The 64784-nt window shown below is 30.6% G+C and overlaps 8 protein-coding genes and 1 long non-coding RNA gene across 16 annotated transcripts; 4 read left to right on the top strand and 5 right to left on the bottom strand.

Moving 5' to 3' along the window:
* Positions 1-6382: 6382 nt before the first annotated feature.
* LOC108454686 (tubulin alpha chain-like) lies at positions 6383-8266 on the top strand. The gene is made up of 4 exons (XM_017753223.2): positions 6383-6612; positions 6706-6940; positions 7029-7399; positions 7474-8266. Exons 1-4 carry the CDS (start codon positions 6520-6522, stop codon positions 8125-8127), a joined length of 1353 nt encoding a protein of 450 aa, XP_017608712.1. The 5' UTR covers positions 6383-6519; the 3' UTR covers positions 8128-8266.
* A 3063-nt stretch (positions 8267-11329) lies between these two features.
* On the top strand, positions 11330-12466 carry LOC128295219 (transcription factor ILI4-like). Its single transcript, XM_053030492.1, has 2 exons — positions 11330-11461; positions 12220-12466. The coding sequence occupies exons 1-2, from the start codon at positions 11363-11365 to the stop codon at positions 12361-12363; spliced, it is 243 nt and encodes an 80-aa protein (XP_052886452.1). The 5' UTR covers positions 11330-11362; the 3' UTR covers positions 12364-12466.
* Positions 12467-15156: 2690 nt separating this feature from the next.
* On the bottom strand, positions 15157-19318 carry LOC108483829 (protein NPGR2). Its single transcript, XM_017787430.2, is given in 9 exon segments — positions 15157-15630; positions 15763-15916; positions 16363-16829; positions 16868-17100; positions 17102-17612; positions 17894-18019; positions 18022-18115; positions 18958-19122; positions 19124-19318. Coding segments are annotated over 9 exon segments (2130 nt in total). The 5' UTR covers positions 19178-19318; the 3' UTR covers positions 15157-15304.
* Positions 19319-22528: 3210 nt separating this feature from the next.
* LOC108484676 (uncharacterized) lies at positions 22529-23588 on the top strand. Its single transcript, XM_017788557.2, has one exon. The coding sequence runs from the start codon at positions 22860-22862 to the stop codon at positions 23298-23300; it is 441 nt and encodes a 146-aa protein (XP_017644046.1). The 5' UTR covers positions 22529-22859; the 3' UTR covers positions 23301-23588.
* Positions 23589-31737: 8149 nt separating this feature from the next.
* Positions 31738-34777, top strand: LOC108472410 (thioredoxin-like fold domain-containing protein MRL7, chloroplastic). Of its 4 annotated transcripts, none has more exons than XM_053031212.1 (6): positions 31738-31886; positions 32195-33195; positions 33559-33643; positions 33886-33997; positions 34104-34211; positions 34300-34777. In XM_053031212.1, the coding sequence occupies exons 2-5, from the start codon at positions 32381-32383 to the stop codon at positions 34205-34207; spliced, it is 1116 nt and encodes a 371-aa protein (XP_052887172.1). In that variant the 5' UTR covers positions 31738-31886; positions 32195-32380; the 3' UTR covers positions 34208-34211; positions 34300-34777. The 4 variants fall into 4 exon arrangements, with proteins under 4 accessions (XP_052887172.1, XP_017629451.1, XP_017629593.1 ...); XM_017773962.2 differs by having other exon boundaries at positions 34104-34207; XM_017774104.2 differs by having other exon boundaries at positions 34104-34207; positions 34331-34777.
* A 238-nt stretch (positions 34778-35015) lies between these two features.
* LOC108476723 (CRIB domain-containing protein RIC7) lies at positions 35016-36503 on the bottom strand. The gene is made up of 5 exons (XM_053031213.1): positions 36372-36503; positions 36018-36130; positions 35767-35873; positions 35569-35632; positions 35016-35481 (listed from the first exon to the last, which is right to left on the bottom strand). The coding sequence occupies exons 2-5, from the start codon at positions 36061-36063 to the stop codon at positions 35141-35143; spliced, it is 558 nt and encodes a 185-aa protein (XP_052887173.1). The 5' UTR covers positions 36064-36130; positions 36372-36503; the 3' UTR covers positions 35016-35140.
* Positions 36504-38337: 1834 nt separating this feature from the next.
* Positions 38338-42725, bottom strand: LOC108468596 (uncharacterized). Of its 3 annotated transcripts, none has more exons than XM_017769479.2 (12): positions 42301-42725; positions 41796-41946; positions 41611-41706; positions 40753-40856; positions 40317-40501; positions 39817-39939; positions 39639-39727; positions 39325-39430; positions 39132-39229; positions 38767-39021; positions 38595-38678; positions 38338-38508 (listed from the first exon to the last, which is right to left on the bottom strand). In XM_017769479.2, the coding sequence occupies exons 2-12, from the start codon at positions 41919-41921 to the stop codon at positions 38494-38496; spliced, it is 1281 nt and encodes a 426-aa protein (XP_017624968.1). In that variant the 5' UTR covers positions 41922-41946; positions 42301-42725; the 3' UTR covers positions 38338-38493. The 3 variants fall into 3 exon arrangements, with proteins under 3 accessions (XP_017624968.1, XP_017624978.1, XP_017624985.1); XM_017769489.2 differs by having other exon boundaries at positions 42093-42718; XM_017769496.2 differs by having other exon boundaries at positions 42271-42717.
* Positions 42726-43454: 729 nt separating this feature from the next.
* LOC108457330 (serine/threonine protein phosphatase 2A regulatory subunit B''alpha-like) lies at positions 43455-50316 on the bottom strand. Of its 3 annotated transcripts, none has more exons than XM_053030848.1 (12): positions 49430-50316; positions 48251-48383; positions 48013-48118; positions 47771-47870; positions 47499-47604; positions 47255-47345; positions 45934-46075; positions 45523-45670; positions 45290-45399; positions 44595-44751; positions 44389-44514; positions 43455-44296 (listed from the first exon to the last, which is right to left on the bottom strand). In XM_053030848.1, the coding sequence occupies exons 1-12, from the start codon at positions 49474-49476 to the stop codon at positions 44156-44158; spliced, it is 1407 nt and encodes a 468-aa protein (XP_052886808.1). In that variant the 5' UTR covers positions 49477-50316; the 3' UTR covers positions 43455-44155. The 3 variants fall into 3 exon arrangements, with proteins under 3 accessions (XP_052886808.1, XP_017611827.1, XP_017611838.1); XM_017756338.2 differs by having other exon boundaries at positions 48251-48493; XM_017756349.2 differs by lacking the exons at positions 48013-48118; positions 49430-50316 and having other exon boundaries at positions 48251-48378.
* Positions 50317-58375: 8059 nt separating this feature from the next.
* Positions 58376-59363, bottom strand: LOC128295282 (uncharacterized). Its single transcript, XR_008285634.1, has 2 exons — positions 59206-59363; positions 58376-58584 (listed from the first exon to the last, which is right to left on the bottom strand). It is a non-coding gene; the product is annotated as an uncharacterized LOC128295282 (long non-coding RNA).
* Positions 59364-64784: the final 5421 nt, after the last annotated feature.

The raw sequence follows: 64784 nt of genomic DNA on the forward strand, positions 1-64784 counted from the left end.
ATTTTTCCTTATAATTTTTAACTTTTTTGTCCTAAAAAAAATTCAAATCCAATTAAAAATGTTAAAAATCAGGAAGAAAATTTTGATTTATCATCCTCGTATTGGAAAAAGATAGGGATGACGTAGAATCACGCTTTCATACAATTGCTTCCCTCTCAAAATAATCAACATATATAATTATGATAGCTAATGTTTTACGTATTTTTAGATTATTAGCCCTTTTTTTCTAATTTGTAACAACTTTATTTGTATTATCTATTTTTTAAAATTATTAACAATCTTTAATTTTTCAAATTTATTTGGTATATATTGTTGGATTATTAACTATTTTTAAATAGTATTAAAAATAACAATCTTATCTTTATCCATACATTAAGGTACTAAAATCTATTTTAATTTTTTTTTTGTTAATTTTATACTTTTATCAAATTCTTTTGAGATTGTTAACTCTCTGCTTACCCAAAATAAATTATTTCTAATTCTTTGTATAGTTTACTCGTATAAGAAATATTAAATTTACTTTTATTTCTTTCATCAATTTTGACTTACCAAACAAAATGTAAATATATCCCTTCTTTTGTTTAACCTTCCATTCTATTGTTTTTTTTTCCTTTTCCTTTCTTTTAATAATTTTAATGCAAATACAGGGTAAGAAAGTAGGTTTCAATATGTACAAGGTTCCTTAGGTTTAAATATGTACAAGGTTTCTATACTCTTTTAAAATTTAAAATGTAGTCTCTATTGATATTTCATAATTTGATACATAAAATTAGGCCCTCCATTACATTTGATGAGCTTATTCTCAAGCAAGTTGAGTTTTTTTTTATGTTTTTATTTAGCATTAGCCTTTTGCTTTAATAAGTGATTTAGTGTGTTTGTCCAACTTAGAATGAGGTATTGCGATCAAAAAAATGATTGCAGGGATAGTCTTTGTCCAATTTCAACACCAAACAAAAATAGACGTTGAGAGGCATTTTAGGCACAAAATTTGGATTGTAATCAGATCAAAAGCCACTTTTTGGCTAAGAAAAACATACCACTTTTCACATTAACATACTACTTTTCACATTTTCTACTTTTATCATCTTTTTAGCTTAGGGTTTAGTTATTTTCTTCTTTTTAGGGTTTAAACTTTTTCTTTTTTTATTTTGTTTAAGTAGTTAGTAAGTATATTGTAGTTTGGCACTAACTGCTTTTTAATACCTTAACTTTTCTTGTATTTGCACTTTAATCCTTCAACTTAATCTCATTCAGCTTTGTTTTATTTTACCCATTAAAAATCTAATCTTTGGTGTTTTTATTTATCTACCAAGATGTCGTTGTTGTATTCTTCAAGCTTTTGCAAGAAATGGTTTTTTTGTTAACTTTTCTTTGAGTTTAAGTTAATCCATTTTCCACTTGAATATGTGATGTTTGTACAGTTAGAAATGATCATGAGTAGCTAAATCTAGAGTGGTTGGTTGATGGAAATGTTGGTTGATTGAATTTTGGGTTCATGGACTAAATCGTAAAATTTGGACTAAATCGAATAGAGTTCAAAACTTAGGATTAACACCCTTAAGGGAAAACCTAGATAAGTGATACTGAGAGGAGATCTTACCAGGAACCAATTCGATCGTCTTGAGTTAGTTTGGTAAGGTTAAGAGATAAACTAGATTAACTTGTTTAATTTGGTAAAATTGAAATCGAGAGGTAAAATTAAGCTAATTAAGGAATATTAGCGATTTAGATCCCTAAAGAAGGTTAATGAACAACATGGAAATCAATCAACCAATGCTTTTTATTAAATTTGTTACATTCATAGTTTTGCATGTTTTACAATTTGGTCTTTTTCAATCTTTAGGTAATTAATTAGCTTAATTCTTTTTTGATAATGACTTGTCGTAATATAATACCTAGTAAGAAGTTAGCTAGTCTCCTCAATTCCATGCTATAGGATAGAAATTACGTCCCGAAACTCTCTTAAGTTTGATCCTTGGAATACTCAAGTGTTCCATTGTAACACTACAAATATTAAAACCAACCTGTCACACTTGAAGTTCACCACACATATTTATTGTTTATTATTAATTCTTAGCCCTGGTGCATGCACGTCGATGGCGGGCGGTCAAGTTATTGACCTATACTTTACTTTTGAGACATTGAACTGTTTTTTTTTTCTTATTTGAAAATCTTAGTCCCTACGTCTAATTTTTAGTTTAAGTTAACAATGTCAAAAGGTAAAATAACTTTTTTAACCCTCTACATTTACATTTTTTCCAATTTGGTCCTTACCATTTAAAATGAAATTACATTTTTATGTACTTTAAAGGGTAAGGACTAAATTGACAAAATACTATAAACATTGAGGGCTAAAAAATTATTTTACTTTGACATTGTTAACTTTAATGGCAAAATTAAATGGAGAGACCAAAATTTTTAAATAAAAAAAGTGCAGGGACTCAATGTGTTAAAATTAAAGTATAAGAGCTAAATTTTAAATTTTAAATAGTACAAAGACTTTTGGCATATTTAAACTTAAGAGAGTAAGAAGAAAATACCAAATTTAAAACTTTTGAGGATTAGAAATATTTTTTCACTATTTTGTGAATAAAAATACTAAAAATTGTAAGTAAAAAATTTGATAGTAATCTGAAAAGAAATAGGCCAAGGTTAAAGGTGAATCCAAAAGATATTTGAGAAGCGAAATTGAATTATAAATTTTGAAAGATCAAAATATAATTTTATCATATATTAATTTATTATATCATCATTTTTAATTGATCAAACAATTTTTTTATTTGGGGTCAAAGTAAAATTTTATCATTTAATAGGGGATTGAATTTAGGAGTGAGCTTTCAATCGTATCGAGTGAAAAAAATTCGAGTTAATCGATTTGATGAGTTTATCATCCTAACTTGATTTGAATTTTTTGAATCGAGTTGAGTGAATGAAATTCAGGATAAGTCGAATTGGATAGAGTAAAATTGTTCAAGTTAAATTACAATTTTAAAAATTAAAATGTCAAATAAAAATATTGTTAGAGTATAACTAATTCCATATTAGAGCACGTAAATTTGAAACCATATATTTAAAAACTTTTTCAAAGCAAAATAAGAAAAAATGATATTTTAGTATGGTAAACTTAAATTATTAATCAACTTATTTAGATCCCAAAATTATTGTTTTAGAAAATTTTAAAATTTTAACTTCCTTTATATAGTCATTGGTTTTTATATTTATTTATAATTTTTTTAATAATATAAATTTTGAAAATTTTAAAAATTATTTTGAATTATTTTGGTATTTTTTGTCGAGAGAGACCAATTTACTCATTTTCAAAATTGACAGGGACCAAAGGGGTATTTACACCAATTTATTATTCAAATTATTTGAGTTATTCGAGTTGTAAAATTCAACTTGACTAGAACTTGAAACTTGAATTATTTATTTGAGTTGACTCGAAAATTTTAAATAACTTAATTCTATTAACTCGATATTCAATTTTTTTAAATTGAATCAAATTTTGCACACCCCTAATTGAATTGGGAGAGGTGGGAAGGCGGGACAAGGCACTTGCCTATCCCCACCCTATAGATTTGTCTCTGGTGGAGGCATCTACTTGCCCTTCTCTTTTTGGTAATAATTTTTTGTCTTCAGGTCAAGAATGAAGCTTTGTAAAGTGAATAGACTTTATGTCGTAGTTGAGTTTTGTGTTTAAGTTTGAGGTTTTATTTAAGTTTTTTTTAAGGTTAAATTACATTATGAGTCACTAAAATATAGGTAAGTTTTTATTTTGGCCACATAACTAGTAAAAATATTGTAATTTGGTCATTGAATTATTTAAAATCGTTCATTTAAGTCATTTGGTTATTAAAAACTTAAAATCAATGCTATATGACTTTTTTTCTAACCCTCTGACACTGACCTCAGATCGTCAAATTGTCGTTTGGAGCTCGTCGATGAAATTTTTTTTTTAAATAACTTAACAATCCAATGAAAACTTTTAAATGATTTAGTGACTAAATTATAAATTTTTTAGTTAAGTGATCAAAATGAAAATTTACCATTAACTTGCTTGTAATTTACCCTTCTTTAAAAAATATAAAAATAAAAAAAATGTATCAAAATAGTACAGCTTCAAAAGATTATTTACCAAAATGCTGCAAATTCTACAATGTTTTTTGGTGTTGCACCTGGCACGAGCAACTTTACCCAAAATGCTAAAAATTATCATGAAAAATAATATAAAGAAAAAGAAAAAAATGGAAGTTGCACAACCACATAGGGTTGAGTAAAAAAATCGATGAAAACCGAAAATCGACTCGAAGCTATTTGGACGGTTTTAGAATGCAAGTTGAAAAAGATAAGTTTCCACAACTAAACTGAATTTTATTTTTATTTAATATATAATTAATTTTAATTTTTATATAAAAATAAATATATTATATTTTAAAATTGTAAAAATAATGTCTAAGTTATTGAGAAATTATTATTTTTAGAAATATTTATGAAAAAACTTTACAATTTTATCAAATAATAGTAAAAGCTACAAACCAAATTCATTTTATCAAAATAAATTTTAAAAATTAAAACAAATTAATATAAAAACTAAGCCAAACTGATATCCCCTACAATCTCGGGTGACTTTCACTTCTAAATTCTATCATTCACGAGGAGAGGGAAGGTCATCGTGATTTGGGATATTTTCCATTTATGTCCCTTAGTTTTAGAATTTGTTTTGGTTCCATCTTTAATTTGTAGTTTAATCTTTTCTTGAATTAGTCCTTGTCTTTAATATTTATTAAATTCGTATATATATTATATGATTTTTAATTATTAATGTCTTTATATGTATATGGTAAAGATTGAATTTTCTGTATTATAATTTTACTTGTGTCTAATTACAAAAATCTTTTAATATAAATTAATTGTAGATTGGGTTAATTTCCAATTCATGAATTTTAATTATATGTAAATGTATGTTACTTTTATTACTTATATCCTCAACGAGCAGAAGTATATCCTTGACTCAATAACAGGGCCATTGAGTATAATCTGAGTTGAGTTCGAGTTGAAACGATGAGTGGAATGAACGTGAGTGAACTGAGTTTTAAGGTTGAAGGAAAGGGTTAAACCTTATTTATAATAAAATATCGAGGATTGAAATAATAAAAACTATGTGAGATCAAAATTTTAAAAATAATTCTGCACCATATTTTTGTTAACAATTTTAAGGAAAAATGATTGAATTATGTAATGTGAGTGCTTAAATTATAAAAAAATTTGAGTGCCTAAAACTAAATTTTTGAAAGTTTGGTGAGCATCAGTATAATTTACCCTTTTAATAAATAATCTTGAACTTATATTTTGGGTATTATTTTTATTTTTCGACCTTTTAATCAAAATAATAAAAATTATAATTATTTATTAAAATAATACACTAATTTTTATTAACCAGAATAATCTTTTTGAATGTGTCAGACACTAAAATCTCCATTTGAAAATGGGGAGTATTAAATTTTATATTCAATTGAATTGCTTTTGAGATGATCAAAGAAACTTTTGGACCCATCACTTTTTTTCGGCATATAATTTCAATGTTTAAAGTTAAATTAGGGTAAATTATCAAAATATTCATTTTTATTTGTTTCAGATTATGTTTTAATCATTTATGTTTGAAATGTTATATTATAGTCATTTATGTTATCGTTTTGTTACGAAGTGGTCACTCTGCCGTTAAGTTCTATTACCTCCCTAATGACAATCCTACGTGGCTGTCCAAATGAGTTTTAAATGCCAACTTGGATGTTCAACTGGGACGAGAATAGATTTTTAATTAAATAAATTTAATTAATTGAAAATTTTAAATTAATTACACTTAAACTGGACAAGAAAAATTGTTCGTCTCCTTTTTCTTTTAGTTTTCTTTTCCTTTTTGACTGAAAAAGCTTTTCATATCCTAGTTAGACATCCAAATTGGTATTTAAAACCCATTTGGATTGCCATGTAGGATTGTCATTAGGGAGGAAACAGAGATTAACGATAGAGTGACCACTTCGTAACAAAACAATAACTTAAGTGACTAAATTATAATTCTGAGACAAACAAAAATAATTATTTTTATAATTTACCCTTTAAATTAGAGATAACATGATTAAATATAAAATAATATTTATATATATTTAAAAACTAATGATGTAATATTATTTTATTAATATAAAAAATATATATATTTTAAAATTTTCCTTATATAAGATATTACCTTTATTCAAAATTTAGTCCACTAGGCCCATCATACCATCCCTACTCAAATTTTCAAATTTTCAATCCCGCCTAACGTTACTCTTATCTCCATCTTATTCAAAATTTATAGCCGTTTTCCGCCCACTTTCCTCGAAAAACTCCCCCTTATTTTTTTGTTCTTTATTTATAGCTGTTTCAAAACCCCCCTTTTATTCTATAATATCCTTTTCAAAAATCTCTCAGTTTCTTCTTTATCCCCTAAAACTCTTCAGCAATTTCCCTTTGTTAACCAAAATGAGAGAGTGCATTTCAGTTCACATTGGTCAAGCTGGTATCCAAGTTGGTAACGCCTGTTGGGAGCTCTACTGTCTTGAGCATGGCATTCAGGTCTTTTTTGTGTTCTTTTTACCATATGAACTCAATATTTTCTTCTTTTTCTTCGCTGGGTATGTAATCTTCTTTCTTGTTTTTTGGGTGTAGCCTGATGGACAAATGCCAGGTGACAAAACAGTCGGAGGTGGGGATGATGCTTTCAACACCTTTTTCAGTGAAACCGGCGCTGGAAAACATGTCCCTCGTGCTGTTTTTTTGGATCTTGAACCGACCGTAATTGATGAAGTTAGAACCGGGGCTTATCGTCAATTATTCCACCCTGAACAGCTTATTAGTGGCAAAGAAGATGCTGCAAATAACTTTGCCAGAGGCCACTACACAAGTAAGCAATAAGTGTTGGAAAAGTTGGGTTTTCTTTCTCCTACTATCAGATCTATAAACTAACCCTGTTTTTTTTGTTGTTGTTGCAGTTGGGAAGGAAATAGTGGATCTTTGCCTTGATAGGATCAGGAAGCTAGCAGATAACTGTACTGGACTTCAGGGGTTTTTGGTGTTTCATGCTGTTGGTGGAGGAACTGGATCTGGTCTTGGATCATTGCTTCTTGAAAGGCTTTCAGTGGATTATGGAAAGAAATCAAAACTGGGTTTCACTGTTTACCCTTCCCCACAGGTTTCCACATCTGTTGTAGAGCCTTACAATAGTGTTTTGTCAACTCATTCTCTGTTAGAGCACACTGATGTCGCAGTTCTCCTCGATAATGAAGCTATCTACGATATTTGCCGAAGATCTCTTGATATTGAGAGGCCTGCTTACACTAATCTCAACAGGCTGGTCTCTCAGGTACAATAAATCATAGCATTAATTTGATTGTTTGCATTGTGTGTGTATACTTACGATGTTTGGATCGTTTACAGGTTATTTCTTCCTTGACTGCATCTTTGAGATTTGATGGTGCTTTGAATGTGGATGTGAATGAGTTTCAGACCAATTTAGTCCCATACCCTAGAATCCATTTCATGTTGTCTTCATATGCACCAGTGATTTCAGCGGAAAAGGCTTACCATGAGCAACTATCAGTGGCAGAAATCACAAGCAGTGCATTTGAACCAGCTTCAATGATGGCCAAATGTGATCCACGCCATGGGAAATACATGGCTTGTTGCTTGATGTACAGAGGAGATGTGGTGCCTAAAGATGTGAATGCTGCAGTGGCAACAATCAAGACCAAAAGGACCATCCAGTTTGTTGATTGGTGTCCCACAGGGTTCAAGTGTGGCATCAACTACCAGCCTCCAACTGTGGTACCTGGTGGGGATTTGGCTAAGGTTCAAAGGGCAGTTTGCATGATTTCAAATTCTACAAGTGTTGCTGAAGTATTCTCAAGGATTGATCATAAGTTTGATCTGATGTATGCAAAGCGTGCATTTGTGCATTGGTATGTTGGTGAGGGTATGGAGGAAGGTGAGTTTTCTGAAGCTAGAGAAGACTTGGCCGCTCTTGAGAAAGATTATGAAGAAGTGGGCCTGGAATCTGGTGAAGGAGATGAAGATGAAGGGGATGAGTACTAGGCTAGAATATAGAGTAAAATCTGCCAATGGACTTATTGGTCAGCTAATAAAAATGGGTTTTTTGTTTGTCTTCTCTATTGTAGTATCAAACTTCAAAACATGTTTTAATGGATCTTTGCTTAATTGTTTTTTTTTTTAATTCATTACTGATTGCTCTAACTTGCAGTAATTTCATCAAAAAGTATGTGTGCTTGAAATTAGGAAAGTATGTGTGGTGGGGTGATTGCTTATAGAAATAAGATTAGAAGTTTGATCTTTACTCGTAGCAATAAGAAAAACTAGACTAATTGAAAGTGTGCTTGAAATTGAAAAAGTTCCCGTGGCTGTAGTTTCTGCATCTGTATCTGTTTCGATGGATACTCATTTTTTTTTTGGATTTTTTTCTCTCTATTTTAGGAGTTTCTTATTGATATTTTTGTCTTGATTTTCCATGGATGCCGAGTTGAAAGAAATTTCCAAGAAACTGTCTTTGACTGAGGAGGAAAATGCTGAGGGAAAATTACTGGTTTGCGGGTTTTACTCATCAAGAAGTCACTGCTACCAGCACAGGGTATTACGGATTATCAGTTTTATTTTATCCAAATCTTTTAGACTTAATTTCTTGCACTGATTGAATGGTAAATATCAATATGCATCAGAGGTTAATCAAAGTTGATGTCTCAGTCTCGCAGTTCAAGCCATTCTCGAATTAATCTTTCCATTCTATTTCATTCAAAAAAATAATTCAGAGTTATTTGAATTATTCAGAGTTTGCTCAAATAATTCGATTCAAATTTTGAGTACGAGTCAAGCTAAAATTTCATAATTCCAATAATAAATTGTTGTAAATATTTTTTAGATTGTGTTAACTTTAAAATAGATAAATTAATTTTTCTATCCACAAAATTACAAAAAAATTCAAAATATTTATAAAAATTTCAAAAATATCTTAAAAACTCTTAAAAATATAAAAAGCTAAAATTTTAAAATATTTTAAAATAATAAATTTAGAACTTAATTAATTCAAATTTATTATATTCAAGGATTTTATTTTTATTATTTTACTTTGATTATTTTAAATATATATAGTTTTAAATTTATGTACTTTTAATATAGAATTAGTTATATTATAATAATATTTTATTTGACATATTTAAATTTTTTAATTTAACTTGAATAATTTCACTCGATTCGGTTCAACTTGACTCAAATTTTATTTCACTCGATTCGATTCGAAAAAAATTTAAATTAAGTTAGATGATAAAATAAGACTTATGAACTCGATTAACTCTAAATTTTTTCACTCAATTCAACTTGATTTTATTGAACGCTCATCCTACTTTCAAATATACAATTTTCTCACTTGAGAAATTTCTTTTTAATTAAGTACATAAAGTATGCAAATTTTATAGGTTTAAAATTTTTTTTTTTGCATCAATCACATGATACCATTTATGTTTCTTTTTATCTGTACTGTGCAACTTCAAAAAATATCGAAAAATGGGAAGAAATTATACGAAAAGATAAGGAATTCAATACTTATTGAAAATGTTTCAGTGGGATTTAATCCTTTTCATCTTTTCTTTAGAAAAATTTCTCATATTCTTTCAATATTATTTAAAATTTAAAATTATCAATAAAATAAATATTAAAATAAAATTATAATTTTAAATAGTTTATTATATCATTAAATATGAATATTTTAATTATTCGTGTTGGTGGGATGAAAAGGGAGAGAGTACCTAAGATTTCAGTCCCTTTTCATCCCTTTTAGATATTTAAGGGATTGAAAATAGCACTAAAATAGATGTAACTTAATAAGCAAATGTTTTTAAAATAGTGACAAAATTAATAATAAAACAAGAGTTATATAATATCTAAACAATAACGAACAAAATAGTAGTAATATAATAATAAAATGACAACAAAATAGTGAGAAAACAGCAAGAAAATAACCGTTTTTTCTTTTTGTAAATTTGGATTAAGTCAGATCAAAAATCTTACCTGAAATTTGACTCATTTTTTAAACGAATCTATATTTTTATCCAAACTCTTTCACGTTTTAAACCAACTTTCAAGTTGAATTAAATATCATCTAATAAAAAGGAAGCATTTTGTTTGAAAATCTGTTCATGTTTAATATTTGTTCCAAAATGGGGCAACATAAAGCATGGGGTTAGGAAGGAGATTTTCTAATCCATTTAAGGGTTGTTTGTTGGTAATATCGAGCATTCTACTGTTTGGCATAAACTTTCAATCAATAAACAAGATAAGACAATGCATTTATGTGCCATAAATAGATACACAAATATCATTAAAATCTAAATATATTATTTCTTAAAAGATATAATATAATCGATTGAATATTACTCGATTGGCATAGATATTATTACCAATATAGAAGGACGTGAGTTCGAGTGTATTAAAATGTACTATTCTCCTATTTATGAGTTAAAGAGCTATAAATAATTATAAGTATTGTGCTTAAATATTATTATTTCATTAAAGATTATATATATATATATATATATATTGCTTAATAATTATGGCATAAACTAATTGAAATAAACACCAAGTTGGATAGTAGTGTATTATTGCTAAATACTTGATCAAGTTTCATAATTTGGTCAATTGCATACGCATGTAATAATGTTCTTGAGTCAAAGACAAACAGCCTCCAAAAAGAGTCTAATAAAATAATGGTGAAAAGATGTCTATTCTCCCTCTTAATTTTGATATTGAATAAATTAATCCTTCTAAAATTTGATATTGAATAAATTGATTCTTCCAAAAAGAGTCTAATAAATTAATCCTTCTGAAGATTTTTTATATATTGTTTGGAAACTTTTAAATTTTCTAAAAAAATACATTTTTAAGACAACTTTTTCAAATCAGGACTAAATTGACAGAATATGTAAATATTGAAATTGACAAAAAACATTAATTGCTATGATTAATCTTCCTTAATCGTTCACTTCCGAAATTGATAGGGATTAAACTGTTTTGATTTTTAAAGAAGGATCAATTTGGTCAATATTGAAATTAAGAGGGATTGGAGAAAATTTTTTACCTAAAATAATTCATGGGAACAAACTGGTCCAGCAAGTTTTGGACAAATGGGGCCCTAATCCATCTCCAAAGATATCTTGGTTGATATGCTTAGCACCAAATAATAGCCCCATATAGCATCTATAAAAACAACACTATTTTTGCCATTTCAGTTGTCATCAACACTTAGTCCCTTCCTCTTACAACAATGTCTAGCAATAGATCAAGTGGTAGAAGCCATGAGAATGAAGATTTTAGCCTTAAACTTCAAGAGCTATTATCAACTAACATGAAGAAGAAGACTAAGGTAAGCTTCAAAACCTCATGCACTTGGTTTAATTCCATACCACTTTTTCAACTAGCCTGAATTTTTTTAGGGGTCAAAATTAAATTATATTTATTTTCTATAGTAAAAATATAATTTTATTATTTTAATAGTTACATTTATGATTTCTAAATAATTAAATCAAAATTTTATCATTTTGAGAGACTAAAATATAATTTTACTATTATTAATTTAAAATTTTATCAATTATAAAGAGCTTAAATTAAAATTTTACCATTTTGGGCCTCCCTAGATTTCCACTAGTCTCCGAGAAAATTTTAAGAAAATTGGAAATTGAATTGAATCAATGTGTTAGTTTATAGAATTAAGTTTTGGTTTTGGTTTAGTTTCAAATGTTCGTACTTCTCACAAATTTAGATTTTAACATTTGTATTTTTATTTTTAGAAATTTAGTCTTTTTACTTTTCAAATTTTAAAATTCAAATCCAATTGTTAACATTGTTAATTTTTTTCTTCTTTTTTTTTCTGTTAAATTTGTTGGTGATTTAAAAATAAACTCACTCGGTAGCCATAGAACTAAAAAATGACGTTATACTGAATCATAATTTAACAATTGAAACTAAATTTTAAAATATGAACAATAAAAGGACTAAATTCCTAATTTACAAAGAGTATAAAGATTTGTGACATATTTTAACTGAAAAGTTTTAAAGTTTAGCACAACACTAATCTTGAATAGCATATATAAAACCTTGTCTCTATGGTTATCCTTGTTGCAGCTTTTGGATGAGATTTGCAGTCATATTCAGAGGCTTAATGGAGAGGTTGATGATTTAAGTATTCGACTATCAGAGTTAATGGCTTCTTTAGACAACAATGGTAGCATCAATGCAGACATCCTCAGACAACTTCTACAACAATAGTTACGTACAAATTTTTGTTCTTTAATTTACTCAACTAATGCTTCAACTCCATGCAATAAGATAAATGAATACAGCTCAGTTTTCTGTCCTTGTTCTTTTACAAGTTATTCTACTTTGGGTTTTCTTTTTAATTATCTCCATTAATTTTTTTTTTTATCTTAAAAGTCAGATTGTATTTTGTTTCTTTACTTAAAAATGGACAAATTCTATAGTTAAAAATTGACGAGTTGATGAAATAACCAAATACCTACAGTACAACATATGGCATGCTAGCCATACCTTATGTTAGAAATTGTAGTATTCAGGCTTAAATTTAGAGCTTTTAGTGTTGATTTTAAAAGATCTAAGTTGACTTTAGGGTTTACAAGTTCAAAAGGAATGTTGTTGTCAAATTTGGGAAGTTTTTAGGCTTACTGACAGCCGTGAACGGTGGTTGCTGCAACGGACGACTGAAGCTACAGTGAAAAAATGACGGTTGACATCTCCATTTCTTCTTCTTCTTCTTCTACTGCCCAATCCAGCTAGGGTTCTTAAATTGGGGTCGTTTACACCGTGAGATGACAAGTCAACTTTTCATTATAGACATAATAAAAAATGGTTATTGGTGACCGGTTTGTTATTTTTCTAAAGTTTAGTGTCTGTTTTATTATTTTAATCAAAGTTGAGTGACTGCCAGTGTATTTTACTCTTAAAAAAATCAAATATCAATTAATTATTAAAATATTCAAAAATATTTTTTAGTAATATATAAAACTATTCGAGTAATATGATAAATATAAAAATATTAGATTAGATTAATTTTCACTTAATTAATATTATAATTATACACCAATTAAAATTAATATTTATCAAGAATGAAAAAAATGGAAATAATTAAGATTAATAAGTTAGGATTGCTTGAAGTCGTCTTATTGAAAATGAAAGTTACTTTTTTTTTAATATGATATCCACAAAACTATATTATTACATCGTCAAACATAAAAGATATCAAGTCGAGAAATCAAGTTGAATTGACAATTCGATTTTGTTCGGTTCCGGTTGGATGATGACGTTCAATCATATTAGTTCGGTTTAATTTCGATTTATTATATTAGACACTAAAAAAAAAAAAAGGTTCAAAATTTTCAAAAACTATAAACCCATTTAACACCCAAAACAAAACTCATTACTTCTAAATTCTAAATTTTAATATAGCTTTTATTATGTTTTTACATATTTTATAATTAAATAAAAAATAAACCCTAAATTTAATTTCAATGTTAGTCTCTCACGAATTTATTGTTTATTTATTATTGTTGTGTTCATCTTTTTTGACTTATTATCATGAGCGTAGCTAGGAGGCTAGTAACCCTTTAAAATTTTATATTAGTAAATATAAAATTACACTTTGCCCCTAAAAATAATAAAATTTTAATTTAATTCTTTAAAAATTATGAAGATATAGGCTATTAAAATAGCGAAATTACATTTTATTATTGTAAAATTATAATTTAATTTCGCCCCTAAAAAAATTTCTGGCTTCGCCATGCTTATTCCGTACTGTGTTCTTTTTTCTACTATTATTATTGTTGTTAAAACTTCTAAATTTTGGTTACCATTATTAACATTTCCAACGTGGGTGCTTTTTTTCTATCATTACACATTAAGAGTTATAAAATACAAGTAATTTAACATTTGACTATATCCGTGAAGGTTGAGAGTGATTAAATCATTGTTTAATTAGATTTTTAATAAACATTTATAATTATATATTTTACAAATTAATTTTAGATAAATATATTAATTGAGATTTTATGTATAATCGAAAAAATTGAATTTGTTAAATAGTGTCTAAGAAACATAAAACAAAAATAATTTTATTTAATTAAAGCTGAAAAGTCCAAGTCTAAAAACAATTTTGTCTAAATAAAGTCCAAAAGCTAAAAGTTCAAAAATAATATGGAAACCTGAAACCCAAACTGATTTAATACGGTTCAATAATAACTAATTTCTTGTGTCCATTGATTTGATTTCGGTTCAGGAAACGAAAAAAATGAATACCTCGATTCGTTTCGAACTCATCTCACCCCTGTTAACAATGATATGTTTTTATAAGTTTTACAATTTTATTTTATGTTATTTTTTAAATTAATATTGTAATTATAATTTTATAAAAAATTGTAATTTATAATGATAATTTCTTGTTATTTATTATGATTTTATAACTGTTCAGGGTTACACACAAAATTAATGGAAAATTATAACCTCCACCACTTGGGGTTCGTTTAGGATTACATACAATATTAATGGAAAATTATAGCTTCCGTTGCTTAAGATTTGTGTAACAAAAGGAAAAAGGTCAAGAGAAATTAATTATCGTAGTGTTCTACTTCATCAAATCCGAAAGATAAGGAAAAAGGTCAAGAGAAATTAATTATCGTAGTGTTCTACTTCATCAAATCTGAAAGATGACTCCAAGTCAATAATAAACAATTCTCTATAGATTTTGATTTGCATAATAAAAAGATCTTAAATTTTAAATTTTATTTAATGAAGTTTCTATATAATTTTAAATATTAATATTTAATTTATAAATTTTAATATATTAAAATCATAATTAATTTTATATATTATTGGTCTACAATTACAAATTAAATTTGTTCTCAATGTTCAAATTATTTTTTATTTTTAAAATATAAATTATATTTATTCAAACTTAAAGCGTTGACGTAGGATGCATTTAATATATTATCATATTAAAATAATAAAATTTAAATTTAAATGAGTTGAAATATAATAAATATTAAATTACACTTTATATTTAATTTCAATTACATTTTCATTGTCTATTGTTTCTTATGATACAAATATATTTACAATATAAATGTTTCAAAAAATTAATATTAAATTTTGTTTAAATTGCCGAAAATTAATTAATTAAAAATATTTAAAATGCCGAAAATTAATCTGAATGGATCAACAGGCGGGTGCCGAGTTCCCCAAGAATGGCAGCAGCCTGAAAACATTCGGCAGCTTCTTCTAGCGACAATGGGGTGCCTTCAGCTTTGAGAAGCAGACCGAGATTATACCATGCTGATGGATTCATTCTATCAACTCGGAGAGTATTCATCAACAAGCTTTTTACAACTGCATCGGGTTGACATTTGAGTTGTCTGAGCACACCAGCTGCTGATATCAAGCTTGGGGAATGATCGAGATCGATATCCAAAGCGCTCTGAAAAGCCATGAGAGCTTCTTTCAGCAGTCCTTTTCTTTCATAAAGTACACCTGCAAAATAAAATCCAGAGTTGTCACTTGTATTTTAGTATATAGAAGTGCGACTCGGCCATAGGCCGAGAAATTTTCTAGTACCATGTAATACAACGATGACAACATAAATCAAGGAACGAAAAACCTTACCGGTGGCATGATTTCTAACAGCAGAGAAAGAACTAATGGCATTCGATTTTGAAAGACAAATCTCAGCATCTTGCCATCTTGACAAGCTTATGTAGAGATAAGCTAGATCATGCCATATTTCCTGTTCAAAACTTCTAGAATAGCATCTGCAATCCTGTTAACAATTTTTCGAAAAGATAAGTTGTTTTTTGACGTTGTTTCCAGGAAAGTATTTTCTCTCAGAAAATGAAAGAAGAAAGAGATTATAAATGATTTCATGTTCTAATGACACAAGAAGCTTTTGTTAAGTTTTAAGTGGTTGTATTGACCGTCAAATCAGGCAACAATGATTTCCCTCTGCCATTACAACCTACCCATTCAGACAATAAAAAAGCCTCAAATTTGTATCACTCGAAGGTATCCGAGTGATGGCAAGTCATACAGGCGAGACAAAGATGATTATTCTAACAATCATTTCTGAAGATTTACCAACCTAATTACAAAAACCGATTCATCTCCTGAATTCAACTTGGTAGAAAAACCGTTTTAAGATTCTTCAAAGAACATAGAAGCCAACAAAAATTATAAGCAATGCATAGGAATGTTAAACAATAAACAGACCTTATGAAGTTTCTTCCTGGAACCAAAGCTTTTATTCTGTACGTGAAGAATGCCAAGAAGTTGAGTATACGTGTCAAAAGCGTTTTTGAGCTGTCCCTGTGCAAGTTGAATCTTAGCTTTGGTGTGCAACAATTCTCTTTGGTCCCATTTTCCGGTTTGATCCAAGGTGGCATTGAGAATGGTTTCACTATCCACAAAACGTTTTTAAGCTGACAATACGCGGGCCAACAACAACCACCCCTTAATGTTAAAACCGCCTTCTAGTTTTAGTAATGACTTTGCATAATAAAGTGCACCTTCCAATTTTCTCTGCTTAACATTTTCCAGGCTCAGATGATAAAGAATATTAGGGTCTTTCATGCTTGTAATATTCCCGGCCTTTTCCACGGTCTGAAGTGCCTTAGACCATCTGGCAACTGTCTCAAAATTGGATACTGCTGACTTTGAATGTGTCGAATGAGCCACACCTAATAAAAGGTTAGCAAATGTGTCAAATGAGCCACACCTAATAAAAGGTTAGCAATACCTTCCAACTCACTGCATTCATTGTCCAGGCTTTCAAGGGATCTATGAGCAAAATTCATTCCTTCTTCCACAAGATTAGGTTGTTCCCCGCAAATTCTTGATGCCATTAACAATGCTGGAACACAGTGTGGATCCTCTATACTATGCAACAATTTTCGCAATAGATTCAAAGCAACCAAATCTTCGCCTGTTCCATAATAACATAAAGCTATGGTATCTTTCTTTGCGACAAATAAACCCTGGAAGTAGTTCTTCTATTTGGTTAGCCAAAGCCCTCAAATCCCCAGACAAGGAGAGAGCAAATGACAGATGATCCAATATTGATGGATCCCATTCAATTCTTTTCGAAGAAACTCTTTTTAATAGTATCATTAACAAAAGTATAGCTTCCTATATGTTATTTCTAGGGATGAAGGAACCGTCCATTTGCGAGCAGGGATTTGGAGGCAGTGCTTCACCTCCATAATACAAAAGAAATAAGGCAAACTGGTTTTGAATCCTTGCAATAGTTTCAGCATCAAGATTCCACTGATGGAGAAGAGCCTGCTGGTAGGACAAGATTGCTTCATGTGGAGAATCACTACATTTCCATAATTCTGGAAGCATCTTGACTGCCTCGTTTAGAGTCTCCTGCACTTTACAGTCAGCAGTAAAGTTTTCAGGCAAGCCTTGTGGTATTGAAAATTCAACTATGTCCAGAATAACTTTGCAGGTTTGAGCAGCTTCTGCAAGAATGATTGGAAATGTACATTAGCTATGCAATGTTGAATGAATTGTGCTCAATGATATAAGTGAAAGAATGAAGGGATCTGATAAAACCATGCTCAATGATGACATACTTGACAAACCACATTCCAAACAACAAAGAAGTTTGTACGGGAAAACAAAAAAAAAAAAAAAGAAGCATAGAAGCTAGATGTTATAACAATGCAGCACTTAATTATAACTCCATCCATACAAATACAAAGTTGATGTGAGATTTATGTACCAATACATAAAAGATCACCTCTAAACCTTTGCAGATGCTGCAATGATTTTGCTTTCAGAAATATTGCTTCTACCAGCAGACTAACAGTATGGATAGACATTTGTGGAGGAGCATCATCATGTGATCGTCTCTTACTCTGTTCTACTCTATTGTTGCGATATCTATTCCACCAAACACATGCAGTGCAGCTTCTATATTTCCTTTCTGATATTCAATTCTTCCCAGCAATGCTATTGCTTCCTGCAAATTGAAGACACCTCAGCTGAAAAGTACACAAATAAAAGCACTTATAAAATCACCTCAACTAATTTCCAACACTAAATTGGCAAAAAAAAAAATGGAATAGGCATAAATGAGGGCACTAATTGGAAATAATAGACAATATGAATAACTGCGAGCTTCAAATGAATATACTATGATCAGTTTCTCAAACACTCTGTGTTAACAAGGGTAAGGATATGTGAATAACCACAGGTGGAATGTACCATGAAAAGTAACAAATGGCCTAAGAATGCTTGAAGCAATATTATGGCATGGAAACCGTAATTTATGAGCTAAAAGAAGCAATTTTAAGTGTTAACCAGTTACTCATTTAAAAGCTTTATAAAAATGGACAACTTCTGGCTTTTGTTAGAACAATGTGACTAGGTAGTAGAATTTGCATAATTTTTTGAGTTTATATTGTAAAAGAGAAAACTATATGGCATTCAAAGTTAAACTAGTAACTTCAAGCCTAAAAATCATATCAAAGAAGACAAGAGGTATAATTGTATTGTCATATCTTTGAGCAAAGCAGAATAAGCAGAAAATATGGCAAAAAACTTACTATTACAGTACAAAAAATCTTAGAAATGAAAGAAAAGACCGGCAAAACTCCTAAACAATGGCTTTAATAGACGTCAAACACACCTAAAACCAGATTTGAGAAGCATCATGAGGTTAATTTTAAAATAAACATACATAAATCAATATGCCAGCACCAATTTTCGCGACAAAGTATAATCCCCTAAGACTTAAAAAGCCGTCAATGGCGAACAAAACTACTCCAGAAACCAACTCGAAATCTCAAAGAAGAAACAAACCTCCTAATTCAGTGAACTGCTTTCAAGCAGAGACAATTCAGCTTCTTCTATATTCCTAATATCTGGCTTTTTCTCACTGTTTTCGGCAACAAGGGATTCTGATATCATTTTGTCTTATTTTCTTAATTGATTTCTGGTGCATAAACACTTGATTATCTGTCCCAAAACCCCTCCTAAATCCACCTCTTCTAGGCTTTTCAATCCTTATTTTATTCTTCATATTGTTTCACTTCTCCAAAACCTACAAGAAAAAATGAACAAGAATGATAACATTATCAGAACATGAACAGTATAGTTCCAAAGGGTAAATAACTAACACAAAGTATACATACAATATGATCATCAATGCAATCATAGTAATCCACATTTCATAAACAGTAAAAGTTCAAGCTTTTGGCACATAAAACAGAATACAAGAATCAAATTTTGATATATTTAAAAATGAACAAGAACCTTTTTTCTTTCCTTTGTACTATAAATTCAGCTTAAAACCCAACACCCAGAATTCAAAATTAAAAGATTATTAATCAACACAAAAAACCCACCAATAAATCATCAATACCAACACCACCCATCAGTTTTATTGAAGATTGCCCCTTCGAACCCAAGCTATTAAAAAAAATAGTCACTTTGAAAACTAAAAATTAATCAATCAAGTAAGCATCCACTGCCAATTCCTTGAACAACCTGTTTTTTTTTTTTTTAATTTCTTTTTCTATTATCAGGAAATTTCCTTTTAACTCTTTTGGCCTACATTTTGTACTAAATGAGGGAGAAGATTTGGATTAAAATTACAAAAAATTTAAAGAGAAAATATCGATTAATCAAAATCAAAATGTATAACGTAGCTTAGCATTGTCGGAAATGGGGATTCTGGCAGTCCACCTTAACGACGTTGGTCTGGCGTAGCCAATTTTACGCCACGTGTGATGTTTTTTCATTATTTTAGTGCTGGATTTTTACAGTTATTGACTACATTGATTCTTGTGTGAGGGAAAAGTTATCATATAAAAGAATTTTTGCTAAAATTATAGGTAAAACTATAAATTAGGGCTCACACGGTCGTGTAGAAGAATTATACGATCGTGTAATCCGCATGATCGTGTAATAGACTATGACTGTGTGACATTTATAAAAGTTAACTCATAAGAAGACTTGATTTTATGGCAAGTCGTGTAGAGCAAAATTAAAAGAAAAATAGAGGGGCTCGATCTTGAATAAATAAGAGAAAGACTAACGCTTAATTATTGAGTTGTTGCTCATTTCTTATTTAATTTCATCGCTTAACCAAACTTATGTTTTGAGGTGTCACAAGAGAGAAAGGCTATTTCTTAACTATTGAGCTATCGCTCATTTCTTCTCTAATTTTTATTCCCAACAATATACATTTAGTGTTTGCTGAAATTACAAAATTAAAAGAGAATAAGGAGGCTCGAACTTAAGTAAGCAATGAGGAAAGACTAAAGCTTAATCATTAAATTGTTACCCATTTCTTACCTAATTTCATCACTAATTTTATAGTGTTACAACCAAAATTAAATAAAAAATTCGAAATTAATTCAATAATTATCTTACAGAGTTATTGCTTAGTAATATTCCACATGAAATCACGCTACCAACGTGTTTTGCAGTTCTTAGCTGAAACACAATATTTAGAATTTTTTTTAATTGTATTTATTATGATAGGGTGTTTGACTTGGATACTTGGATAAGACAATAATAGAAAACAAAGAAACAAAATCATAAAATGAAAAGAGATAATTATGTCTTTTAATATTTTAATTATCATGTTTACTAAAATAAGGGTGTTTTTACGTTAAAAAATACCCTTTTAAAAATAAATAATAATTTAGTTATTTTAATTAAGTTTCTCTTAAAAGCTATCACTAAAAACACATACATATTTTTATATTTAATTTAATTTAGTATACTAGCGGTGAAAATTTTTATTCCTTATAGAATTGTAATTTTGCTACATGTCTTATTTATTCATTAAGGACATGTGACAAAATTTCAACCTCACTTATAGAATAAAAACTTCCCACAAATGTGTCAAGTAATTATCCTTAAAAAAAGAGTACAATGTTATCTCGATTCAATTTTTAAAATATTATTAATGATAATTATATATAATTATCTACTATGTTTTTCTTCACTTTAACTTTTTTATTTTTAATTATTTTTATGCAAAAACTTGTTAACTATTTAAATTTTAATTTAAGGGTAAATTATCAAAATAGTCACTTTGGTTTTTCTCAAGTAACATTTTAGTTACTTAAGTTAACATGTTGTAACATTTTAATTACTGAGCCATTAATTGTTGTTAACGGTATAAATGTAAGTTGACGTGGCACGTTAAATTATCATTTCAAATAAAAATTTTAGGTTAAATTATACAATTGGTCTCCATATATTTTTAGTTTTGAGCAATTTGTTTTTTTTTTCCTTTTATGTTCTTTTAACTTTTCTTTTTTTCTTCTTTATTTTCCATTATCTTTTGCTTCTCCATTTATTTTCCTCCTTTCTTCATCTCTTTTAATTTAAAAGAAGAAAAAATTAAATTGCTCAAAATGAAAAAAATATAGGGATCAATTGTATAATTTAACCTAAAATTTTCATTTGGAATGATGATTTAATGTGTCACGTCAGTTTACCGTTTCATTGTTAACGACAATTAACGCTCATTGACTAAAATATTACAACATGATAATGTAAGTGACTAAAATGTTACGCAAGAGAAACAAAATGGCTATTTAGTTGTTTACCCTTAATTTAATTGTATACATTGATTTTTCCTTTTATCAATTTCAATTCAAGTTTTAATCAATTTATTTTCTATTAGAATATTCTAAATAATGGTAATTGATTTTACATGAAATAATTTAATGAATTAATTATTTTATAATTAAATAAAATCAAAACTCAATCCAATTGAATAATGGTTATAATAAACGTTAATAATGACGGTAGAACAATCGTAAAGCAATAAGAAAAGAAAAATAAGAACACATAGATTTTACGTGAAAACTCTTTCAGAGAAAAACCACAGGTAGAGGAGAAAAAATCCACTAATGTTGAAAAATGAACGATACAAGAGGAGTTTCAACTACATTTATTTAAATGCTGAAAAACTCTGTTCTAATCAAGGTCATATAGTAGAAGTATAGGTCTATATGAACTTAGCTTGTGCGGTATGGTCCATACCGCACCGCAGAGGCAATTATGCTTAATAGAGATCTTATTTTATCTCTGTATTTATTTTCTTAACAAGTAACGGAATTCGGATCACACAAATTCTAACAATAATAATTAAAAAAATTAACAAAAATAAGCATTCTTGAACACTTATTTGTTTTTCTAAGAATTTGACTACTTGGTGAAAGTTAAGGTGTTAAAAAGATTACATGAGTTACCAAAAAAAAAAACAAAAAAAGGAAAAGGATTACATGAGCGTTATTGTTTCGTCATTCAATATCTCCGTGGCAATCTTAGTAATTTCCCTTAATCTCTAAGGCTAATGGTTAATCTCTTTCTCTATAAATACATACAAACCCGCCATCAATACATGCTCCTGACTCCACTTTATTTTCCTCATCTCATTCTCCCTTACTATTCTTTTTTCATTTCGAACTCATAAATTCCAACAATCTTAATTTTACAAACCCAGATTCCGGCCACTGGTCCATCGGAATCTGATCCTTCAATTTTTATTTTTATTTATTGTTTTACCTTTTTACCCTTTACGAATTTTCCCGCTTATTATTTTACCCAAACAAGTATAACCCCGTTTTCTTTAAAAAAAGACTAGTGGAAAATACGGGGCCCCTGTTTTATGTATTTATTTATATATTTGTAGTAGATTATTTGGTGGTGACGTGGCATGCTCCAAATAAGGCGCAACAATGAACACCAAAACGATGCGTCTCCCTCCCCGTCGGGTGCCCGATTCCATGCCCAACAACAAACGAAAAGAGAGAGACGGTTTTGACCTCAAACCCCTAACCTCTCTTCCTCCGTCCTCGAAACCACCCATGCCGGCCGCTCCTCCCCCGCTTCTCTCCAACCACCTCCTAGCTGGATACCTGGCCCACGAGTTCCTCACTAACGGGACGCTCGTCGGCCAGCCCTGGGACCCGACCCGACCTCAACAATCGCCCGCTGAATCCAGGAAGGGAACCAGAGAAAAAGCCGAGCCGAACGACAGATCCGCACCAGGCGACGCCGAGCTGAAGCTGAAGAAGCATCAAATGTACGTAGAAGTGGCAAGTTTGCTGAAGACCGATGGGGCCCACTTGCAAGGCATCGTCAACCCGACCCAGCTCTCTCGTTTCTTAGAGATGTAAGGCTGTGTTTTTTCCCCCTCATACGTGGAGACACCTCATTGGACATGGTTTTCAAAAACGAGATTTAAAATTTTTTTTTTGGAGCAGTTTTATTTTCTTCTCCGTCATTGTTCATACTGGAGAAGTTGTCTGTGGAATACATAGCCATAAGCATAGCTCTATAGTCTTTTTTTTCCATTTGATTTTTTCTGTTGAATGTATGCATGTACATTTGATGTTCCTTTATATTCTGAATCAATAATGCAAATGAAAGAACAGATCAATCTCAGTCCTTGATACTTTGATGAAGGAGAGTGTGAAGGGGTAAGCATTAGGGATCATAGCATTATTATTTTTGAAATATTTGAATCTGAATTATTTATTTATATGGTATATTATTTGTTTATTTCTAATATTAGCTTTTCTATCCAAATTAGTCCAAATTTGAATAATTATTCAAAAACATCCCAAATTGCAAAAATAGAATGTCTTTAAATTTACCGAGGTTTAATTCGATTTTATAAGTAAATTTTAATCAGTTAGTCCTAATTTATTAGTTTTAGGCTTTCAAAAATACTTTTCGACCAAAATATTCTTAAATAAACTTATTTTTAGAGAAAATTTCTCTCAAAAATTAATACCCGAACAAAACAAAAAAAAAAAGAAAGAAAAGGGTTTCAATATATAGTTTCAATATATATAGTGAAGGAAAAAAGTTCACGTATCAATATGAGATAAAAAAAAATCACAAGTATAAATCTGGGAGAAGTGAATATGTTCAAATATTAATTTCATATTTTGGGACAAAAATGTTCCTCTCAAAAATTGACTCAAAAGTATTTTTTTCAACTTCTTTTCATGAAAAGTATTTTTAAACTAAGCTTTAATCGGAATAGTTTTAGCCCTTTATATTACAATAATTTGATTTTATTTTATAATTATTCGAGTAATCTATTTATAATAATAATAATAATTTGAATTTTTATTAAGCTAGATCTGAAAAATTTTAATCACCACTCTATATAAATCGATTAAATATGGGTTTTATAAATTTTTTTATGATTTATTTGTCATTATTAACGTTGTTTTATCCTGACTGAATCTGTGTTCCTTGGGCACATATGGCCTGCATACACCAGCTATGATTTCATGATGAAACCTCTAAAGTTTGAATTTGAATTTAAATGTTTCTTTTCTCCTCTTTATGAATCAATCAACCGGAGAACAATTAAGTAAAAACAGTAGAATCATTATCTACTTTTTCTGTCTCAGTTAATATATTTTTTAAAAATATTTTGATTAATTAATTTTTATAAAAATTATTTTAAAAATTAAATTTTTTATAATATATATCTTTTAAAATTTAAAGTATAAATGTATTTTAAAAATAAATATGAGATTATTGCGGAGGAATTTGTAGAAGATATTTCATTAGTATCAAAGCTTTTAAAATTTTAAAAATTAATTTACTTGTTCGAATAAATATATGAGAAAATTTCAAAATTCATGAGTAATTTATTATTTGATTTAATACAGATGGTCCATAAAAAATTTAAACTTCAAAAATAATTTTATTTAATTCTAATATATATAAATTATAATTTGTTCAAATATAATTATATATATTAAATATTTTATATTATTTTAAAAATTCTTCTTTTTTATAATTATTTTATAATTTTTCAAATACAATAACTTAATTTTTTCGAAATAAATTATTTAACAAAATAAAGCATTTACAAATCTTAACATTTTGAATTGATTGAATTTCAAAATATATTCTATATTTATAATTTAATTTTTATTTTTAAAATACCAATTAAAGATATGTGATGGATTCTAAATAATTATCATTTATTTATGCATAATTATGTATTACATTCGTTTTAACTCTACAAATCGGGTTACGAAAATCGCCATATATGTTTAATTAGTATCTAAAAATTAAAATACTAAATAAATAAAATATATGACAATTTCTTGATCCTGTTTGCGGGTTAAACAATTTCAATACTAATATATCAAATAACAATATTTTTATTTTATTTTTAAATATTAATTAAGGATATATTGAAGTTTTATAACTTAACTTACTATCAATGTATAAGAACTATTGAGAGGGAATTAACTTCTCTGGAAGAAGTTTTGTAAGTGTCGTCTTGTGGACAATCGATTCGGATATCAACAATCGAATGTATTGCCCCTGTGTCAGGGTTTTGTCTCTGACTTTTGCAGAAAACCGTGTATGGTTCACTATTTGAGGGGAGGGGTGCCTCAATTAGTGGAGATAGGTACATGCAAGACTTAAGATAAGTGTTAATATTGAGTACGTGAGTAATAATGAAGGTTATTGGGTGCAGTGTAGCTTGAACCACTATCCTTGATCTTATATGCAACTTCTTTATAAATATGGTACCACTGGAGCTATGGGTCATCTAAGAAAAGTCTCCTCTTCAAAGTTTTGTCGTCTGAGCAATCAACTAGGACCTCAATAAGTAAAAAAATATATAGTGTAAAATTTGTTCGATATATTATTTAAACTTAAATACTAAATATAATTAGATTGTTGATAAATAATAATATAATTTAAAAATATAAAATAAAATAAATGATAATTGAACTTATATTTTCTATTAAGTGATCGATGAATCCTTATCTATTTATCATTATTCATATAATATGGCAAAGCCCGAACAATCAACGTGACTAATACGACTCGATTTAGGTTATACTTAGGACGGTAAACTCTTAACTATCAAGTCATCACATGGAGTTCTATCTAATAGTTTTATTGTGGATTATCAATCATGTTTTAGAAATCAATTACTAAAATATTAAATTTTAATTAAATTATTTTTATTTTAATCAACATTATTAAATCGAATAAAAACTAAAATAAAAAGTGGATGCGATGCAAATAAAAGACTGAATATATATTTTTGCTGAAGTTTCAAGGCAGATGCAGCGGCTTTAGCGAAAAAGGCAAATGGACCGGCTTCCTCGGCTTGGCACTCATATGTCTGTGGGACCCATTCTCTGACCCTAATATGACCTGATACAGTAAAAAGAAGTCATAGCTAAAATTAGATTATTAAAATATGCCACAAGTGTAGAGCTGATCATGGGCTGGGCGGTCCGGCCCGGCCCGAAGGCTCGTCCGAAAAATGAGAGGGTTTGGGTAAAAATATAGGCCCGAAAAATGGGCTTGGGCAAAAAAACGAGTCCCGTTTAGAAAACGGGTCGAGCCTCGGGTAAGAGTTTTTTGGCCCGAGCTGCCCTACCAATTATATATTAATATATATTTTATTTTATTTTTAATTATTTTAAATTTTTAATATAACCATTTTTATTATATTATTAATTTGTGTATTGTTTTAAGAATTGTTTGAGTATTATTTTATTTGTTTTAATATTTGTTTTATGTTTTAAATATATTTGATTTATTATATTTTTAAATTTTTTATTTAATGAAATAAAAAATTTTAATATGGGCCGGACCGGCCGGGCTCGGGCTTAGTAATTTTATTTCGGCTAGGCTTGGGCAAAATTTTAGGCCCATATTTGGGCCGGGCCTAGTAGACGGGCCTAAAATTTGTATGTGCCCGGCCCAAACCCGGCCCGCCCATGATCACCTCTACACAAGTGTCCTGTAATTTTATTTTATGAAATTTAGTCTCTTTATTTTTAAATTTTAAAATTTAGGTTCAATTGTCAATATTGTTAATTTTTTTGTTAAATTTAAGTTAATTTTAAAGTTATTTTTTAATTACATAACTATTAAGTAATTTATTTTTATTTGAAAAATATCATAGTAACGAATTTAACAAAAAAAATATTAACAATATTAACAGTTGGATCTGAATTTTAAAATATAAAAAAGAATGCCTAAACTCCATGAAATGTAAATATAGGGATTAAATCCATAATTTTAAAAAGTACAAAGACTTATAACAGAATTTAACCAATTAGATTATATTGAGTTTATATCTCATTGCATTTATATATAAAAAAATAGATTTTTCATAAAATTATTAAGTGGCAAAGCCTGGAACTTCTTTTGGGGAGAAATTAAATTATGAATTTTTCCATAGTAAAAATATAATTTTATCATTTTAATAATATATATTTTATAATTTTAAAGAATTAAATTAAATTATTATCATTTCGGGCTAAAATATAATTTTATCATTATTAATTTAAAATTTTATAAATTATAAATTATATATTTTTATGAAAATAAAAATACAATTTCATCATTTTAATAACTTATATCTTTATAATTTTTAAAAATTAAATCAAAATTTTATCATTTTAGAGATCAAAATATAATAATATTATTATCAAATTAAAATTTTGTAAATTACAAAAAATTAATTAAAATTTACCATTTTAAGTTACATCTACTGGTAATATTATTTGTTGCATTGTACTATAAACAAGTATTTGATAATATTTCACATCCAATGGATAAATGAAAACAACAATTTAATCAAATTTTAAACATAGAAAGTATTAATTACTCATTAATTAATTTAACTAAAAAGAAAAATCCCTCTTTTCCTTATACGTCTTACCTAACCCTAACCCTAATCCAATAACAATAAAAAAATAAAATAGTCCTTTTCCCTCACTTTCATTCGTAATTTCCTTTTATGCCATTCCCCCTTTCTCTTTCGCTTTCATATCCTTCTCCGGTGGTTTCAACGGTGGCTGTATCATCGTCGACCTGAACAGTTCAACTTTATTGATACAATATAGCTAAGATTCGGTATCAGATCTGAAAAGTTCATTTAGCTTACTGAGATTTGCGTTATTGTAGATGCCAAATAACAGCTGGTCTGCGAAATTCTGAAGGACGTAATAAGGTTATTAATGTTTAACTGATTTTGGTTTTTTTTGTGGGAAAGATATAAGTCGACATTCAAGACAGTATTTATTGTTCACAAGAAATTTAGGCTTCAATGTCACCCTATATTTTAATTTTAAGACAAAGTACTTTCATAAAAATCTTAACTTTTCCCTTAAATTTTGCCTTTAAAATTAACATTTAATCTTCAACATATATATATATATATATTTATCAATTTGATTATTATAAATTTTTAAATTTAAAAAATATAAATAATAAAATGATTTTAAAAACATAAACAAAAATTTTAAAAACTAATGTTATCTAAATCAGACAAGACCCAATAATTTGACCGAAATCAATTGTGGTATTAATCTGATTAGAGATAAAAAAATCGGTTGACAAGTGAACTGGTACAGATTGGTTGAACTGATTTTAAACTTGTCTGACCAGTTGGTTCCCTAAATAACTTGTCTGATCGATTCAAAGCAAAAAAATAAAAATAAAAATAAAAATTTATAATAAAAAAAACTACTGTTAGTTCAACTGATTTTTAGACTAGTTCAACCAGTCCATACCGATTCATGGGTCAATTGGTTTTTAAAATTTTAAAATTTTTAACCCTCGACATTTACATTTTTTGGTCAAATTGGTCCATACTCTTTAAAAGTAAGTAATTTTTAAAAATTAAAAGCTATATTTTTCTTATTAAAAATATAAAATATTAAAATTATATTTAAAAAAACAAAACATATGAAAAAAACTCCTTAAAATAAAAAAATAACAAATAAAAGATTTTTAAAAATTCAATGTTAACTTAACCATACCAAACTGATTAGATCAAGAACCGGTTGGGGTATCGATCTAGTGAGAAGTAAAAAATTAGTTGGCCTGCGAACTGATATGGATTGGTTGAACTGGGTTAAAAAACCAGTTAAACCAATTATTTATTTAAAGTATTTTTATTTTTAATAGTTTATTGGCTTTGAATCAATAAAATTGATTGTTCTAAGAACTAATTGGTCAGACTAGTTCGAAATCAATTTAACTACATGTTAAACTGATTTTTAGCTCAATTTAACTAGTTTGTACCGATTTGCAAGTCAACTGATTTTTCACCTTTCATTGGACTGTTACCTCAATAGGTTCCGTCCAGTTTAGATAACATTGAATTTTGAAATTTTTATTTTAAAATTAATTTTTATTTTTATTCTTTGAATTTTAAAGAGTTTATTTAAAATAATTATAATATTTTTAAATTTTTATGTTTTATTTAACATATGAAAAAATATTTTTAAAAATTAAATCTTTTATGTTCTTTTAAATGATAAGGACCAAATTGTTAAAAAATTTATAAATGTTGAGGTCTAAAATAGTTATTTTACCTTCGTCATCATTAACTTTAACTGACATAATTAAACGGAAGGATCAAAATTTTTAAATAAAAAAAACAAGGACTCAGTGCCTCAAAATTAAAGTATAATGACTAAATTTTAAATTTTAAAAGAATACAGAACCTTTTACGTATTTAAACAAAAATTTAAACGAGAATTTCATTTTTAAAGAAAACGAAATCTATAATACTGTATATAAAAAGAAAGTCCTAAGGCTTTCCTTACGTGAAAGCTGTCTATTGCTTTATTATTTTTTAAATGATAATATAATGGTTAAATTTTAGTTTTAGTCCTTCTACTTCTTTCTTTTTGAGATTATTTAAGAATGATTAAATTTCACTTTTGATCCTATACTTTGCTCAGTTCTGAATTTAATCTTTATATTATAACTTTGACACAATTTAATACTTCAACTTTTATAATGTCACTAGTTAATCTAAATATTTTATTCGGTTAAAATGTTAATGTGAATTTTAAGAATTATTAACACGACTAAAATTCATTGTTAAATTTACGTACATTAAAATGTCATTTTTTGTTACATGTATACCGAGTGAGTATTTTTTCAATTTCAAAACATCACGCTAGAAATTTGAATGGAAGAATTTTAACAATGTAATAATTAGACCTGAATTTTAAATTAAAAATTAAAAGGATTAAATCCACGAAAATAAAAAGCAGAGATACTAAATTCCAAATCTATGTAAAGTACAAGTATCTAAAGTATATTATAATCTTTAAATTTTTACTCTATAATTCCAAATATATGTAATAACTCTTTAGATCAAAGGTAGTCAATATTATTTCGTAAATTTATCGTTTTTTTATTACTATTGGTATTAGTACAATCGATATTGACCAAAATTTTAAACAATTCTTTATAGATCTTTAAATTTTTTTAAAAAAAAGTTAGTTCTCTAAAAAATTAAATTTCTCGTTAAACCTTTTAAAATTTTTAGAAATTTTAATTAGACTTACCAAACTTTTTAAACATTCTCATTAGATCCTCCAATTTTTTTAAAAAATTTTTAGGCTCCACCAAATCTTTAAATTTTGACATTGGAGAGTTCTTTGTTTAGTTTAACTATACCATTGAAAATAGTGTGTTCATATTATTTCACCTATTGCATTTTACAAATAGTGTGAGAAATAATAAATTTGCAGGGACTAGCCACACAATTTGACTTAAAAAATTCACATGGAATGATGATATTAACATGCCACTGCCACATTAGTTTGTTGTCACACCGGAAACGATACTTAGGATCAATTTAGCATTGTTTCTCAGAAACACTTTTAAGTAAAAGTTAAAATTTTTTATTTTTACTTTTGGCAAAAAAAAAAGTGCTTTTGCAGAGATTTTTTTATCTCAAAAACACTTTTGAAAAGTTCAAAGTTTAACAATGCTTTTATCTCAAAAGTACTTTTGAGAAGTAATGCTAAACTGACCCTTAATGACTTAGTAACTATAACATAACAAGACAATAAAGATAATGACCATATAGTAATTTTTAAAACTTTGATGACCTAAATAGAATTTTAAGCAAACATAAGTTATTAAACTTGCAAATAATCCAATAATAGAAAAATAAAATAAAGGTCTATTTATGAATTTCATCCCTCGAACTTAGTCCCTTTATTCTTACTTTATAAAAATTGAGAAGTTGGTAAAATAGAAAAAATCATTAGCTCAACAATTTATGCGGAACAAATTAGCAAAAACCAACTGTAGAAGTTGGTTTATTTTACCATTAACTAAACTATTTTCTCAATTTTTATAAAATTTGATGATCAAATTTTAACTAGTCAAAGTAGATGGACTAACTTCTTAATTTTCGTAAAATATAGGGATGAAATTTAGGATTAAAACTTAAATAAATCATAGAAAGAGTTAATTAAATCAGATGCCTCAATGTATGGTCTAGATTCTAAATTAGCCCTATTTTTTAAAAAATTTCCAATTAAGTTTTTAAAAATCATGAATCCTCTTAAATTGTTATTAATGTCTTTATTTTTAACATATTTTAAAATATGATTAATCTTTTTTTAATATACTACATTTAATGTGGAAGCTGATGATAGGTTGAAGCTTAGGACCAATTTAGAACCTAGATCATTATTTAAGGACTTTAGATAAAATTAACCCTAATATAAAAGCAGTCGCGTCCAACAGCAAAGTAAAACGGCACCGTTGAACGTGGATAAGAAAAGGGCCGCGAGGTTTTGGGTTTTGCACTTAGCTAACTGGTGAGGTCTGCTTTGCTCATCCTTTCTTCTCCATTTTTCAGTTTGAAGAATTGTGGAGCGTTTCAAATTCTTCAAATCCATCAAAATCCCAGCACAAATCCTCTCCAGAAAATCTGGGTAAGTCTTAATTTTTGCATGCCAAAAATTTCTGAACTTTCGAAGTAGAAAACAGAGAAAAGAAAAACTATATATTACTACTAACTCTTTCAAGTTTCACACTTTTATTTTTGGTACGTTGGAAAGTTGAATTTTGCTTTAGACGTTCATTAAAAAAAGAAAAAGAAAGAGAATTACTGTATCTGGAAATGGGAAAGCAAATGATTTTCTTATAAGCATGCTGGATGATTTCTGTGGTTAATAAAGTTAAGCAATTAATTTACATGATGAACTTCCCACTGCTGATTACTTATTTCGTTTACTTATAGTTACAGGCTTCTATTCAAAAGAGAATAGTACCTCAGCTGGATTTTTGGGTATTTTGGAATTCCATGATTGATTATGATTATTAGAAAAGAGTCAACAGAATCATGAAATAGAAGCAATTTTTGGGAAACTGGTCCTTTGCTAAATGAGCTGTCCTATCTGCTAGGGAATTTGTACTTGTTGAGAAAATGTTATCCTTTCAGATCGGTATCTTTCCCAAATCCTTTTCGCCTCTTTGTGTAGTGAAAAACAATCATAATTCCTGCAACATGCTGCCTGTTTCTGATGTTACTCGTAGTACTCTAAGTCAATTGTGCAACGTCTGGCCCTCCTTCGTACACCATAGCCGTTTTTTAAAAACTTCCCCTTGCTTTGCTACTTCAAGAAAATCTGATTCCAACCCTAATCCTGATCCGGACTCGAACCCTAAATCTAAAGCTGAAACAGGAAACCGGGACCAAAAGTCTGTAGTTTCCCATAACAAAGATGAAAATCCAGATAAAAGCTTCCCAACAACCATTCCTAAGAAGCCAAGACGGGGTCGTAGAAGTGAAGCTGTAGCTGTTGAAGATTTTATACGCGACTCACTTGAACGAACTTTTGAATCAATCCGGCAGCAGAATCCAGAAGTTCTTGAAAATAAGGAAAGTGTGATGAAGGATAGACTTGAAAATCAGTTTGATTGTGACAGTAGCAGTGGTGAAGATGAGGATGAGGACAAGGACGAGAAGGATAATGAAGCCGGTAAAAGAGGAAAGAAGATGGTGGTGGAAGAGGATGATCCAGATTGGCCATTGGACGCAGATATTGGGTGGGGAATTAGGGCATCGGAGTACTTTGAGCAGCATGCTATTAAGAATGTGGTGGGTGAAGATGGTTTTGAGATTGACTGGGAAGGAGAGACTGATGATAGCTGGGTAAAGGAGATTAACTGTCTGGAGTGGGAGAGCTTTGCTTTCCATCCCAGTCCGCTAATTGTTCTTGTATTTGAGAGATACAAAAGGTAACTCTTTTCCTCTCAACTGTATTGCGTTACCATGTTTCTCTTTCAAATGATTCCTGCTCCAATTTTTGGAAATTTTGTGGCAGATGACACAGCATATCAAAGATTTAATTACTGTTAATATATGCATTTTTTGCCTGTGGTCAACAAGCATGTGCAGGCGATTAAGTGCTCAAGATGCATTTTTGTACTTCCTTGTGATTCATGATGTTTAATGTTTAATGATTAATAATGTTATGTTTTGGTATGATTGTGCCTATTATAGAGGCGAATGCCTTCCAAGTATCTCTTTCATAGATAATTTTTATTTTTTTATTTCTACCAGTTAATGAGGAAAAAACATCCATTTGATATTGTCTACAGGGCAACTCACAATTGGAAGACTTTGAAAGAGCTAGTGAAGGCGATCCAGGTATATTGGAACTCCAAGGACCGGTTACCTCCTCGGGTAAAAATCTTTGCTTTGTCTTTAATCTGAAAATACTATATCGATAAAATATAAACTAGTCTACACAAACTTAATTAACTCTGCATTTGGTTGCACATAAGGTTCAGTTCATGTACTCCATTAGGCCACTTGAGAAAGCATATTTCATTTCTACTTTGTTAGAGAAAGATCAAAATATTTGTTTAGCTGTTTTGCATTATTTATCTGCCAATGATGATGCCTTGGAGTATTTCTGGAAACAGGCAGTCAAACTGGATATCAATATCGAGAGAGATCTGGCATATGCTCTTAAAGTCAGGGAATGCCCGCAGCTTTTATTTTTACGCGGAAACAGGATCATGTACAGAGAGAAAGGTTGGTTGTACAGTTTTTCTTTCAAGAGTATTATACAAAATATTTGTCTATCAAATTGCTCTGAACTCCTATATCTGATGCTACAATTTAATGAGGGTCTTGGCAGAGTTTCGCAAGGCTGATGAATTGGTCCAAATGATTGCTTATTTCTATTACAACGCAAAGAAGCCTTCATGGATTGATGAGGCATCCATATGTCGACCTTATTAGGTTTGTATGTGTTAAACGCTCCAAATCTACATTTAAGAACATGTTTATTCCTCAGACTTGTTCTTGATTATTTTGCTTCTGTTTTTCCTTAGGGATAATGATATTTGTAACCCTTCTGATCAGGGATTTTCCCCAATCATTGTCCTTTCTGAACACAATGGGCACCGATGCTAAAATCAGAAGTTGACTTGGGGAAAAATGAACACAATGGGCACCGATGCTAAAATCAGAAGTTCTTGGGGAAAAATGAACAAGTAATATATCATCTATCCTGAGACCAAATATAATTATTTTTGTTTAGCATTTTAGTCCCATCACCTTTTAGATGAGTAAATTTGTAAATAAAGTCCATAGATTATAAATCTTGCTCATTTTTGCTGAATTACAATGGTATCGGTATTTCTGCAACAGGCTTCTTTTGTTTCTTCCTTGATTTCTAAGTTTTTGATCCACTGCCTTGGGAGAGTGAATCTTTTTTCTGAAGGGATGCTTTGGGTTCATTTAAAAATGCATGAAAAAGGCACCCACGAAATACCAATAAATTCTTTGTGATAGTTTATGTTATTTGTATTTGGATTTTGTGTTTCTAGTGTTTGCCCTTTTTTGAGTGGAATCGTTATAGCTTTGATTCCAATTTTAAAGAGACCAGATAAGAAGAGAAAATGGAGAGAAAAAGAAGAATATTTGGTATTTTTTCTTTCATGAGAAGATGAGAATACACTTGGTTCATATATAAACAGTGCATGTTTTAGCTCTTCTCTCAATTATAATAGCTTTTACCTTCAACTGCTTCCTTATACCATCTTGCTTTGTTGTTTCCTTCTTGCCTACTAGTTTCATGACACTCTTCTTGATTTCCACTAAAGCAAAAAGATGGTCTAGCAACCAATATGTTTACATACAGATAAAAAGAAAATCAGGAATTTCTCCATTTCAATTAGCCTCCCCTTCTACAAACTCTGAATCACAACTGATTAGGGACCCTGCCTCGGACAGAGTATCTGACTCCTGGGTGGTTCTGGACCGCCTGGAGCTTCCTTCACCACCCATGTCTTTCACCTTCTTTCGCCTACTTTTCTTTGGGTCTTTTGTGGTTGTCTCGGTTGTTTGGTTTGCATCCTTGGGTTTTCTAGTCGACTTGGAAGGCTTCTTCGATTGCTTTGTTGAAGAAGCATTTTCTTTAGTGGATGAAGTGCGCTTTGATGATTTAGGCAGGTCGGGCATGTCTCTTGTTGAAGAACTTTGAGCCCTCGAACCTTTTCGGCTCAACCTCTCTGGAATATAAAAAATGATTCAATCCTTAGTTTTGCCATAAAAAAAATTACCCTGAGAGAGTCATTTGACAGGATCTTCCACCATACCTTGTCCTGCTTCAGCTAAAGGTGTTGATTGAAGCCCTCCTGCTGGTGTTTTGAACTCATTCATCTGCATATATATATATATATATATATATATATATATAATAAAACAAAACGTTAGATATGTAACCCAATATTAGTCTTGTTTGCATGGTTTAATCATAGTAATAGTATAGTTGGTGGTTAAATTTAGTCATTTACCCAGCTGGGTGTAGAATTTACAGCTGATGGACCATCCCATCCTATATGAGCCACATGCTTTACGTCTGTTGGCATACCAATCTGCATTTCTGGCTCTTTGTCACTTTCTGCAAAATTAAAGTTTACCCCATTTTCCTGCCATTATTAGCCAACATTCTCTAAAACCAAACAAACCCAATGGCTGCTTTTGCATGCATGCATACATGTATGTCTTATAATGTCATAAAAAGGAGAAAGATGGAATTACATACCAAATAATTGAGTAATGTATCTAAAACCTTTTAGCAATCCTTTCATCTTATTGATTTAATGACATCTAAACTAAATCAGCATATGGAGTTGAAGTCAAGCTTCAAATCTGAATCTGAAAACTCAGACAAAAAAAAAAAAAAAACCTTTTTTAGCATCAAAGATATAATAATATATGCCATCGAGAACTCTTTCATCTTTTTTTTTTTTTAAATAATCGGATCCGTCATATGTTTGGATATTAACATCGATATGATCCTTCAAATATACAAGAAAGAAATGAGTATAATCGTATATGATATAGAATATAAATTTTCTCTTAGTATTGAAACATTTCTTGTGCTAAAACATCTCACCTTGATAGAAAGAACAAAACTTTGTGTGATGTATACAAGCATGCATGCATGAGTTTGAAGCATGCAAAAGCATATGAAAAATGTTTCTTAAGAAACAACAAAGAAATTTAAAACCAAAAGGAAAAAAAAAAAACAGTAATTTTGTTTCTCGAACCTTAAATAGAGGGAAATCAATACTACTACTAAAAATATTGCATAAAAAAGTTGGACTGTTTTCTGATAATTGTGTTTTATTAGGAAGGAAAAGTTTTGTTTTAAGCAAAACTTGCGTTTGTTCAATGGAAGTGAAATCTAAAATAACCAAAACTTGTTTTAAATTTTGGGGTTGAGAATGAGAAAGAGAGATATTTAGGAGGGTTTTTAACAAATTGTCTTATTTAGTAACATGTTGATTTTGGGGTTTTTTTTTTCTTTCCATTTTTTTATTTATATAAAAAAAAAGTTTGCATGCATTTCTATATATAAAAGTAAGTAATGGATGAAAATCTTGCTGAAAAAAAATTTTAATTCTAACTTTTTTTTTTGTTAAATGATTAAATTTGGAGTTGAGTCGGATTGGACTCTTAAATGTCGCTGTTAGTTTTTTTAGTGTTAGTTTATGTATAAATCAAATGGACTCTGGTTTAAATCATAAAATCGAAGCTATCGGAATTTGGTGTTAGAAAAATAAATAAAAAAATTAAAAAAAGAAAGGTAAAAATAATGTTAATACAATATAATAAATTTGAGATGTGTTAAAAACTTTAAAGCTTTAATGTGTACAAGATAATAAAAGAACTCTTGACAAATCACTGAGAATAGTCAAACAATTAACACGAAGTCCTTTATATACATGTATATATACATATTATATGAATGTATAATTTCATGAGATACATTTTATTGGGATTTATCTTTTAACGTGACATCTTTTCAAAAGATTGTGTTGCTTTACACTAGAATTTTATGTAAAGTTATGTTTTTACATACAACTTTAAGTACAAAAATTACGTTCTTACAACACAACCATTCATCAATAATTATAATTTGCTAGACTTTTTAAGATAATAAAATATTGCAACTTATAAATATTATAAAGTAGGTTTTAAGAGTTTAAGAAGCTCCTAAAATTTTATCAAAAATCAATTAAGCCCCGTCACGAAATTTGCATTCAATTAGAAGTGGAAATATATCACACATAATACTCATTTATATTTTTGTCCAAGTTGGTTCACTTTTAGCACTATTATGACTATGTACTTATTTTGTTCATAACAAACATTTATAAGAGAAACCTTAACTCTTCTTGTTGAAGCAACATCACTTCTTATATTTATATAGGTAGAGTTCATTTAATGTCTCCGGTACTTTAGTATACAATGAACTATATTAAGAGTATTCAATCTTATCATCTATATGCAATGGACCGTAGGGTGAAGCCAAAAAATTGCTTTAAGGGGCCAAAGATGAATCATTCATTTTTGGAGAGCTAAAGTTTTAAAATTTTGAAAAGATTACAGGATAATTTTACATTTCTCCCCTATCTACGCCGCTGCACTAGTCTCTATCAAACTTGTTTTAACATTAATTTTACTAATGCATCGCAAACACATAACGGTAGAATATTTATTACTTAATATATTGAAAATTTTCTTTTTCAAATTTTAATAAGCAGTTAATATATGTAAGTTTAAATTTCACCATTCGTTGATTTATGTTGGGTTTATAAATTTTATATAAAAAAGATAAATACGCTCGTAATAATATTTATTATTTTTAAATAAATTTTTTAGTTAATTTTCAATTGAATTAATATTCAATTGATTCATGATACCTACTTAATGGGAAACTTAAATATAGTACCTATACTGTAAATGAAAATTTATAAAATGTATTAAAAATATGCAAAATTTGTTAGTGAATACACAAGCACAACAGGGCAAGATGTAAAACACTAAATCAATTGATTAATACAAAGAACTCTAAATTAAGCATTACAAGAAAAAATATTCCATTTATTTTTAAATTATATATATACATACATACATATATATATGAAAGGTAAAAGTTCAAAAATATTGGAAGAAAAAAATGGACACAAAAATGTTTGAAGTACAAAAATTGATGTTTGATGACATTCCACCTATGATTTCTTAGCCTACACGCAAAAACAAAAAAACGAAAATATAAATATTCAGTGTATCCATCAAACTAACTGTTCTTTTGATAGAAATAAAGCCTCACCTTTTTCAGGTACTTGTCCTGAATCTTCAGTGCGTTTTGACATGCTTTCTTAGCATCCAAATTTCCAGTAATCTCACCCAATATCTACCAAAAACAAGACTTTTTATAGTCAGAAAAATTATGCAAACTCCCCGAGATTTACGTGCATAGGTACGATGGGAAGAGAGTGTACCGTCACAACATCATCGAGACCCTTAGCGTCCTTTAGAATCTGCCTATTCTTGGTCTCGAGGACGCTTGCAACAAGGAAAACCGAGAGCGCACAGTTTTTATCCGTGTGTCCATTCTGCAGATTTTTTCTTTGAAATTTACCGTACCGTTTTAGCTCCTTTGCATGTAATGTTTGTGTACTGTTGCTATCTAGAGCTGCATCGGGTTGCTCGTACAACGAGAAGATATTAGGGTTGTATTCCATTGCCCACATAACCTGGAACCGGTCTTTGTCTTAGTATATAACAACAACTTTTCTTTTCTAGATGTTAAAATAAACCACATTTCGACTATAAACTAGAAGTATTTGAGTTCATTTGCACTCACCTCCCAAAGATACAGGGCATCGACAAAGGAGAATTCTCTCCGGAAAAGTACCATCAGCATGCGAAACGCAAACAAATACTCCCCACCATCTAGATCCTCTGTCACATGAAAAATCTTGAGACTTTAGTTGATGTTAAGTACAACAATAAATAGAACTAATTTAGAAAAATAATGGGGGCAAAGGAAGGCATACCAAGGTGTTGATGAAGCTTAGGGTCAACAGTTTTAATTACTTGTGAAAGTATACCAAGTTGGGATTGCACACCTATTGAACTTGTACTGCACCTAAAGTTTTCCCTCTGTTGAAAAGGGCAAAATCAGAGGTCCAACTATAAAACTATAAAACATTATATGGAAACCAAGCATCGAATGATGAGCTTATATGCAAAAGAGATTTAATGATTAGGGAATGTTACGAACTAATTCCAAGGATATGAAATACTAAGAGATGGTGTATCATCGAACCAATTATTCTATCAACGATGCTGCAAGAAATAAACATTTTACCAGTCTGCGCATTGCATGCTCAAAACACCAAAATGCATCGGCTTCATTTTCAAGAAGAATTACCATTGGAGAGCAAATGTCATTCATTCCTGCTCGTGAAAGAATAAAGCTAAAGATGTTGGAAACGAGAGAACTCTGGCTTGGTAATAAATAATGCAATTTAACAGCTACAACTAACCTTGAACATAACCAATATCATCATCTACCCATGAATATATAGCAAGAATATCCCAAAGTTTTGCTTGATTAGCTTCATCCTCGTAGAACACAAGTGCTCGATCGGTTCGAAAAACATCCAAACCTACAGACCAAATACGTCAATTACATAAAGGACCATTGAAATTTAAACATAGCCACAATCATAATTTCAGATAGATGCATAGACGATCAAAAGCTACAAAGGAATCTCAGGTTTTTCTTGCTATTAAACCAGCTTACAACATAGGATATCCATAAGGTTTTATGGTAGAAATTTATGTTACAATGCTTGAAGATGGTATTCCGAAGAGGAGAACTTACAACCAAGTAAGAAACATGTGTAGTTAAAGCCTTAAAGGACAGCTACTGAACTTATTGATCTCAGAAAAGGACAAAATATGTTGAGCACTACCTCGAGAATCAACAAAAAGTATATGGAATATCCAATCTGTTAAGCATGAAATCATACACCGTACATACCAATTTGATGCAGGAAAAGCATCCAGTGTGCCACTTTCTTGTCTGAAACAGCACTTGTCACATGACAATCTTCACCTTCTATCGGTTGGCCATCGTCAGTAATAATTGGTCTAGTAATGTACTTTCCACTACCAATGACCGGCACCATATTCTGGCATTCAGTCTTCCACATAGCATACCTTTCCCTGGGATGGTTAGCTCGAAAAGTTGAGTCACAATGATCAACCAAACGTAGGAAAAGTATATCATTGATGATAAGAGGAGGAAAAAAAGAAGCTAAGCATTGTGAACGAAGAAAACTGAATGGTTCACAAAAGTTCCAGAGCAATTAAACTAAATGTGAAAAAAGGAAAGGACACATGAAATGAATATACTTTATACTTGATGAGATGCTAAAATCGATTTCCAATCATCAAAGGTACTGTTAAGTTGTTACCTCCTTTGCTCTCTGAGCTGATTCCGATCATCAAAGGTACTGTTAGGATCAAAGCAACCTAAAAGGAACTCCCAGACAAACCCTTTGATCGAAGGGTGAATACCCTACCGTAACAAATCAAGTAAAGCTAATAAAAATAAACTCCCAATATCTGATACGAGTTGTTTAACTTTCAACATAAATAAAATAGATAAACGTTAAACAATTATATGCAAACCACACCAGTATAAAAAAACACAAATAGTTATTGGCTATTACATGGTTGTTACATATGGTTAACCATTCCAAAATGACAGAGCAGACACCAAGTTAAATAACAATCAAGAAATGAGACAAAAAATGCGTTTCCGTGAACACATGAATATGCATTCATGTGGAAATATGTAAGTCATAGGATTAGGAAAGAGAGGGGAGATTAATAAAGATTGCACTTCTGTTCCCTTATAGTTAGCAGTTTGAGCTGACTATGAGTGTAGAAATCATGATCTTTAACATTACATTCTTTTATCATCGGACACAACTAAATTTGGTTGAGACATATGGCATAATATATGACAGTAAGAGTAATTTAGTTCCTTCTCCATAACCAACCGAGGTTTTCCAACTGAAAGGAATATAATACCGAAGGCAATCTTGCAATGAACAAATTTCATTAAAAACTTTAATTTTATGAATTATGATTCTTAGAAGTCTCACCTAATCAAATGATCATACCACCCAAAATCTTAAATACTACAACATACTCCTTATTCAATGTCCAACAGTTTGTATCAGTTCTTTTTGTTCAAATTGCACATACAAATACATATGTGTGTTCGAAGCAACATAACTATAAATAGAACTCGAAAGAAGGCATACTCCTCGTTGGATCCGTCTAAGAACTTTTTCTATATCAAGATGACCATCTTCAGAGAATGCAGCATGCCATCTTCTTGCACTAAGAGTTTTCCCAACCTGAGAATAAAGGTGTAGTTAAAAAGCAAGGCATACAAAACATAAACAGGAATGAAAATTAAGGGAAGTGAAGAGTAAAAGATGGTAACCCTAGGCCTAAAACGGGTCTTTGGAATATCAGCTAAGCAATCGGGTCTTATGGGATAAAAGGCCTCCAATTCCTCTGTTCCGGCATTTCCACCAAATAACTCTGCTATTGCCGCCAATCCAACCATCTAAACAAGTCGCTCTAATCATTTACTGCCCATTAAACACAATCAAATCAAAGAAACTGTGAATATACAAAACATTAAATCATTGCCGCTGACAAAAATAATGCAAATGTCATATCAGTTTCATTGATTCATTCCCTAAACCCAGGGGAGCGGGGAATTCATGATTTAGACCTTCAAATATTGCTCAATTTCAAAACAACCCATCACCCATTTTGGACCATATACTTTCTCTAACCCCCAATATCATGAAAGACCCAAACCCAAAAATAAAGGAAAATACAAAAAAAAACAAACACAAAATAGAATAAAATTTCTGAATTAATGAGAATCCTGAAGATTGAATCTTTACATGTTATCATTATTAGCTTATAAAGCTTACATTGCAGAGTGGAGAAATCAAATAGAAAAAGGCCAACTTAATTGCAAGCAAGTGGCAAGGGGTTGAAAATGCTACGAAATTTCCTTCATCGAAACTGCTTTCCTTTTCCCCTCATAGGAGACAAGACAGATAATGGAACAAGACAACGAAGAATTTGGAAGATAAATTAGTCGCAATAAGATAAGAAAATCAAAGGTTCTTTTTTTAAGCTGTAAATTATAGTTGTCAATGGACAGATTTGCGAATTCCTTTTCCCAATGTCCTAAATCCGACAAAGCGGGAAATTTCTCATTTTCTTTGACAGCGGCCTATTTAGAGAATGGACAGGTTTCATAGCGATTTTCTTTTCTTTTCATTTTTCTCTCACAAAGCAATTTTTTTTTTTAAATCCAATAAAATCACATGAAAATGTTTACTTTTGTTTTTGGGTAACTGTTCATAAGTAGGCTTCCCTGTCTCGTCCGAAGACCCTGAGAGAGTTTTAATAAAATATTATGTTTGAAAAAATTTATTTAGGTAAAAAAATTAAACTTGTTTAAAATATGAATTAGTTTAAACTTGAGCATTAAAGATTTAAGTTCAGTCTAACTCAGTCCGTTTTAAGTTTATATATATTATTTTATATATTATGTAAGTTAAAACACATTAAAAAATAAATTTATATTAAATATATAATATTACTCTAATATAAATATTAAAATAAATTTAAAAGATATAGTATAAAACTTCTAATAAATAAATAAAATATAAATTTTATTAAATATTAAAATAATATAATATAATTTTTTAAAATATTAAAAATAATATGGGTGAACTTAAAATAAACTTGAATTAATTTTTGTAAATATGGATAGGTTTAGACAATTTTAAGCTCATATTTGGATCAGTCTGCTTTGAACAAACATAAAATATATTAATATCATGCTAAAAATTAATTATCCACGAATTTAAATATTGTATTTTATGTTAACTATTTTAAAAATATATAAAAATTAAATTAAATCATATTTTATGAATAATTATATTAAATTATTTAGATATCACTTATTATTATGTTAAAATTTTAAAATATTTTATATATTGTTAATTTTATAAATAATTTATATTAATTACTTGAAATATATAAGTTATATTTTATGTATCATTATATTAAATTATTTAAATATCATATAAATTTACTAATTTATTTTATTTTCCATAATCATGTCTGAGAAAAACATTTAACTTCCAACAACAATTGCTTACAACAATATCAAACACTTAAATTGACAAAAACACACAAAGTGCGAAGAATCAGGCCTTAATTTAGTACAGATTAAGGCCTGGTTCTTCGCACTTTTTGTGTTTTTGTTAATTTAATACACTTCACCATTACCAGGATAGAAATAATAATGATAAAAAGAACATAGGTCTTCGACATTCTTCCTCCCAAATAATCTTTTACATTATGCTGAAACTCCTGTGGAATCCCAGAAGAGCATATTAAAGAAAAAACAGCAGTGAAAGGAAAGGAAAGAGCCCATCGGGGGGACCCGTACTAGCAATGTAGTTGATTCCCGGGTGGCTGATGGTTAATTTAAGGGCAGGGCTGGGAAGGGATCATCGATTATCCTCCTCCCTTTTTGAATGAAGCAATTGGCTTTCCCTAGCAGCACAATTTTCATTGCGTCAAACTTCAGTTTTCAGTCAGCGCAGCATAAATTTGCAAAAGGGCGAGCATATAGCATGCTGGTAGACATATACATGTAAAATGCTATTTGGCTGATAATCTGATCAGCTGTATCTCCATGTAGCCACTCTTCATTCATCTCAAATATGTTTGACAAAGGGTCCTACGAAACTTGCTTCGGGGATTTTAGAATGGAGCTTCAAGGGACTCATCCCATACATCAGCACTTCCATTTGAGGCATCTTCAACATCTTCTTCCATTGAAAGCCTGATATACTCCCTATGTGCAAAGCGATCCCACTCTGTCAAAGTTGGATCCTCTCGTTCCTGCTCACACACACAAAAAGGGCCATTGTCATCCCGGAGAACTGAACTAGCACTGATTCAGCACCCAATATCTAAATTGTGCAATGACTAACCTGCCGAATGAGGAATGGATCACGGGTTTCGAATGCCATAAACTTATTAAGATTAAAAAGGATGTTAAAAACATTTCCTGAAAGTTTGCTCCCTTTCAAGTCCTGTAATGTGATACAGTCTTCTCTCTGCAAAATATCAGCAAGTTAAATCATTCAACAAGCAAGTAAAACGAAATTATAGTTATTAGAAAGAAAGTAGTGTCAACCTCGGGTGCAATCATGTCAATTATTTGACACAATATGTCCTCAAAGAGCACAGGTTCTAGGGCCAAGCATTCCATTCGGTGCAGCTGCTCCTCATAGAAAAATTGCATTTCATTTGGAGTGAGCACACCGTTTCCATCCAAATCTATGCACTTGAACCTATAAAGATAACTAATTAGATGTGGAAAGCTAGGATAGTGACTCAGAGAAAAAGCAATCGATGATATAAGGCAGAAAAGAAAGGATTGTATCATACGAGGTATTGCACCATTTATGCCAGACAAACTGCATGACAATAATGCTACTATTCTTTTAAATATAGCACGACATATTGTGTATTATACACCATTCTTTCCATACACCACCATGCTTAAGATATCTTAAAGCACTGAAAGAATTTTCAGTTGCACTATGCACATTGTTATCTTAAATCAAAGTTCAAAAGTTTTCCAGCTTCACATGCATTTTCAAAAGAATAAGGTAATTTGATATGATGAAGAAAAGGACAATTTGCAAGAGAACTGGAAAAATAACTTAAAACCTCCTAGTGTCGACCTAAGAATAGGGGAAGGGATTAACAAGGAGTCCCTTGACTTGCAAATGTATGGACGGCAAGAATCCAACTCACTTCAAATAAGCAAGGCTCTGTGGTGTAATTTATTTTGGAAAATGAAAGGTAAAAACAAAAAAAACATACCAATATTCAAGACTAGGTTCAGATGATTTGTCCTCCTCTGAGAGCATGAAGTAAACAAAGTCTTCATAACCCATCTTCCCTTCTACATCACCAGCAAACTTCCGAGGAGCCTGAGATGGAATTGATCCATTTATAGCCAGAGCACAACATATATAGTAAATAGTTTATTGTACTTGAAAATAGAATTTAATTGATTCAGAAGTTTAGAGAACCAAGAACCAGGGCAAACCAACTTGTGAAAAAATTCTATCAATGATTCTGTAGGTAAGGGCATGATTGCCATATCTGATGAGGTTTTCTCTGTCGATGAAGAAATCATGGTCTGTGTCCAACTCCCAGAACTTACAGTATATAACATAGAAATGCTCATAGGAGAAGTACCTAAAAGACGAAGAAAAAGGAAGTTGTATAATTTACAGCATCAGTAATTCGCATGACACAACAATTTAATAAAACCAAGCTATCCACAATGTTCAATTGTTTATTGACCATTCAGGAGAGAAAAGGGCAAGATTTCCCATGCTTTTACCAACCAACTAAAGTAGAGAGAGATATTGTAGTCTCAGTTTACATAATTACTGTTTGGTGTGTAAGGATTTGTATGTTGCTGCTTTCAATAATATAAAATTCACCCGGATTCTAACCTAAGGACTTTATTAATGTCATCTTCCTCGTCTGCTTGTTGCATGGCAGAAATCAGTTCTCCACGTTTGAGCTCCCTGCAGGTAAGACGGCCATTTCCCGATCTATTCATGTGATAAAAGATTCTGTATATGACAGTTTCAGCTGAAACATTAACATAGAAATTTATAGTCCAGTATCAGTTGAACAGAATTAAATGTCCAGTTATTGGGGAAACAAAAATATACATAAATGAACGAAATGATCCTTGGTATCAACTCTTCCTGAAGCATTTTTCAGCTTGATGATGCAAAGAGAATGATCCCCTTGCCAACCTCTTTTTCTCTCTTAATTTTAAATTAGTTTGTAACAATTCCTGAAGCAGATATGTTGTCTTAAGAATCAAGCAGAACAATGCCCATCTTTAAAATCTTTTTTTTTTAGCCCTTAATTACACAATTGTACAAAAAACGCATAGAATCCCTGGATTATGGTTCTTTACTTTTATCATGAAGTTCAAGAGTTAATTTTTGCTGAGATTTCCACAGGAAATTATAGAATTGCACGAATTCAGTCTGCCAGCCAAAATTCAGGATGTATTTATTCAGTAGCGGATCTTGGGACTAAGTTTTGAAGGGGCCTAGTAAAATTTTCAAAAATTTTAGGAGTTTAATGAATTTTTTTATTAAAAATTGGGGGTCAAATTAAATTTTTTGAGAGATTAATGAGAATTTTCAAAAATTTTACGAGAGCTTCATTAAAATCTTCAAAAAAATAAAAAGTAAAATGAGTTTTCAAGAAATTTTTGGGGCTTAATTAAAATTTTCTAAAAACTTCAAGGGAGAAATGAAATTTCCCAGAGTTTTCGCCGGGGCCTTCACCCTCTACGATCTGCCTCTGTATTTATTTGCTTCTGAGAGAGGGCATGTCAACCCCACAAGGGCAACGCCTAGAATTAGATTTCAACTATATTAGCAATTTCAGTCTGAAGCATTCAGAAAGCTTCCAAATTTTAATTGTAATTTCTTCTAAAGGGGGGGGGGGGGACACTAAAGTAAGATGGTTCAAGGAGCCTATAAGAACATTAGTTGTGTTGTTGTGTATTATGCATACAATTTTTGATAAATTAACAGCCTATGATGCTCTCCAGTCAACATCACCATCCTTGAGGTCGAATCAATCAATGGGATAAACTGCATTCAAACTAGCTAGTATAGATTGCATGTTCAAAAATAATGTAGCTTTGCACAAATAATTTCAAAAAAGAAAAGAGAGGGGAAAAGGAAATACATTCACAACTTAATAGGCATTATTAAAATAACTCACAACTAATGAAATGCATACCGTATCTATCTTGAAATTCAGGTGTGTTTTGCAAGAATTTCAATCCTGGATGGGTTGCCAAAAGCTCTCGAAGAATGGGTCTGAAGTCAACCTGCATCCCAAATCCCAAATGATAGTATAAGTATAAAATACATGAAAGTTTAGACTTTTGAAATTACTTAACAGAAGAAAGTGTGTTAATCAAGACAATTTTTTCAAAGCAAACAAAAGCGGAAAACCTAATAGAGGTTAGTGCAAAACAAACCTGAGTGAGGTGCCTGTTGCCTGGCCGCTTAAGAATTTCAAATATTTGAGTGGCTACATCCATTGTCAGCATATTGCCATCCACCCAATACGTAACGAAAGCATCTCTGAAGTGAAATGTTATACTTAATAATGTATGATAGAAGCAATTATAGGATGAAAAGGCAGTCAATGCCATCTACCCAGTACTTTTCACAAGACATTGTTTAAGCAGTCAGAGTTATTCTTCACATAAAACATCTATTCATCTATTAAGATGCATAGAGTGCATACCTGGTCACTATTCCCACGCAGTCTACATCTATCTTTCTAAAAAGCGCGGAAGATAGAAAAGATGGTAGCTTGCAAACTTCCTTTGTCACTGTTTTAAACTCTGCATGGCAAGGGAAAAAACATTAACTTCATTCAATTTTGAAGGGACTTTTTTAAACCTTAATAACTGAAGATAATGTGCAAAGGAGAAAAAACAACTTCAATTATAAAATGAACACACAAACGTCAAATATATATCTCACCATCTATTAGCAATCCATTTAGAGGATTATTGAAAAGGTGATTAATTTTAGAAAGAGATTGTTCTTTCAATTCCTTTGTAGGAGGACGACCATTTTGAAAATAAAACTGCAACCAATTATCAGAACAAACTTTATAATTAATTTTTAGCAAATTTAGATAGCAAAACCAAAAAACACAAATCTAAAATAGCTTCAAATATAAAAATATCCCAAAGAGAACTTCCAAGAGCAAACAAACCTGTGGAATGACTTCTTGCATTGGATCACTAAATAATTTCAATGGAGAGCCAAGAGCTGAAGGGCTGGATTTCTGCTTTGATGAGCGAGGAGAACCCGATGAGCTTCTTGGAGAAAGTGGAGGTGCATTGACACTGGAAAACATGGAAGGCAATGAGTTGCTCCCAACAGCATTTACATTAGAAAAGTTTGCACAGGCATTGACTGCAGTCCCTGCCTTTGCATCATTGATCAAAGATTTCACCTGTGCTCAAGAAATGAAAGCTTATTGCATGAAAAAAATATCCAAATATTGATAGATACAAATTGTTAGCAATAGAAAATAGCAAACAGGAAAATGGCCTAAAACTTGTCTTGGTCCCCTATTCAATCAGATTCAGTCAAGAAGGAAAGTAAAAATTAATCCTATCATAGGCATTTGATAAAAAATAAATGAATAATGGAAATAACGAAATCTTACAAATTTCTATCATAAATTTATAGGTAATAAATGCAGTATTACCAACCCCCTCTCCCCCCTTTCCTCCAAAATGAAGGGAGAGAAGAACTGAAGTACAAGTTAACTTAACGCATCAAACTCTAAAAATAATTAGCACTGAATATAAAGATTACAACCACAAAATGCATCCAACTTATGCAAAGAATGCAGACATACTTGTGTATATAGAATACCATGTCAATAGGCTTGAATTTCATAACCTTTACAGAGAACTGACGACATTAACATGATCCAAATCAAGTACTTGCATTTACTATAAAACTACCAACTAAATTACTCTATGACTACAAGTCAAAATGCCAGAGGTGCTTGTTCTAGGTTGCAACTAAGTTTGTACCCACTTACTACCCTTGAAATAACCAGTTATTGTACTCATCTACTCCTCATAACTTAAGTTTTTTTTTTCATATGGATATTATCTGGAACCGGTGTTCATGACCATCCATTCATGGAAACCACACTGGTCATAACACATAAGGTTTACATCACCAGTCAGCTTCAAAGACGACACCATAATTCATATTACTAATTCGTGAGAACTTCAATTACAACAAAATAACTTTCAGATTACAATAGTCAACAATATTAGACGGTAAAAATAGGCAGCCAACTAATCTAAATACAAATTATTAAAAGAAATTAGAAAGAAACAGTAACATTAGTTTAACTAAAAAAAAGTACCAGATTGCCAGTCTCCGGAAGTGAAAGCCATTGAGAGAACAAGTCATCGACAAGTAGAGGAGTGGTTTTTAGTGCAAATGGGGACACTTCAGGAAGCTGCAAAAGCTCAGGGTTCAAACAAGTAACGTCTTCCACTGTATCGATTTCCATTTTTAAAGATAACGACATCTCGCCTACCTTATCAACCACGCTAAACAATTCCACCACTCCAAACCCCCTAACTTTTTCAGTTCTTCAAATACAAAAGTCAACAGAAACCAACGCCACTTCGCTTTCAAGAATTTTCCAACTTTAAAATTTAAAAAAATTCGTTCCCCAAATAATTACAACACTTCACTCCAATTGTTACGGAAAAAAGACTTCACAATCTCTTTTTTTTTCCCCTCGAACCGGAAGCAGAAAGCCACCGCTTAAATCATTCCGTTCACCGAAACCCTAACTGTCGTCAAGTTATGAATAAACCGAAACACCAAATTCTTCGAAACTTCTGGAAAGAAAATTTTAACCCGGTTTTCCCTAGTAACAAACTTAGAAATCACTTTCCTCCCAACACTTACTGTTCGATAAAGAAACACACGACTAATATATATGTATAACGCTAAAGGGGACGATGAGTTTTGGCGGGAATTATTTTAAAAAATGATATTGATGAAGAAGAAACAAAAGAATATTACTATTATCGGAATTTTCTTACAGAGAGTGGCGATGGTGGAAAAAAAAAAGAAAGAAGAAACCGCTGTGTGCCGCGGAGGAGGAGAAATGGTAGAAAGAAAGCAGCGAAGCGCGTGGAGCGTTTCAGTGTTGTTTTTGTAGGTGAAACAATGAAAATACGTATATTTATACGGTCTACTTGGTTTGACCAAAGGTCATCTCAACTGTAATCCTTATCCGTTTTTTGTTTGGCTATCCAAATTATTTATTAGTTTCCAAATTACTCTTAGCCGTTGGATTTCCTTTTCTCTGTGTATCAACGGCGTTCGTCTCTTAGGCTCTCAATTGTTTGTTTTGGATTACGCGTGGTTGTAAATAGAATTTTATTTTATTTTTTGTTTGGGAAGTTTGAAATGTTTAGGTGTAAGTAGGGCTGAGTCGAGAGAGTTAAAATTTTTTAAATTAGTTGAGTATCTTATTTTAATAATTAAATTCGATTTGAATTTTTTTAATTAAATCGAATTAAGTTAAAAATTTTGAGTTAAATGACTTGAGGTAACTAATTCTATTATTTATATTGATCGATTATTTAACTAATAGACGAAATAAAAGATTATTTAACTACATGGAAAATATAATTATTTTGCTTTTTAACCTAATGAATAAATATTTACCAAAACAACGTAGTTTTACTTTTTAACTTAATAGTTTTAACTTTTAATTTTAGAAAAGGTAAACATTTATCAAAATGATATAGTTTTATTTTTTCTTATTTAGATTTTCGGATAACTAGAATCGTGTAATTCATATTCGAGTTAAACTAAAAATTTTAATTTTTATTTGAATTGATTTGAATAACTAGAACTATTTAATATAAAATTTGAATTTTTTATCAAATTTTTGAATTAAATCAGATTTTGTTCACCTCTAGTTATAATGCGAACTAAATTTGAGCATGAATGTTAATATTTGATTTAATTTTGAAAAAAGAAAATTATTTTATTTAGTAGTTTGGAATATAATGGAGAATTTTAACATTTAATTTAAGATTTTCAAAATTTATAAGAATTTAAAAACAAATGATTAGGCATAGATCTATCAATGAGCTAGATCGAAGGTTCACCCGAAAAGTGAGAGGGTTTGAGTAAAAATATAGGTACGAAAAATGAGTTTGGGCAAAAAAATAAAGCCCATTTAGGAAATGGGTCGAACCTCAGGTAAGGCTTTTTTGGCCCGAGCTCGGCCTGGCCTGAATTTGTAAAAATAAAAATTTGTTATTATTTTCTTGTTTTTTACTGTTTTGTTGCTATTTTCTTGTTTTTTCACTATTTTACTATCATTTCACTATTATATTGATACTATTTTATTGTTATTGTTTGGATATTGTATAACTCTTGTTTTATTATTAATTTTGTTACAATTTTAGAGACATTTTCTTGTTAAGTTGCACTATTACTTAAGTATACATATATATTTTAATTTATTTTTCTAGTATTTTTGATGTATTATATATTTTTAAATAATTATATAAAAAAGTATATGGGCTGGTCAAACCTAAGTTTTAGTATTTTTATCTGAAACGGGATTGGTCAAAATTTAAGACCCATGTTTCGAGTCGGACCAAGCCCGAGTCTAATAAACAAACTTAAGATTTTAGTTAGACCGAATCCAACCCATGGACTTAAAGCATGAAATTTAAGTTTATTTAGATAAATGAAATTAATAGAATATTTTTATTTTAAATTAACGAGAATTTAAATATAAATTGATTTAGTTTGAAGGGTTTCTTTCATTGCCATATTGGTTGAGTATGAAATTTAGTGGTTCTTTATTCTATATGGATCAACTTAATCTATTAACTTAATTTTTAATTTAAATTAAAATTTATTTTAAAAATGAAACTCAATATTTTAACAATAAAAAGTTTGACATATTTAAAGGTTAAGCTACTCATTTAAATCGAAAGAGCACTTAATATTTAGGAAAAATTTGGAAAAAAATATTATCCTAAGAAAATAAATTTAGCTAAAAAATAAAGTTAACTTAAAACATCGATTAAACTCAAACTTTAATATTCACAACAAATCATGTTGAACTTATTTTTAAGATTTTAGTATGTTTTCTTATTTTCTTATGTATATTTTATAATTTATATTATATGAAAAATAAATATAATATGTTATAATATAAATCTTAAAAACTATTAAGTTGTTTGTATTTAATAAAAACTATAAAATATTAGTAAATTATATATTTACTAAATATTAAATTAGAAAATATATATTTAAAAACAAAAAAATAAGGGTTAAAAACTAGTGAGTGTTTAGTATATTGATAATGTATTTTTTTTAACTTTATAAGTTGAGTTATAAATTTGTCACGTCTCTCATTTTTTATGAAAAATTATTTGATACACTACCAGTGAAGGTTTTAGACTCTACAAGCACGGCAAGAGAGGCGACAAGTGTCCTACGGGGGTATAGTAAAATATTTAAAAAAAAAGACACATGTCAATTTTTTAATACTGCTTGTGGAATAAAAAAAAGGTACACAACTAATATACCAAATACTCACCCTTCGTTTATATATATATATATACTATATCTTATATGCACTTGCCATTAACCTTTGACAATCCTGCTTGTGGAATTTTAAAAAATTTCATTGATAGTATATCAAATATTTCCCTTAAAATGCACCACCTAAATGAGTTTTTTAGATTTCATAAGCAAGTTTAGAGTGTGACAAGTGTCATATTAATTTTTTATTTATAAATGCGACACTTTTCACACCCTCAACTTACTTGTAGAGTTTAGAAAACTCAACAAATGGAGTATGAGATAATTTCTCTAAAATATATCCCGTCAAACGGTGTGAGGTTAGGAGATTAACAAGTGTTTATAGGAGTATAGTAAAATATTAAAATAATGAATATTTTTTAAAAATAGACATGTGTAATTTTTTAAAGCTACTTGTGGAATAAAAAAAGAGTACACTACCAATATATCAAACAGTAATCCAAAAACTATTTGAGTTAGCCATTTATAAAGATGATGGATTTAATCAAAATTTAATACTCCTATTTTGAGTTAGATTGAACTTGAAAATTTGTGTATGGTATTGATATCATAAATAGATCTAACCCATGATCACTTTGAATCCATCAAAATTACAATTCTAATTTAGATATACATTTCTTTTACACATATTAAACATAAACAATCATTTAGTTTTTCTAGAAATGAGATTTTTCTCTTAAAATGAGGGTCGTTCTTTTCTTACTGAGTGAGTTGACTGAGTCTAATATCATATAGGTTTTTATTGTTTTAAGTTTTCATTTCGCGACTTTAAATATTCTTGATTTGGGTATTTTGTTTTCCTTTGAGTCTTTTATCTATTGAGTCTTGAATTTTTTTTAGTCTTCTTTTATTACCTAGGTTTTGATCTATATTTTCTTGATTGATTTCCATTTATTTGCAAAAGGTAAGAAATCCCTTATTCACCATTAACATTCAATTTCTGTTAAGGCAAATTTTAGTTTACTGGGTTGGGTTGTTCTAGTATGGATAATTTGGAGATTTTCTTAGGGGAAGGAGGCAATTAGAGTCTTGCTTTGACAAGATTCATGGTGGTGAGGAAGATAAAGTCTAATAGGGTGCTCAATTGCAAAGGGGTTTTAACTATTCTTCAAGGGATCTGGCAAGGTGATAAGATGTTGTGTGCCAGGGAGGTTGGTGTCAACATATTTGTTGTTTCTTTTGCTACGAAAAATGGGATTAATTGAGCTGTGATAGACACTCCATGGTCGGTGATGGGATTCCCTGTTCAATTTTAGCAATAGAATGGGTATGTAGTGATTTATAGACTCAATCATTAGAGAACGGGGTTTCGAAACCATCGTTTTTGGCACTATTGAAAATCAGGTTGTTACAGTCTGGATGTTGGCTTCAAGTCTTGGGACTTTGAGAAACACCTGAACCTGCGCACAGAGAAAACAAATTGTACGCTGAGCAATAAGCTTAGTGTTACATTTATAATTCAAGCATAAACAAATAATCTAACATTAACAATGAGCTTTAGCACGTTTAAGCATTTTTATACTCAAAATTTCATCAAAACATATATCAAATGGTGAATTATAATTCATCATCTATCCATATATATGCATATGCATATCAACATCTCATTAACCAACCTATTCAACAATATTCTTACAGACTTAATTCTAACTTGATTACTACTCATCAATCATACAATAAAATTAAGTATTAAACACAAACATTTATATAACAATGTCATTCAATTTAATTCTGGAGTCAACCGACTCATCCATATCAATTCCGGTCCCCAGGCCTCGTTTCAGTGAATTTACAAATTGGATCACAAACTTTTTTAAAATGCAAACCATATTGATTATACCATTAACTTTATAACATTACCAATTCCATTTTCAGCATTGTAATCATACTTATCATTTATAACCCTTATTAACCTGACTCGGACTCGGACCCGGACTCAAACGAATACTCAGATCATCTAACCAACACACCAAATTGGCACTGAAGTGCATCTTGGGGCACAAAAACACATTATGACACACAAAGTGTATTTTGGCACATAATCCCGTACTCAATACAATCCTATAACATGCCAACTATAACCAACTCAGCTCGACTAGTTAATAGGGTATCAATTATCCAATTCCATTACAATTTAGTACATACCATTTTTCAATCATACACACTATTACATTTCAATTCTATAACATAACGTTTATGTTTCATATCATTCAATACATATTGTCACTCAATTCCATAACATATATCATATTCCAAACAATTCATGCTATTTTCTATTTTATTTAATCTAGTCCTCTGCTTTGAGAACTCACATTTAAGCTCAATCCAACAACTCATATCATTATTGTATACTTACCTTGTTGCTATTGTATGCAAGTAACATGAAAATACAAGCAATTTATATGACTTTAAATTATAAACATATAAACCAAAATTTCCAGCTGCTTGTCGATCACTTTCATTTTTCCTTTCCTTTCCTTCTTGATGATTCGGTGTTGTCGTTAACTACAAATAATCATAAAACAGATCCCATTATCAGATTTCAATCAAAACAAAATCAAATATCAATTTTTTTAAAAATTTTACAAATTATTCAATTTAGTCCCTAAAATTGGGACAAGCTTAACTTTCAATATAAAGCCTCGGAGTAAAATTTGATTTCACCAAAAATCATTAGGGACCTTATATTTTATATTCAATTAGGTTCCTAATGTACGAAACTAATAATTAAGCTTTACAATTTAGTCTTTTTTATATACTAAGCTTAATTTCTAACAAATTAACACCAAAATCATTCAATCCTCTATCATGGCAACTTTCTAAAACTTTAAAAGTTTTGCAAATTAGCACATGGGTGTGCTAGATCAAGCTCCCTTGATTCAATTTCCATAAAAATCAAAGAAAAATGGCTAATGACTTACTTGCATTAAAGCCAAAAAGATTTAAAACCCTAGATATGACATTTTTCCTCTTCTTATTTATTTATATTTGGATGGAGAAGATGCAATTCTCTCACTTCCCACCGAACATTCATATATATATATTAAGATTAAATGGTTAATTAGCATAATTAGCCTTACTTTAATTTAATAAACTTTAATTTAATTAATTATTAATCATATGGTCCAATTATATGAATTTTAACATGGTATAGTTGCTGTTTGAACCTTGGGTTAATTACAATTTAATTCCCTAATCCATTTATTAATTAAAAATCTATTGCGATTGGACTTTACAATTTAATCCCTAAACCCTAATTACTTACAATTTTGGCTAAATGGCTTAACAAATTTTCAATTCAATATGATAACCCCATAAATATATCTATTAAATATTTACGTACTCAATTTACAAAAACGGGATTCTGAAACTGCTTTTTCCAACACCATTGGAAATTAGGTCGTTACGCGCTATATCATTAGAGTTGGTCTCAATTTTCTTCACTTCGGCACCTTCAAGAGTATCAAAAATTCCATGACCTCAGTGTTGTGATACCCACTCTGAATGATGATTTCCTTGAGCTCGACCCATTATCAACTTCCTACACTAACTTAATCACATTGTTAGGTCCCTCATGGCGCTATTTGGCCAATTTAGGTCTCAAAATGGCATAAATCTAATAAAAACCATTTTTTAATAACAAAAGCTAAAAATCGACAAAAGAAAAGAAAAGACACCTAAAATACTTGAGAATAATCACCTTTACTGTAATGGAGAGCCTAATTTGACATATCAAATTACGAAAGATAAAAAAAAAAGTGTGCTTTGAACCTAATTTGTTGTTTATATGGTATTGAAGATAATATTGATGAACATATTATTCTTAGTTGTAATTGGTTAGGTGAATATGGTATGAGGCTTGATTTGGCCTTCAAGTGCTAAGAGATCGAATTCAATCATTTGACAAATGCTTCTTAGAGTTGTTGCAAATGCCTTGTATGAGCTAGGATGTTAAAGCTAGGATTATTGCTGTGACATCTGGAAAGCTAGGTGTGAGGCTATAATTGGAGGCGAGAAACTTTATTTTGGAAAGAATTTTTCGAATGATTAATTGCTAGGTGACAATCAAGACTGATTCCCAGACTATTACTTTAGATATTAAGAAGAAGAGTCAAGATTGAAGATGAAGATTAGGCCAATCCTTCAAGATTTTGATAAACTAGTCATGCAACTTTCTTATGTGAAAGTCAACGTTATTAAACGAGAAGCCAATAGGGAAGCAAATTGGTTTGCTAAATAGAGATGTAGAGAAATGCATATTTCTAGTTGTTTGAATCAACTACCATCTTCCTTGGTCTTTATTCATGATAAGGATGGTTAATCAGCACCTCCATCTTTCTGATGCAAGGATCCAGGATAAGCTTAGAGGATACCGTGGTCTTCTCATGTTAGTTTATCTGGGTTATTTGTTTGATGTTTTTTAAACTTTGTATGTTTGTTTGTTCTTTTTGGAATGAAAGTTTTTATAGCTAAAAAGAAAAAAAAATAGAAACATCCATTTTATAATTGTTATACCAACAAATAGAGAAAGCCAAAGCACACAACAAAATCATCGCTCAAGGAAAGCATAAGGCCTACAAGTCCCAAATATCTTGCATTACTTGGTGGCAATTGAGATGTAAGCCATGTAACTTTCAAAAATCAGATTAACTAAGAAGGATCCTAAAGTAACCCAGGTTATAAGGCCAACAAATTAACTATTAAAGAAAAAAGTAAATTAGCTTAAAATTAGTGATCATTAACTTCGTTATGAGTCACCCCCTTAATAAACAAGCTAACTATATACGTATCGTTTCCTTTTCTCTCGCTCAACTCTTATACACTCCTTTTTTGTTTGTTTAAATCCTTGGTTTTCTTTATTATCACACAACTTTTTTACTAAATTATCAGAAAATACTTGGAAGCTAAAACTTTGATATCTCCTTACTTATATTTATCATGCTAGAAATCTTTGTTCTCAAAGTGCAGTTTGTCTAATCCATATTAAAATGAGGTAAACTGTAACACTCCTTACCCGAGACTGTTGCCAGAATCGAGCACGAGGCATTACTAAACTTATTCTATCCCTTAAATAAGTTTAAATTGTTTATTTAAACATTTCGGAATGTGCTGCCATTCTGCGTCGTAGTCGCCAAAAAATTCATATCTTGAGTTCCGAAACTCGAAATTAAGATCCGTAAATTTTTCCTGAAACTAGACTCATATATATATCTACTAATTTTTTTCATAGATTTTTGACTTGGCCAATTAGTACAGTTTATTAGTTAAAGTTTCCCCTGTTTCAAAACTCGACTACACTAACCTCTTGTTACTATGAACCATGTTTCTTCCTGTACAAAATTCATATCACTAAGCCGTTTGTTTCTCTTAAAACTAGACTCAACAAGGATTATAACCATATAAAGTATACCTTCTAATTAGTTTTTTACAATTTATGGTGAATTTCCAAAGTTGAAACTGGGGTTCCAGAAATCGCTCTGACCCTGTTTCACTAAAACTCAAATATATCATGAAATATAATACCTTTACCTATTTTTCTTATTCCATAAGAAAATAGACATAATAAGCTTTAATTTCATATATTATTCATCTTCAAACTATGTTTATACAATTTTAGTGATTTTTCAAAGTTACGTCATTGCTGTTACTTGAATCTGTTTTAGGTTACTTTCACATTTTCATAATTTTCATGTGATAATCACCATTCAATCATACATATTAATAAACATGCATATCATCGGCCATTTTATTAGCTAATCACTAGAAAGTATTTACACATCATTCATTGTTCATATTATACCAAAAGTGGCTAAGTTTCTATACATGCCATACACAAAACAAAACGCCTAATTATACCGAGTTATTTCTTTGATAGTGTGATCGGCCTCCGACGTTTCCTTCGATCCCCGAGTGGCTAGATAAGTACTATAAGAAGAAGAAAATAAAGAGATTAAGCACTAGGCTTAGTAAGCTTACAAGCAAATAAATCACAACATTCAACATAATGGATAATTATGCATAATATCATCTAACATCATAAATTTCTTTACTTCTCAATTTCTATCTTCTTCTTTATTCCTTACCTTCTTTCTTACTTGACCTTTCCTTTTCATAAGTATAATCTACTTTTCCTTTGCTGTTAATTCACTGTAATTTAACTCGTATCCTGACCCGTTGAACCACTCGGAATACTAAGGATACTAGGGTCGCTCTGTCTATCAATATCCCGCCAATGCCATGTCTTTGACATAGACTTACATGAATTATTCTGTCTCCAATGCCATATATAATATGGACTTACATGGCTCAATCCTGTCTCCAAAGCCATATTTCTAATATGGACTTACATGGCTCATTTCGTTCTCGTCTCTGTCAACCCTAATATCCTAACATTCCTAGGGTTTAACCGGCTTTCTAACACTTTTCCTCTGTCACTTCACCTTAAATTCGACTTTAAATATTTTCATAACATAAATATATAAATGCTGAAATTGACAATAATAATGTAAAATAAAAGAATATTGCATTTATTTACTGTAAACTTACCTCGATACAAAATGTGACTAAACTTTACAATTTAGTCCTTTACTTTTTCTTTTCCCCGATCTACTCTCGAATTTCGCTCTTCTTGATCTATAATAGCAAATTTAGCTTATTTAATATCAACATTTATCAAAACAACCCTTTACTCAAACTTTGGAAAAATTACATTTTGCCCCTAAACTTTCACATATTTGCACTTTTGCCCCAAGGCTCGTAAATTAAACTTCATCCTATTTTCTTATGTTTTATGACATGCTGATCATTTTTCCTTCTATGGCAACATCAAATTCACACACTAACATGTACTTATGACTATTAGGTATTTTTACCGATTAAGCCTTTTACTCGTTTTCACTTAAAACCAAGTAGCACAAGTTGTCTAACATAATTTAAAACCTCATATTCCATCATAAAACATCAAAATACACAAATTTCACCTATGGGTATTTTTCCAAATTTGATTCCTAACTTAAATTATTGCTAGCATAAGCTTTATCGAGCTACGGGACTTCAAAAACGTAAAGATCATTAAAAGCGGGCTTGGAATCACTTACTATGAAGCTTGAAAGTTGAAGAAACCCCAGCTATGGAGAGAGGTAAGGTTCTGCTGGTAACTTGAAGAAGATGATACAATTTTATCATCTTTTTACCTTTTATTAATGTTAATAACCAAATGACCAAAATGCCCTCCTTACTAAACTTTCAAAATTCCTTCCATGTCCTAATTTTGTCCATGAACTTAAAATTGGTCAAATTACCATTTAAGATCTCCTAATTAATATTCCAAAATAATTTCATACTAAAACTTCTAGAATGCAAGTTTTGCAAATTATTCAATTTAGTCCCTAACCTCAATTTAAGCACTTTATGCATAGAATTTTATCACGAATTTTTCACACAATCATGTAATCATACCATGAACCTCAAAATAATAATAAAATATTTTTTTTTACCCTGAATTTGTGGTTTCGCAACCACTGTTCCGTTTAGGCCCTATTTCGGAATGTTACATTTCTCCCCCCCTTTAGGGATTTTCGTCCCGAAAATCTTACCTGTGAAGAGATATGGGTACTGTTTTTGCATAGCCTCTTCGGGTTCCCATGTAGCCTCGTCTACCCCATGTCTATTCCATAGTACTTTCACAAGTACAATACTTTTGTTCCTTAATTGCTTTACCTCTCGAGCTAGAATCTTTCTGGGTTCTTCACCGTAAGTCATGTCCGGTGAATCTCAACCTCTGTTTGAGAAATCACATGTGACGGATCTGAACGATAACGACGTAGCATAGACACATGAAATACATTATGAATCTTCTCTAACTCAATCGGTAAAGCTAACCGATATGCTAATGGTCCGACTCTCTCAATCACTTCAAACGGTCCAATAAACGTGGACTTAATTTGCCTTTCTTGCCAAATCTGAGAACTTTCTTCCACGGGGATACTTTCAAAAAAACTTTGTCACCAACTTGATATTCGATCTCTTTTCTTTTTAAATTTGCATACGACTTCGCTCGTCAAGTCGCTTTTAAACAATTTCGATAACTTTCACTTTTCTTCCGTTTCTTTAACTAGATCAACCCAGAAATCGGCTTTCTTTAAGCTCATCCAATATAAAGGTGTGCGGCATTTACGTCCATACAAAGCTTCATAAGGTGCCATCTTCAAACTTGATGATAACTATTATTGTAGGCAAACTCTACCAATGGTAAGTATTTTCCCAACTACCTTGAAATTCTAATACACAACATCTAAGCATATCTTCAAGGACTGAATAACTCTCTCGATGACCATCGATTCGAGGGTGAAAAGCCGTACTAAAACTCAACTTCGTACCTAAAGCCTCTTGTAACTTCTTCCGAACCGTGAAGTAAATCTTGGATCTCTCATCGAAATGATTGATAATGGCACTCCATGTAGTCTAACTATCTCTCGAAATGTATAACTCACCAACTTGTCAAGTGAATAATCCATACGGATTGGGATAAAATGAGCCGACTTAGTTAGCTTATCAATCACAACCCATATTGCATCTTTCTTTTTCAGTGTTAACGGCAATCCTGTCACAAAATCCATAGTAACTCTGTCCCATTTCCATTCCTAACTAGCACAGTTGCAATAATCCGAGGGTACCGATGTTCGGCCTTTACCGTTGACAAATCAAGCATCTAGAAACAAACTCAAATATCTCTTTTCATTCCTACCCACCAATACAATTTCTTCAAATCATTATACATTTTTGTACCGCTGGATGAATAGATAAAGAAGCGCTATGTGCTTCTGTAAAATCTTTCAATAAGCTCATCATTCTTGATACACAAATTACGTCTCTAAACATCAAACAACCATCGAACCAATCCGAAATCGATTCTATGCGACTCACATTGAACTCTTTTAGCTTGTAACTCATTATCATCTTTCGAGCTTCACAAATCTCTTCAAGAAATACGGTTTAGCTCTAAATTCAGCTAAAATAGAACCATCATCGACATGGCTAAATTGGTATTCAAAGCTCGTAATGTAAATAAAGTTTCTGCTTAAAGCGTCAAGAACTACATTTGCCTTACGGGTGATAATCAATCACTAACTCATAATCTTTAAGCAATTCCAACCATCTTCTTTGCCTCAAATTCAAATCTTTTGAGTCATCAAGTATTTCAAGCTTTTATGATCGGTAAATATCCAAGCACCTTTCACCATACAAATAATGTCTCCAAATCTTCAATGCAAATACAATAGCACTAGCTCTAAATCATGTGTCGGATAATTTTTCTCATGTGGCTTCAATTGTCTAGAGGCATAAGCAATTACCTTTCCTTCCTGCATGAGTACACAACCGAGCCCATTCAAGGATGCATCATCAGAATCACAAATTCTTTACCCGGTTCCTATTTGTACTAAGATAGGAGCTTAGTCAACAATGCCTTTAACTTGTCAAAACTTTGTTGGCACTTCTCATCCATTCAAACTTAACATCCTTCCGTAGCAGGTCTCGTCAATGGGGTAGCTATCATGGAAAACCCTCCACAAATCGTCTATAATATCCGCAAGACCAAGAAAACTTCTAACTTCGATACATTTCTAGGAGGCTTCCAATCAACAATGGTTGAAATCTTACTCGATCAACCTTAATACCTTCACCGAGACAATATGTCCAAGAAAACCAACTTCGTAACGAGAACTCACTTTTCTTGAACTTGGCATACAACTGATTATCTCTCAGAATTTGTAAAACTGTTCTCAAATGCTCTGCATGCTCAGTCTCATCATGAGAATAAATCAAAATATCATCAATGAACACAACTACAAACTTATCTAAGTATGGTCTAAAAATTCGGTTCATTAAGTCCATAAAAATGGCAGGAGCATTAGTCAAGCCAAATGGCATCACAAGGAACTCATAATGACCATACCTAGTCCGGAAAGCGATCTTGGGACATCGACTCTTTAACTCATAATCGATAGTATCCGGATCTCAAATCTATCTTGGAAAACACAGTAGCTCCCTTCAATTGATCAAACAAATCATCAATTCTAGGCAATGGATACTTGTTCTTTACTGTTACCTTGTTAAGTTGCCGATAATCTATGCACAATCTCATCGATCCGTCTTTTTTTCACAAATAGCACTGGTGCACCCTATGGTGAACTCTGGGTCTTACAAAGCCTTTATCTGTTAATTCCTCGCAATCGAGCTTTCAATTCTTTCAATTCCAATAGAGCCATTCTATAAGGAGCAATAGAAATGGGCGTGGTACACGGAATCAACTCAATACCAAACTCAACTTCTCAAACAGAGGCAAACCGGTAGTTTTTCCGGAAACACATCGGGAAACTCACATACCACAGGCACTGATTCAATTTTCAATTCTGGATCTTTAGTGTTCAACACAAAAGCAAGATAAGCTTCATACCCTTTTCTCAAGTATTTCTGAGCAGACATAACAGAAATTATAGGAAATGAACTATCTGACTCTTCTGAATTAACCCGAAGAATTTCACTATTTTCACACTTCAACTCAATGAATTTCTTTCCACAATTCACTATCACATCATGTGTAGTCAACCAATCCATACCAAGAATCACATCAAACTCATCAAATGGCAATAGCATGAGATCGGCCGGAAAACAGTAGCCTCTAATCATTAAAGGACAATTTCTACATACCTTATCTACTAATACATGCTTGCCTAATAGATTCGATACTTTAATCACAAATTCTGTAGATTCTATAGGCATACTTATACTAGGCATCAATTTCATACAAACATAAGAATGAGTTGAACCCGGATCAATCAGAGCAATGACATTAATATCATGTAGAGAAAATGTACCGTAATCACATCGGGGAGGATGCCTCTTCGGCGTGCACGAATAGCATAAGTCCTTGCAGGGCTCTAACATCCGGTCTCACAATAGAATCTCTAGAGGTACCTCTTTACTTGCTCCTACTCCGGTTGCCTCGGTGATCCGCCTCTAGTAGGAGCATTTAGGATCTAGCACTCTGTGTTACCTCTCTGCTAGCCACTTCTGGACATTCTCGTACAAAATGATCTGGAGCACCACATTTATAGCAAACATTTTCGCCTGCCCGACAAGGACCATAATGAAGTCTACCACACCGTGGACACCCTGATCTACCCTGTCTGACATTACCTACACTCGTAGTCGAGGTGGTCTGAGCCTTCGGATCCTTAAATCTGCTACCTCTATTCTGACTAGATTGCCCTGCCGAAAAGCTAGATCTGGTAGAAAACTCTCTGGGCCTCTTGGATGTAGCCTGAAATGATCTGCTCATCTGTCTCTTCTTTGTATCTTGTGTCTCTGTCTCAACTTTGCCTTTTCTTTTTAATAGCTCCTCTGCCTTACAGGCTCTCTCAACTAAAATAACAAACTCTTTTATTTCTAGGACACCCACTAACAGTCGGATATCATCATTTAACCCATCCTCAAACCTTTTACAGGATAGCCTCTGTGGACACACATTCTTGAGCATATTTATCGAGCCCGACAAATTCACGCTCATAATCGGTCACCGCATATTGCCTTGTTTCAATTCCAGAATTCCTTTCTCTTACGGTCAATAAACCTCGATCGATGTACTTTTTACGAAATTCTTCTGAAAGAAATCCCAAGTGACCCTCTCTTTCGGTACAACCGATACAAGTGTCTTCCACCAGTAGTAGGTGAGTCTCTAAGAAGTGATACTACACATTTCATACATTCCTCGGTGTACAAGATAATTCGTCAAAGACTCGATAGTATTTTCTAACCAAAATTCGCTTCTTTCGCATCATCATCTTTTGTTGCTCGAACTCTTCTACCCTTGTTTCTGATTCTATCAACTGGTGGTTTTCTCTTACCACTGCACTGTGGATCGGGAAGCTTGAGCTACATGGGTAGCCCGAGAATCATGAGGGGTGGAGGTCTAATCTGCGGATTCGTGCAACGAACTCGGCAAACAAATCATTCAAAGCTCGGAAGAGAGCTTCTCGAGTCACTCCTCCCTGATCAACTATTACTGGCCTATTCTCAGATGGCGCTGCCCCTTCTGTGGAAGCAGGCGCATTACTTTCTACATC

This window comes from Gossypium arboreum, chromosome 7 (assembly GCF_025698485.1).
Source record: "Gossypium arboreum isolate Shixiya-1 chromosome 7, ASM2569848v2, whole genome shotgun sequence".
NCBI lineage: Eukaryota > Viridiplantae > Streptophyta > Magnoliopsida > Malvales > Malvaceae > Gossypium > Gossypium arboreum.

Coding starts and splice junctions, on each gene's coding strand:
- LOC108484676 (XM_017788557.2), top strand. CDS start 22,860: ATGAACACCAAAACGATGCGTCTCCCTCCCCGTCGGGTGCCCGATTCC.
- LOC108476723 (XM_053031213.1), bottom strand. CDS start 36,063: ATGAAAGGATTGCTAAAAGGTTTTAGATACATTACTCAATTATTTG. Junction 35,874..36,017: donor ATACATTACTCAATTATTTG/GTATGTAATTCC, acceptor TTAATTTTGCAG/AAAGTGACAAAGAGCCAGAA. Junction 35,482..35,568: donor TTTAGCTGAAGCAGGACAAG/GTATGGTGGAAG, acceptor TTTATATTCCAG/AGAGGTTGAGCCGAAAAGGT.
- LOC108468596 (XM_017769479.2), bottom strand. CDS start 41,921: ATGGTTGGATTGGCGGCAATAGCAGAGTTATTTGGTGGAAATGCCGGA. Junction 40,502..40,752: donor CAGCTCAGAGAGCAAAGGAG/GTAACAACTTAA, acceptor TAACCATCCCAG/GGAAAGGTATGCTATGTGGA. Junction 39,431..39,638: donor AGCATGCAATGCGCAGACTG/GTAAAATGTTTA, acceptor CCTTTTCAACAG/AGGGAAAACTTTAGGTGCAG.
- LOC108472410 (XM_053031212.1), top strand. CDS start 32,381: ATGTTATCCTTTCAGATCGGTATCTTTCCCAAATCCTTTTCGCCTCTT. Junction 33,196..33,558: donor GTATTTGAGAGATACAAAAG/GTAACTCTTTTC, acceptor TATTGTCTACAG/GGCAACTCACAATTGGAAGA. Junction 33,998..34,103: donor GATCATGTACAGAGAGAAAG/GTTGGTTGTACA, acceptor GGGTCTTGGCAG/AGTTTCGCAAGGCTGATGAA.
- LOC108457330 (XM_017756338.2), bottom strand. CDS start 49,597: ATGTCGTTATCTTTAAAAATGGAAATCGATACAGTGGAAGACGTTACT. Junction 47,871..48,012: donor AAATGGATTGCTAATAGATG/GTGAGATATATA, acceptor CTTGCCATGCAG/AGTTTAAAACAGTGACAAAG. Junction 47,346..47,498: donor GCAACAGGCACCTCACTCAG/GTTTGTTTTGCA, acceptor TTTGGGATGCAG/GTTGACTTCAGACCCATTCT.
- LOC128295219 (XM_053030492.1), top strand. CDS start 11,363: ATGTCTAGCAATAGATCAAGTGGTAGAAGCCATGAGAATGAAGATTTT. Junction 11,462..12,219: donor ACATGAAGAAGAAGACTAAG/GTAAGCTTCAAA, acceptor TCCTTGTTGCAG/CTTTTGGATGAGATTTGCAG.
- LOC108454686 (XM_017753223.2), top strand. CDS start 6,520: ATGAGAGAGTGCATTTCAGTTCACATTGGTCAAGCTGGTATCCAAGTT. Junction 6,613..6,705: donor GTCTTGAGCATGGCATTCAG/GTCTTTTTTGTG, acceptor TTTTGGGTGTAG/CCTGATGGACAAATGCCAGG. Junction 7,400..7,473: donor TCAACAGGCTGGTCTCTCAG/GTACAATAAATC, acceptor GATCGTTTACAG/GTTATTTCTTCCTTGACTGC.